The sequence below is a fragment of the Leptinotarsa decemlineata genome, unplaced genomic scaffold (genome assembly GCF_025532065.1).
Source record: "Leptinotarsa decemlineata unplaced genomic scaffold, Ldec_3_MD MMD2_tig00000505_RagTag_RagTag, whole genome shotgun sequence".
In the NCBI taxonomy this organism is placed as follows: Eukaryota; Metazoa; Arthropoda; class Insecta; order Coleoptera; family Chrysomelidae; genus Leptinotarsa; species Leptinotarsa decemlineata.
This window is the reverse complement of record NW_027412549.1, coordinates 152,864-224,952: the sequence shown is the minus strand read 5'-3', so window position 1 is coordinate 224,952 and position 72,089 is coordinate 152,864. Positions and strand designations below refer to the sequence as shown.

The window sequence follows — 72,089 nt, the reverse complement described above, 5'->3', positions numbered from 1 at the left end:
GTTTCCATATGTTACGTATCTCTACGCTAGCTTGCCTGAATGCGCTGTTGGACAACATATACGCGGCTTCTTTGAATTTTCTCCTAAACCAGTGTTCCTCTTCGAGGATGATTTCAGCTTGAGCCCACTTGGTGTTGTGTTGAGGAGTCCAAACATGCTCTGCTATTCCGGTTTTGCTGGTTTATCCTCGTTGTGTATGTTTCTTGTGCTCAGCAATGTGAACTTTCAATGGCCTCTTAGTTTCACCGATGTATGATTCTCCGCACTCGCAGGGTATCCGGTAAATGCAATTCTTGGAATCGCAGTCTGCGTTCGTTGGCCTGGTTTTTGTGAGGCTGCTACGGATAGTGTTCCCAGATCTGAAGCAGGTCCTGATGTTATACTTGGACCCAATCCGTCTTATCCTTTCCGATAATCCTCTGAGGTAGGGAAGTACAAGTACTGGTTGTGGCGGCTTCTCTTCCTTGTGGAGTTCTTGCTGTTATCTAGCTAAGGCCTATTCTACCATCACTTTGCAGTAACCATTCCGTTGAAGGTCATTTTTGATGATGCCTAATTCCTTTTTGAGGCCTTCCTTTGTATTACAGAGCCCAAAAGCACGGTCCAGTAGAGTCTTAATGATTCCTCTCTTAGTCGATTGGAAACCTCTAATGAAGCGAAAAACGACCAACTTCCGCCAAACGGTCATCTCCCGCCAAAACCAATGAAGCAGAAAGACAGAAGAGGGGATAGGTGAAAGCACTCGAATAACCAATAAATACTTAGATTTCGGAGGAATTAAGTCCAGTTATCACCCGAAGACGATTGTGGATACTAACAATCGAAACTTTTTGACATAACTTGGTTTGAAATCTTTCAAATTTTATTTTTTCATTTTTTTTGTTGATATTTTTAATTTTTTTCAATTTTTTCAGCTTTTATTAATATTTCAATTTTTATTTGTTTGGTTGTTGTTGTATGTTATTTCTTTGTAATTTCAGTTTTTTGTTTAAAAAAATTGTTGTTTTTGGTTAATCTTTTTGATTTTTTTTCAGGGTTATCAAATCAATTTATATTATATTAGACAATGGAAGTCCGAACTGATGAAATAGAGATAAGGTAAACTAAAATTATAAAACAAACTAAAAATGTATTTTATAGGGGAAAATTTAATTCAACCAAGGATAATTAAAAAAAAAACATGCCAACCACAAAATGAAACCTTGGGTTTCATTCCCGAAGAGATTGTCTTTCAGATCAATCATGACTTGCACAGTTTCCAAACAGTTTCGGATGTTAGAACCAGAACAAACCTAATATGAACATTTTCACATTTACGTTCTCAACTTTAAACGAAAATGTCATGTCAGTCATGTCAGGTTTGTTCTGGTTCTCAGTTTGTACTGTTTCGAATCGTCCAACATCAGTGAGTCAGTTGTGGACTGAAAAGGTCAATGCGACAAAATATTCAGAATTGAGTTGGGTGACTGTTTTCTGACTGTTAGAAACAGTCCGGCCAGAGAACCAGAACAAGCCTGTCGTCACAAACATGGCGACGCACATGGCGGGCGCCATGTGCGTCGGGCCTCATGATAACGGCGCCCGGTATCATCATCAGGTTTGTTCTGGTTCTAACATCCAAAACTGTTTGGAAACTACGCAAGACATAATGCGTACAAACAAAAATTCTCAAACAGTCCGAAATAGTCTCGGACAATTGGTTGAAGCAGAACGCATTTTGAGGAAACCAGTGTGCCACCTATCGTATATATGAAGAGATGAAGGCAAAAAAATGTTGATCACGTCTAATTTGTTATATATGCGAATCCTTGTAGTAAGTTCAAATGTTATCTAACCTCAATCATCAGTTATTTAAATCACATGAATAAAAAAACATCCTAGAACATAGGTCAAACAAATTTCCACATGAATGCGCATGAGCAACGGAAACAGTTCTCAACAGTTCAGCCTCGAAAGAACGTCACATCCATTAGAAAAAGAGATTACTAGAAAAAGAGATAACTTGAAAAAAGTCAATTCACAGGTATTCTGAGGAGTTAAAAAATGAACATAAAAAGTACAGAAATAATGTGAACAAAATTATAAAACAAACAAAAAATGAATTTTAATGGGAAAAATTTAATTCATCTAAGGATAATAATAAAAAAACATAGCAAGTTATCACTGAAATAACGAAAAAGAATAAGACAAAGTTTTCAATTAAAAATGAAACAATGAAAACCCAGCAAGGAATTGTAACGAATAAATTAAATTCTTTTTCAATTATTACCTTGTGAACATATGTGTTGAAATGTCATAAAAAATTAAGAACGTTAATGCCTTACCTGATTGTTTTTTTAAAGAACATATCTCTAAAATGCTCTAAGTTCCTCAAACCAGTACCTACCCAAAAATTGAAATTATTGAAGTTATATCAAAACTTAAAAATAACTTTTCCCCAGGTCCTGATGGCATATCCACGACTCTTATTAAGATATGCATAGGCATCTAATAATACCATTGGTTCATATAATTAGCCTAAATTTTAAACATGTTCTTATCAGTGGAAAGAATCATTGGTTACACCTATATACAAGGCAGGTAAACAAAAGTATTGTTGGCATCTATAGACCTACCTCGGTAATGAATAATTTTGTAAACATTTTTAAGAATATACTCAAGAAAATATTAACGGTTTTCATTGAAAAATATCAAGTTATAACTAACAGACAATTTGGCTTCATAGAGAACTCCAATATCGAAAGTGTAGTTCTTGACTTTGTTGAGAAAGCTATGGGAGCCTTTTGAAGAGATCAGAAAAGTATTGACAATCTTTCTTGATCATGCCAAGGCTCCTGACAAAGTATCACATGACAAGCTCTTGAAGAAATTGCATTGTTATGGTATAAGAGGATCAACACTGCCTCTGATTCAAGACTACTTGACATGGACGATGCAAATAGTCAAACTAGATCATGAAACCAGCAGTGCCAAAGAAATGAAAATTTGGATTTCTCAAGAGACATAATTTCCTATGCTGATGACACAGCTATAGTTGTAGCTGGAAATTCTTGGGCAAGGTGTACACAGATTCTGAAGAGATATTGAAAAATATCCAAGTATGGCTAAACTACAACTTAAGTTCAACAATCTGAATTTATAACATTTTCAATACTCCAAAACGACCAGCTTAATAAAGATACACTCTGTATAAATGAAGCCTACATACTCATTATTATCTAACCTGGATTTTCATTGATAAACATAAATTTGAGCATGCGCATCCAAGAACTGAAATGAGATCTATGCGAAATCTTTCACCCAAGCTGCCTCACTTAAAAAAAAAATCACACTCAATGGTTTCTGCTTTGTTATTGTCCGAGGCTATATAATATTCAGATAATAAAGAAACTCGGTGAATTCAAAATTAATATTAGAAATTTCATTTTTGAAAATAAAACTTCAATATTAAACATCTTCGGCTATTTCATTTATGGTAAATTAAATGTGCAGGATATATTTTTAACTGTCAGTTAGAGGAACAGAATAATCACAGCACAAGCATATCTTATGCTTAGGAGATTTCTGAGCCGCTGGCTGACAATATATCACTAGCAATTTAGTTGATTACTGTAAATATCCATTTTGTGTTATGTTGAATGAATTGTTGAAATTGTATTCATAAATTTTCTGGCAATGCAGTTGTCAGTTGATTGCTCAAAACACCAACGCCGATTTGAAAACTTGACAAGCTAACTTTGGTGTCACACCAATAAGTGGTTCCACTTATGTCTCGCTTGCTTTTACGCAGTTATTTTTATCAAATAGGTACTATTCTTGGCCAAGGACCCCCTGCTCGGTACTGACGATGCCCAACAGGTTGAAACAGATGTCTACCGGTGACTCTTAAATTGAAATCAGATTGGGAATGATCAGAATAGTACTGTTGGGTATTGTAATGAAGTTGCACTGCATTTAGTTTTGGAAGAACAAGAACATAAAACTTATTCATTCAACAACATACAGATAGAAATGTGAAATAGTAATTTAGTGTCTGTTCAGTTTGAATGTTTGAAAACTTCTCCCTGTTCTTCTCGTCGACCTCAGGGTTGTGCCTAGCATCCGGGAGGGGGGTGACTATACACGGTGAACGCCTGAACATGGCCTCCACCTTGAAAGGACTAGCTTTGAATGTCTTCTATTGGGAGTGGACATATTCTGCTGATGGATCTCTTGACCATTCCAGTTGAAGTCCGAATGGTGGCAACGTGATTCTTGTTGAGTCGTTTTCCATTCGAGGCTTTGGTGAACTTTGGAAATAAACACTTTGCTCCATCTTTCCCAAAAAATGCTGAGTGATTTGCTGCATCATTTCATATGATGACAATTTGTTTTGTGGTATGGTTCTCAAATCTGCATCTGGTACCCCAATGAGCGATCTTCCGACTAAGAAGCGTGCCGGATTAAGAGGTAGAGGATCTGATAGATTGCTTCGATTTGTGGTAATAAAGAATACTTCAAAAGTACGGTGAGCGTTTCCCGTGACTCGTTTCATATGATTTTTTATCGATTAGCCGGCTTCCCACAGACCTCCAAAATGCGGATAGTATGTCGGAATGAATTTCTATTCAATACCTTCGATTGAGAATGATTCCGTTAGTTGAAGTTTGTGGGATTGAATGAACTTACCCAACTCGGCTAGTTCAGAACTGGCAGAGACGAAATTCTTTCCGTTATCAGAAAAAATTTGGGGTAGCCAAGCTAAGCCCAAGGTTTTAGCGTTTTCGTTGATTCCAAAATCACTACATTCAAATTATGTTGCAGATCACGAAAGTATACCAATACCTTCGGATCGTTAGAAAAAAACTTTCGTAATTCAAAACAAGCAGACTTTAGTACAGAAAACACACCTTTACAAGCATCGTCTACATAGAAGTTTTTTCTAATGATATTTGCCGTCTCAGGGTAAGCTGATTCATTTTCAGTGGCAACATATGTAACCGTGTTCAGTTCATACACTGAGATAGGATTATCGGGACTTCGCCAAAGGATTCTTTGAAGAGATCTCTGTTCGGGATGTATGAGAACTTGACGATACGTCTTTGCAATATCTACGCATACCAGGTAGGTAAGCATACTTCCTCTGAATCATGGGTCCTACTATTTGAAGGTCATTTAGAGAATATTGAGATGACGTGGATGGAGGCAGATGCGTCGAACACAACGCGAAGTTTCGTCAATATGCTGTCTTCGCGTATAACTCCGTGGTGTGGCAGATAAAAAGAATATTTTACTGTTTCATCTTCATTAACCTTGTCCATGTGACCTAAACTTTCATAGTCTGCCATGAAATCACTATATAAATATTTGAATTCACTGTTTTCATTAAGCTTTCTTTCTAGAGAAATGAAACGTTTTCTAACTTGTTCACGCCATTCGCCTAGATTTTCCAAAGATTTCTTGAATGGAATTTCAACTATAAACCTGCCATTGCTTAGTCTACTGATGGTATTCTGTAGGAAATGCTCTTCGCACAATTTCTCTTCTTCGGAAAAAGCTTTGTCAGGAAATATCTCTTCGATTTCCCAAAAACAAGCTAATTGGTTCTGAATGCCAGGGTTGTGAGTGAAATGACAAGAAACTTTTTTCGAGAATGATTTACTAATGCCCTGAAATGACCCAACCAAGTTGAGTTTTTTTGTAAAGTTGGGTCGTTACGCCCCAGAAAAATTTGACCTACACATATTAAAGAATAGAAGTGATCCGCTCGTATCAACATATTCAATTCAACTGGGATCTGCAAGATATATGTCATGTGGAATATTTAGTCTAAAGTGGTTTGATATTTTTGTATGCGGCAATTTTCTCATGATTTGCGGAAGTATATAACAGTGAATGTTTGTACGAAAAGAATTGTGTTGAATCAAGATCAATAACCGAATCAGAATTCATAGCAGCATCTGATGCCGCTCAAGAAGATGTGTGGATATGCTCATTTCTGAAAGAACTGGAAATTGTCATCGAAGAATTGACAGTATTTGTTTGTCGATAATCATCAGTTTGGTTTAAAATCGAAAACACCATAAAAGAACCAAACATATTGACAAAATGTCATTATATGTGAAAACAAGTGAGGAATGGTTTGCTTTTTCTTATCATATGTGTGTTCAGAGGAACGTTAACCAAGCCGCCCTCAAGAATGAAGTTTTTGAAAATTAGAAAGTCACAATCTATTTTTTCAGGAACGTGAACAAATTCATTATGATGTTAATTATAGTTTTCATAGAAACCATGAATGTAACGTTTTCGACATATAAATAAAGTTTGAATATTATTTTCACTAATTTTCAAATCTGCAAAATTCAGTATTTCCTGCTGAATTCCAAAAGTAATCTGTAGAGTGAGCTCTGTTTCGTGTTGTGACGAGAGTTTTTGTGAGTTTCGTCTGTTTTCATGTATGAGACTCACTGTCTCAAGTACATAAAATTGATATGAAATTTTTCCCAGTTCATGCGAGATCACAATTGAATGAGTATGATGCCATATTCTCAAATCTTAAATCTGTTCAACATTATACAAGCTGTTTCTTTCTGTTTCATTGGGGAATTTTGGTGTTTTCCCAATTCATCATATGAGCATCATCTCTTGTCAAAATATGATCTACTAAATACATTTTCTTATATACCAATCCGAACGAACACTAGAATAATACAAGAAATCGAGATATAAGAAAATTCAAATTAGCAGAGCATATTTTGACAAAATTCTGAAGACAGAACTCAACAAAAGTAAAAGGATTCTGGATCATAATCAATTTCAATCGTATATGGCTATCTCTCCTGAAATAATAAAGTAATTGATCTGGAAAAATTTCATGCTACGTAAAATTCAACATCCACTGCACCAAATAATTTAAGAGAAAACTTCGTTCAGGCCAGTCTCAAATTACCTACATAGGTTAATGGATTGACACCTATCAGAAAACAGCTACTCCCCTGGCTAATACCACGAAGGGCATTGGATTATATCCGACAAAAAGAACAGAGACAGACAAAGGGAAGAGAGGAAGTTCCCGAAACTTCATCCAAAACGGAAAGAGGAGAGAGAAAACTCATAAACGCCAGAATAATCTGTCAAATATGGTTTATATATTTTTCTTGACATACTCATCACAAAATTGTATGAATTTTTCCCTTGTGTATGTAGGTATGTAAACAGTGATTTATCACATTGCTGGTTCTAGTATAGGGTCTTCCAACAGGACTTCCAAACTTTGATAATTGATAACTGTCGTCTTGTTATAGCTACGTCTGTCAAATTAGTCATTTATTCAGTCTGTTTTGTTAAATCACCATGGACAAAAACACGTGCGAATAATAAAACTGTTTTATCAAAATGGATGTTCTGTTAGGGAAACGTGCGCGCACGCTTCGCCCATTTTACTGTAGTCATAATCGTCCTGCGGAGAGGACTATTAGGAATGTGGTGGATAAATTTGAGTCCACTGATTCAGTAAAAGATTGACATTCGACATCAACAAAATTGTTTGATCTGTCAGGGTCAAGGTTTCTGTCACAGATCAAACAATTTTGTTGATGTCGAATGTCAATTTGTTTTTGAGTCCAATTGGCTTATTCAGCGCATTCGGGATTGGATTACAAGTCATGTCTTTTTTGAATCATGCACGTGGTTTCCTCTTCAAGGAACAGGTGGTTTTTAATTTGATAATACAATGATATATCATTGAATCTACTATATATTGTTTGTCTGTAACGTCCTGAGTTTCACCATAGTAATTTTTCATATATGTTACGTCCATATTTCATTCAAATATACTATATATTCACAAATAACTAGTTACTTATTTTAGAATTCATTGTATAATAACCTTAGTGATCCACGCGCAGGTTATCCTTTGTGGATTTTCTCTGGGTTTGTTTACTTACATTCTTCAATAATGAATTGAAAGTGTATGTATTGATTCTTTTGTAAATAATAATAATAATAATTATTATTATTATATAGTTGGGTAATCTGAGAAATTAGTTAAGATATTTGAGTTGCATCTATTTGTTTGCAAGCAGTATGTTGAATACAAAGGATACGTTTCTCCCATTATCAGACCCACATCTGAAGTCCCTCAAGAATCAAACTTATTGTTATTTCTCCTTTTCATAAATGATCTCTTAATGGAAATGTATTGTTTCAAACTTTAGTAGACCGATGAACTGAAAATGTTTCATGAAGTTCGAAATCTTGAACATTGCCAAAACACCCAAAGAAATGTCAAAATTATATTTTGAGTTCAATGTCATAAATGTCTGTGTATTAACTTTCACATTTGACTATAAAATAGAATCAACCTCACTAAACAGATACCAAAACTTAAAAGATCTCGGGGAAAGGGTAAGCAGGGGTAATGGCGCGCTCCTCTGTATCTCTGTCAAAACGGCACGTAGCAACACGAGTGACAAGTGAGGGGCGCTTAGGAAGCGCCTCAAATAGGAAACGATTCAAACTGCCAGTGAGCTCGCGTCGTCCGACAGTGAAACGCGTTTCTTTGTTTGCAGCTGCGTCGATGTAATTTTTGGTTATTTTTTTTTGTCGGTAAGTCCAAGATTCAAATGTTTATTTAATTATTAATTTCACTTTTCTGGCCATAAAACTATTCTATTTTGTATTAATGTAATCTATTGTCAACAAAAGTGTAAAACTTTTTTTAAATTTATGACAAAACCACCGTTTGGGGTTATACCGCTCACCTGAGCGCCATTACCCCTTGGTAACTTAATTTTTTACTGTTGCAGATATGCCAAGAAATCGTTAAAGGACGACCGCTAAAGCGGCTTGGACCGAAGCAGACCTTAAAGCAGCTAAAACTGCGATTGAAGGAGGTTCGTCCAAAATAAAAGCGGCAAAACAATTTAACATACCATTCACTACTTTGAGAGATCGACTAAAAAATAACAACTTGAGCAACCCAAAGCTAGGTCGCAAGCCCATTTTTACCCAACAACAAGAAAATGAAATTGCAGAACAAGTTAAGCTTGTTTATAAATATGCTGAGCTCAACAATATCAAAAACAATTTCGATCAAAACAGCAGGATTGGATTGGGTACACGCCTTTATGAGACGCAATCCTTCAGTTACCGTACGCAAAGCTGAAGCAACAAGCCTAAATAGAATTTCTGCTTTTAGCAAAGAAGAAATAACACATTTTTATGATACACTTGGCACTTAATGGAAAACAATAAATTTATTCCGAACAATATATACAATTGTGACGAAACTGGTATCACCACGGTAACAGACCCGGGAAAAGTGCTCGCCGAAAAAGGACAAAGACGAGTAGGATCAGTTACAAGCGGTGAATGAGGAAGCAACATTACGGTTATGTGTGCTATGAGTGCAGCTGGTAACTTTATATCGCCTATGTTTATTTTTGCCAGACGGAGAATGACGCCTTTATAAAAAAAAAGATGGACCAGTTGGTGCAATATACACCAACTCTAAAAATGGCTGGATTAACGAAGACCTATTTGTCACTTGGCTCAAACATTTTGCTGCATTCGTTAAGCCTACCCAAGAATCACCTGTGTTGGTAATTCTAGACAATCACAGCTGTCACATTTCGCTTCAAGCTTTTGATTTTTGCAAGGAAAACCACATTACCATGCTTTCCATTCCACCACACAGTTCCCACAGAACGCAGCCGCTGGATGTGTCTTTTTATGGGCCGTTGAAAGCTGCTTATGAATGCAACAGGCACATGAAGACACATTTAATGTCTAAAATCACCCCATAAGACGTTGCAGGTCTTTTCAATAAAGCTTACGCACAAGTTGCTAATATTAGTAAAGCAGAATCTGGATTTTGAGCCACAGGAATTTTTCCATTGAACCCAAATATTTTCACTGATGAAGACTTTCTGGCAGCGTCATTGATGTTACAAGAATCGGAAAAAATTGCTGGAAACCAAGACCCAAACGTTCAGAATTTTGAAGATGTTCAATCTGTTGATATGATAATAATTTCGGGACATGCATCTCCATTACCAGGACCATCAAATAAGGACCAATGCTCTGAATCTGTTTCAGCAGGTCCTTGTAACAAAAAAACTTGTTGATGAGCAAAGAACTACGGTATCCTTTAATTCTATAGCAACAACACCAACTATTGCACCATCTTCCAAGCCAGCTCAAAGAAAATGAAAACAACATGCTACTGTATTAACTGCGACTCCTATGAAAACTATTTTAGAGGATAAAGAAAAGAAAAAACTGGTAAAACTCAAGAAGACTGAAAAAGATGATCAATCAAAACCAAAGAAAGGTGTCAAAGAAAAGAAGAGCAAACAAATCAAACAAAAATCTTACAAGAGAAAAATTTAACAAGAAAATTCTTCAGAGACTGAAGATGAAGAACAGCTTTGCGATGATGACAGTGATGACAAAATGTATGTTGACGACGAAAATTATAACAAGTTTAATATCTGCGAAGAATTTGGAAAAAATAACGAGCTGTGGTATCGCTGCACCAACTGTGCAATGTGGGCTCACGCTATATGTTCAGGGTGGGATTCGCCGGATGGATATATAAGTGATTTATGTGTTCACTAATTTGTTTTACCTCTAATTTTCATTATTATTTTATACTATGTTATAATAATTGGAGTTTATTCAATTTTGAAGAGTTTACTATATTTGTTGTATTGAAATATACTAATATTAAGTACAAATGAGGGTAACTGTTACTAGTTTGTGATTGTAGACTTAAGTTTTATTGTATAAGGTTGATCTCATTATTATTTGTTTAATTAAATGTGTCTTACCAATTATATTCCTAAACAAAATGTGTGAGCTTTGTTACCTCGTCCCCTGAGCGGCATTACTTAAAGTCCGGGTCGGGGTAATGAAAAATGTTTTTTTAATGTTTTCCTACTAGTAGTAAGTCATAGATTTATGCTTTTGTTGTTGAATTGAATGTTACTCGATAGTTGAAGACTTTGATAATTTTCTCAATTTTGATTTATATTAAAATTCAAAAAAAAAAAAATGTTTTCCTTAAGTGAACGCCATTACCCCTGCTTACCCTACATATGATCAGAAACTTATATTTATATTGATCATCTGGGACAGCACTGCAGCTAACAATCAAATTTCTTTGTGAGACAAAAACTCATAGTAGACTTATAGCAGTTTATGGCATTTGAAAAAAACTACTAATAAACATTCCTTATTTTTCATTCACAAAACAAACTGTAAAAAATCATGTATATATTGTTTTTCAACATATGATCGTTTGTTTTGCCAAAATGTTCATAAAACATTGCTGGAGAAGTAATACTTAATCAAATTTGAATTTAAATAAAATACCTTTGTATGTATGCTGAGTGACCGAAATATCTATGGAATTCACTTTTAACAAAATTTTAGATGACATCATTGTGCAACAACATCAGCACCCAACCTGGGCTCCTTTGAGTTTGAAGGAACTACTCAATTGGCCATACATTGGAGTAGAATATTTCAGTCCAGAATTATCATTCAAAAGATACAATCGTGGTGAATATATCAGATACTTGAGTTTTTTTAGCCCTACGCATGCTGAAACTGATAATACAAATTTCATCGAACAAGTTGAAATATTGAATCCATCTGAAGAAAGAAATTCTTACACTCTCAATCTTTTGAAAACTTATACCAACCAATATTTGGAGGTCATTAAGACTATGGAAAATGTAAGTATAGATGTTTCCCTTAAATCAATATTTCGGAAAGTAACAGTGAAATTTTCACTGAATAGTTTAGAAAACCGGAACACGTCTTTCTCTATGCAATAGCTTTCTCAAACGTTTTTACACTGATTGAATTCTACTTAATTTATACTTTATGTAATAACAATTTTAATCATGTGACCTTCCACCTAAGAAATGACATTTCTTCACCTAGGTTTAGGTAAAAAATCAGTCAGATAAGATAATGAAAAATATTATTACAACATGCTATATAGTATACTATTAGGTATTGGTCCACCATCGTTATTCATAATATTATTATTACTTATTTCTGCACTCTCGTAGGCATCTATATTCCTGTTATTGTTAACTTGTCTGAGTAATCTTAATGAAGTAAAGTCTATGGAATGGTTTTGTTGCGAATTATGATGGGCGATTGCTGATTTTTCTGATCTTCCATATTTTAGGTGTGCTAAGTGTTCCTTATATCTTATATAATAGATCTTTTAGTCTGTCCATAATATTTTGCATCGCAGTCTTTACATTTAATTTCGTAAACTCCAGACTTTTCCGATTTCTCGACTTTATCCTTTGGATTTTCTAGAAGGCTCTGTAGTGTATGAATTGTTTCAAATACCATTTTCATACCTAGTTCCTTGAAAATATTTCCAAAGTTTTTCGTATATTGGTGGTATGGAACTGAGATATATTTATCTTGGTTCTCGTCTTTTCTGAAAGTCGAGATTTCGTTCATTCTTACCTTAACTTCTTCTTCCTTATTATGTCATCCACAATACCCCTCGAGAAACCATTACTGACTGCAATTTCCTGTATTGTCCGTTTTTCTTTCGTGAACCTCTCGTGTGTAAGCGGAAATGTCAAAAGACGATGTACTAGAAAATTTAGCCCAGCTTTGTGCTGTCCACAGTGATGTAAACTATCAGGAATATACCTGTAAGTGCTTGTTTCCTTCTTGAATACATCGCATTCTAGCTTTCTCCATTGACTTCTCATTACCAAAACGTCAAGAGTTAGAAAATAAGGGACAACTTCCATTTCTTGACGTTTTGGTAATGATGAGTCAATTGGGAAAGCTAGAATACGATGTATTCAGGAAAGAAACAAGCACTTACAGGTATATTCCTAATAGTTTACATCACTGTGGACAGCACAAAGCTGGGCTGAATTTTCTAGTAAATCGTCTTTTGACATTTCCGCTTTCCCGTGAGAGGTTCATGGACAATGCAAGAAATTGCAGTCGGTAACGGTTTCTCGGGGGGCATTGTAGATGATATTATAAGAAAAAAAAATGTTTAGGTTGAGAATGAACAAAATCTCGACTTTTAGAAAAGACGAAAACAAGGACAAATATATCTCATTTCCGTATCGCCAATATACGAAGAACTTTGGAAAGATTTTCAAGGAACTAGGTATGGCATGAAGGTGGTATTTAAAACATGTCATACACTACACAGCCTTCTAGGAAATCCAAGCACACCTAAAATATGGAAGATCAGAAAAATCAGCAGTTGTCCATTATATTTTGCAACAAAACCATTCCATAGACTATACTTCATTAAGATTAGTTAGACAAGTTAACAACAACAGGCATCTAGATGCCTGTGAGAGTGTAGAAATGGGTAAACATAATAATATTATGAATAACGATAGTGGACCAATACCTAATAGTATACTATACAGGGCTTTTCATGATGAGCGTTAATTAGCCGTTTCTGGCAAACTATTCAACGGATCAACCTGAAAATTCCACAGTATGCATAAGTCAATATGACCTACACGTCTAAAATATTTTAGACGAAGCGGCGTTGTCGCTTCTACTATAAAGTAGCGGCTTCTTTGATTTTTCAAATGGAGCACCCCGTATATAATATCATATTATGATTCATTATCACTTTGTCAACAAATTCATATACTATTTCCCTATACCTATCTATTACCGTTTAGAATATATAAATTAATTTCAATATTTTTTTTACCAAACATGAACTTACTCTCTTGCACTAAAACGATCAAATTTGAAATGGAGTGGAGTGATACTATGGGGATCTTCACTCCGAGTCATATTTTCATTTTCCTCATACACGGTCTTCAAAAAATGCAGATACTTTGATCTCATGAAAAAATGAGTAAAACTCAATTTTTTCAAATGGAACACCCTGTATATTTCAACATTTTTCATCTCTACATCCAATTTCAGATTAACTTTGTTCAGATAATACTATTTCTATTTTGAACCGTTTTCGAGATAAACTGTTTCAAACGGATATTGACATGGTTTCCTTGTTCATCACTCATTTTTGTAAAACAGATTTCGTTTGATGTTTCTCAATTAGTCACAGATAATACAATGAAAAGATAATTATTAAAATACTCCTCAACCATCGAATGAAACTTCTCTTCAAACAATAGTTTTATTAACGCTGAAACACGAACTGAAAATAATAAACCCATAAATTAATGAGTTAATTCAATCGTCAGTGTATTTCAAAATATGTTCAAACACATTTCCACGTCTACTTAAACAAACATGTAATCTCTTCAAAAGATTGTCATGTGTAGCGCTTCTGATCAAGTCTGGAGTCAAACTATTGAAAGCAGTTGTAACTCTCGATTCCATATCTTCTATTGTTGTTATTGGAGTAGAGTAAACCATATTTTTAATGAAACCCCACACGAAATAATCTAATGGATTGCCATCTGGTGTTCTAGGAGGCCAACGAAAAGGTCCATTATTACCAATCCATCTGTCTTCAAAGATTTCGGTTAAAGCTTCGCTGACTGAATGAGAATTATGTGGTGGAGCCCCATCCATTTGGTACCATACACGTTCTCTCCCTGGTCTAGTACTTAAAATCATTTGAATTCCATTCCTCAGTAAATCTTCATTTTTTGATGCACTTAAATTATCATCATAAAACTCAATATAAAAAATTGACTCATTCTTTATGGCACAAAATACATTGAATTGCCATCTATCTTGAAAACCCCTTTGGCGGACAACATGGGGATTTTCTGGCGCCCAATAATGACTGTTGTGTCTATTGAAAACTCCATTTATTGTGAACTTGGCCTCATCTGTCCATATGATATTGTCAAGGAAATGTTCATCCTCTTGAGTCTTGACAAGTAACCATTCAAAGAATTCCACTGTACGAGGTAAATCAGTCTCTTTCAAATGTTGGACACAGTAGAACTTATAGGGATGCCATTTATGCTTATTAAGAATTCGACAAATTGTCACGTAGGGTATACCTATCTGCCTTTCAGCCTCGTGCAGAGAAGCATTTGGAAATGCATGAAAGTATCTCAAAACTTTCATTAAGAATTCGACAAATTGTCACGTAGGGTACACCTATCTCCCTTTCAGCCTCATGCAGAGAAGCATTTGGAAATGCATGAAAGTATCCAAGTATCCCAAAACTGTTATACCATTCTCATCATCATCCACTTTAGTCTTCTTACGAATGATTTTTGGACGGAAGGTTCCATTCAACCTACAGTTTTTTAGTAGTCGATTTATCACATTATTATTCGGCTTCGGAAGTTGTGGATATTTCTCATGAAATACTCGGCATGTTCTACTTGCAATTCTATTGCACTCACCATAAATTATTAATAAATTCAAGAAATCTTCATTACTGTAACCTAATCTTGAAATTATTCTATTATAATTGGTAGGCTATCACAATCAGTCAAAACCACCAACGAAAGTCTGACGTTAAATAATTGGTTTATTTATTTTTCCAAAGCATACTATTAAAAAATATTAATGTGTAATGTTGTACGTTTGTATACATTGAGGTATTGTTGACCAATACATCAATGTATACAAATTGTAACTTTTTCTAAAGTAGGTACATACCAATTTCGAATTGACTGATCTGAGACAGTTAAAAAACTGGATCAAAAAGAAATATTACTAAGTATAAAAAAAATGTTGAATATCCAAAATAAGTGATGAATTTAAAAAAATGAGCAAGAAAACCACGCCAGTTTCCGTTTGAAACAGTTTATCTCGAAAACGGTTCAAAATAGAAATAGTATTATCTGAACAAAGTTAATCTAAAATTGGATGTAGAGCTCAAAAATGTTGAAATATAGAGGGCGTTCTATTTGAAAAAATTGAGTTCCACTCATTTTTTCATGAGATCAAAGTATCTGCATTTTTTGAAGACCTTGTATGAGGCAAAAGAAAATATGACTCGGAGTGAAGATCCTCATAGTATCACTTCACTCCATTTCAAATTTGATCGTTTTAGTGCAAGAGAGTTCAAGATTATCAGCATTTATAAAAGTTCATGTTTGGTAAAAAATATCGAGATTAATTTATATCTTCTATACGGTAATAGATAGGTATAGGGAAATGGTATATGAATTTTTTGACAAAGTGATAATGAATCATAATATGATATTATAACTTCTACTTTATAGTAGAACCGACAACGCCGCTTCATCTGAAATATTTTAGGCGTGTAGGTCATATTGATTTTGCATACTGTGAAATTTTCAGGTTGATCCGTTAAATAGTTTGTCAGAAACAGCTAATTAACGCTCATAATGAAAAGCCCTGTATAGCTTGTTGAAATCATATTTTATTATTAGATTAACCTGAGTGTTGAATAAGGCAACATGTAAAATTAATTTAAGACAATTAAGACGCAGGGACCTAGCAGAGGTATCTATTGTATACATAAGGACAATATTGTATGTAATTTAGTTTAATCATCCTCAATTAGATATAATGTATTGCTATTAATTCGGTGGTGGTAAAGACGAAATATATAATGTTCTTCCCAAACAAATTCATGGATTATCAAACCTTTGACGTTTTTAATAAATATGTCTTTAGAAAAAGGTATTTTTTCTGGCAGATTGAAGATATCAAGTTATTCCCGAATTCAAGAGTGATTCAACTACAGATCCATCACATTATGCACGAATAGAACAACTGATTTCATTCTTGAATAGTTTCATTAAATGAGCCGAAACAGTTCTAAATACATTTGCCAGTAGCATCCTTGAGATTTTGGATGGGTTCAAGGTGGTTCCCGGACTATTTGTCCGACTAATGTGTCGTGTACTTCAGAAAAAATTAAAAATCATTTATTGAACATTAAATCGAATTCATCTCCTGGTTTGGATGGAATGAGCCCCTTTTTTCTCAAAAAGTTTGCCGAAACTCTCTGCTCTCCGTTGTCAACAATTATGTCAGTCTCTTTCGCAAAATCTCGCATCCCACGGGCTTGGAAGAAGGTATCTGTCACCGCTATTTTCAAAAAAGGCGATAAACTCAATCCAATTAACTACAGGCCCATTAGTCTTTTATCTGTACCTTCCAAAGTAATGGAATCCATCATCGTAGAAAAAAAGTCAGAATTTTCAACAAAAAACGCAATCATACCACCAGAACAACATGGTTTCGTCAAAGGTAGATCAACCACCAGCAATCTACTACAATGCATGAACGATTGGACGACAGCTTACGATAGGAAAATACCGAGATATATCGTTTATCTTGACTTTGCCAAGGCTTTCGACAGGGTCCCAGTGAGGAGGCTAATGCACAAACTTGACACACACGGTATTCGAGGCCAACTAAACCTATGGATTGAAAATTGCATGACAGATAGAACTTTCTCGGTCAAAGTGGGTCACTCTTTTTCTTCGCAAAGACAAGTCACAAGTGGAGTTCCCCAGGGATTTGTTCTTGGCCCGCTCCTCTTCGTTGTTTATGCAAGTGATCTTGCTCTTCACATAAAGTCCAGCAAGTCATTTTATGCCGATGATACTAAACTGTATGGAAATGCCTTAGTCAAACATCATTCCCTTCAAGAAGACCTCAACTCGATTAGTGCGAGGATTGGCTTCTACCTCGTAACGTCGACAAATGCGTCGTACTTTTATCAAGGAAAGAACAATCCACTCCATACGTACACAATAAGCGGCCAATCGTTACGTACAGTGTCCTCACATGTAGACTTGGGAGTGACTGTTAATACCGACTTAACTTGGTCCGAACATAATATCCACATGTAAACGCGCAAACACACTGATTTACCTCATCCGCAAAACGTTCCTCCATCTATCATATTCAAGTTAAATAAAACTCTACAAACCCACGTTCGTCCAATCATGGAGTATGCAGGTCCAGTGTGGTGTCCTGTTCTGGTGCGCGATTGGGACTTGGAAAGTGTACAGCGTCGAGCCACACGTATGACTTTTGGTGAAGTGCGTCCAACCTATCCCGAAAGACTGAGGATGGCACAACTGCAAGCTTTTGACCAACGTCGACTCCGTGAGGACCTCATCATATCTTTCCGTATAGCTAAGTATAAGTACGCTAATCAGAAAGAACTTTTTGTTTTCAACAATGATTCGCGGTTACGTGGTCAAACACTGAAATTAAAAAAATTAAAATTCGCAACGAGGCAGAGAAAATATTTTTTGGTGAATCGTATTTTCGAAACATGGAATAACTTACCCAACGATGTTATGAATTCCGACATTTGCTTAATCGGCTCTATGCATATATTAATTATTTTTCTTTTCTTTTTGCATGCATTGTATCAACTTATTGATATCCTTCGTTTTTAGGCTTACATAGGACTTTGTCCTCAGCCTTTATTTATATGTAATAATAATAATAATATTTTTGAACTTTTCGGAAGCTGTGTTAACCATCAAATTTTTCTGCATAAATTATCGAGATATGGTATTATAGAATAGGTATAGTTAATTATTGGTTTGATTCATATTTATCTGATCGCCTTCAAAAAGTCAGCCTGGGTAGGCAGATTTCAAACTTGGCTCCAGTAACTAGTGGTGTATTCCAAGGGTCTTGCTTTGTTTACTTTAGCAATGATCTACTACACGCCATTGGTGAAAACAATGACTTCTGTATAATAGCTTCATATGCTGATGAAACTAATATTTTGATCACACATAATAATTATCAGTTTTGTTTTCGTCGCTGATCAATTAATAATAATAATAATAATGATTTTATTCACTTTCTGATTGAGGTATCAATACAATTCATTTAGACAATATATGAATAAAACAAAACAAGAACTTACGAAGCAGAGTGAACTGCTTGTGTGTAAGGAAGGATAATATATATATAATTTAAAATTGTTTGTATAGGAACGATGTCAAGTTATTAAGGTATATAGATTAATGGACATAGTAAAGTAGATTCGAATTAAAAATAACTTATTTACATTATGAAATTCATATGATAACACATATATTCGATATAAAGGACTCACAATATCGTGAAATCGGAAAGAATATACGTGGGGTAATGGGAAAACAGTAATAGAGATATAGTATTCATATTGTTACATATAGGGATACAAAATTGTATAAGGAAGCGATTACAGTTAATTAAGACAAACTTTGTTAGTGACACAATATAGCAGACTACATATTGAGAAATAATTATCATGATAAAATTCATATTGCATGTACATGGTATAGGACACATAGAGAACTCAGAGGTCTTAATATCAAGATGAACATACATGACGCAACCATTTTGGAATTCATGATACTGACTCTTATATTTGTTGAAGAGAGATATGTTTGAAAGATGTATTACATTGAAGCTTGAAAAATATCGTGTTGGTGCTCTATTTTTACAGCTATTTCTGCACGGGATATAAGTTTGATATATTTTTTGAGGTTTTTTATGAACATTTTTGGATTTGTCTCGCATTTAAGGTTTATCGGTAATGAGCTGAAAAGTTTTGGGCCTAAATATCGATAATTTTTTTGACCTACTGTTTTGTTCATGACTGGTATCACTAGTTATATTTATGGTCCAAACTGATCAATTCATTTCTCTGCATGTATTGGGCTGTGGTTATACTAATAAAGAAAATCTGCCTTGTATGCCAAAATCAGCTTAGGGGGACAGAAAAATAAACTCTTCCTAAACGAAGACAAAACTGTATGCACTTTATTCAGTAGGTCATGACTCTCAGATAGAACAATTTCTTTAAATGAAACAATCCTTGAATATCAAGAACAATGAAAAATGTTCGAGTTGATAATTGATTGTAACCCCAACTGGGCCAAGCATTTAGTTTCTCTACACTAAGCTGGCTAGAACAAAATATACTCTATAAATTGCTGAAAGAAAATATAGTAGAAACATATCTAGACAACTATATTCTGCAGCAGTTGATAGCCTCACGAGTTATTTATTAGTACACTGCGGTCAACCTTCTGAATGTAATGCAAAAAAGAGCTATTGTATTAACAAATTTAAATTACAATGAGAGCCGATTTTTCAAAATTGAATCAGTTTTTAACTAGACCGCAAAGATCATTGGTACGCCAGAAGACAAAACATTCTTAATGACAAATAACCACAGTACAACTTTATATCGAAAAGGTCTATTTTATAATGGTTCCAAGATAAATGATGAATCGCCCACCAATATAAAAGATAGACGTAGTTTTGAGGGATTCAAAAAAGAATTGAGATCACTGTTGTTAGAAACGTTTATCTACTCTCTCAATGAGTTTTTTATGTGAAAATATACCTACTTCCATATCTCCTTCCTTTCAATATAATTCTGTCAAGTTTTGTGTGGCTGCTGTTTTTTTTTAATGCATATTTTACTTTATTGTATTTGACACTTTTTCTGTGAACATTGTATCTCAATGTTTCAATGAAATAAATAAACTAATATTATTGTTACTTTCAAAGTAATTCCCGAATATAAAAGTACAGCACAATTTATTACTATTGAAAGAGAAAGACTGTATTCTCATTTTGAAATGCGATTTTATTTCTGTCAGTTTTTTACATTGTTTATGAATTATGTGATATTACACTGTAACTTTCCATAAAATATAAAGAACATACGTAAATAAAACATGCCTCTTTTCTAACTAGGTGATGTAATATCTAATCAGAATTTTTGTTATACTTTTCAGATAAATTTGGAGTCTATTGAAAATTTAGTGGTAGTTATTGAAGAGTTTTTGAAAGACATAGAAGAAATAGGAATAAACAATACAATGGCAACCAACACTTCAGTTCTATTTAATATAGGAAGGTCTGCATATTTCCGATTCAAGAAAATGCCCAAGTAAGCCATAGTGACAATAATTGAAATATTATTTATTTATTTATTTCACCCTAACGGACCTGGTGGCCTCATTACAAGGATGACTGTAGGAAATATACATGAATATACAAGCACTTGAAATGATATGTTATACAGGTGTTTCAAATTCGATCCTTACCATTGGGATCTCGGAAACTATGAGAGATACGAAGATGGTTAAATTGGGACAAAGTTGCGCATTTACCTGACTAACATAATGCCGTTGAGAAAGTTCTGAAATTCCGAGTACATCCGGAAAAAACACAAATTTCGGAAAAGGGTTTTTATTTTTTTCTGGCTTCATTTTTCGAAAGATTCGAAAATAATTTGCACTTCCACATTGCCACTTTTTCCCCGCTACATTGGATTCTTACTGTTTTGAATAGAATCAGATTTTACCTTTTCAATGATGTATCATAAGTTATCATTCTTTTTTGAAAAATTGGAGATATTGAAAAAATAATAATTCTTATCATAACAGGCTTTGACTTTGATATTTCAAAATTTGATTTTCAATTTGTTACACTAAATGACATTTTGTAATTGTACAAGTTATTGAATTTTTGGCGAAAAACTGCTTTCACGAATGAAGAAAAAAAGGATATGATACAAATGTATTACAAATACGATAGAAACAGTATTTGGACATCGGAAATATATTTAAACTTGTATTCCGAAAGACGACAACTACATCGAACTATGTTTAACTTATTGGATCAAAATCTCACCGAGTTTGATTCATTTGAAAAGCCGAGGAAAAAATGCGAGACAGAATGGACTAGGAAACTAAAGAAAATTTGATAAATGAGGTAAGTTAGACATTGTGTCCTTTTCAATAAAAATTAATAATTTGCAAATAAACATGAGCCCGGGGAAATTCACACGTCAAATTTCCTCCGAAATGAATTTTTGTCATACAAGTGCTTGGAGACCGGCGCTTGATATAGAAAAATATGGCACAAAGCGCCCACGCTTTTTTCACAATAGTACTAGTATTTTTCGTTCGTTATTGTTTTAAGCTTATTAAAAAAAATATTTTCAACTTTTTAGTTCGATGTTCTTGAAAAGCGTGTTTTTTAGTCTTTTTAAACTACCTATGTTTATTTTATCTAAACTTTGGGATCATTCAGCCGTATATTGTTTAGAAAAATGACCATTGATATTTTCCGATTCCGGAGAGGGAGCCTGAAAATAAGCTACCAAGTCCAAGGAAGCAGGCGCGAAAAGTAGGGTTACAAATAAGGCAGCAGACGCGCGTGTTAATAGAAATACATGTAAAGTGAGTTCGAATTATATCAAGGAGGTTACGTACAGCGCCATCTGCCCGCGAAGAGATCAAGCATTAATGTCGATAATTCTGTCAAATACAGATCGCGAGCTTGAGAGTTACAAATATACATACATACATACAGGAAAAGCTAATTAAAACGTGTTAAAAAAGCGGTTTAAAATGTTACAAAGTACACACATCTCAAAAATTGCACCCAGGTGATACCAAAAGGCGATTAGAATTTTGTAATTGGCTAATAAGAAGACCTGATTTTCCTGTTTTCCTGGAAAATGTAATTGTGACAGATGAAAGCACATTTACGAATTGTGAGATATTCAACCGAAATAACGAACACATTTGGAGCATAAACAACCCCAGGCAGTTCCGAAAAATTCAATCTCAAGTGCGATTTAGTATTACTGTGTGGGCAGGAATTTACAAAGATAGAATTTTGGGTCGGAATTCTGAATGGAGAAACCTATCATCAGTTTTTAATGTCGATTTTCGAAGAGTATTTGGATTATCTACCTTTGACTTACTAAACAACATCTGGTTTCAACATGATGGTGCTCCACCGCACACTACCAGACAAACATCTAACACCTTACTGAGAGGTTTGGTGACAGGAAATAATGGGTCGGTGAGGAGGCCAGTAAGATCTCCATAAGTGTTATGGATACATTTTTATGGGGTTCACTGAAAAATAGAGTTTATAGTCAGAGGGAATATCAAAATATTGAGGACTTTCAACACGGCATTGTTAGAGAGTTCGGAAGATTGAGGAAGAGGGAAATTAATCGTGCAGTGAATAATATTCGAAGAAGGGCACAGTTGTGTTATCATGAACAAGGCCAGCATTTTGAGCATTTGCTGTGATTTACTTTTGTCTTTACCGTTTAGTTAGTTATTATTATTTGTTCAAAGTTCTATTTTCATTGGAGAGGACACAATGTCTAATTTACCTCATACAGACCTCATTTATTGAATTTTGATTGTTGATTCTGTCTCCGTATTTTTTCATTGGCTTTTCAAACGAACCAAACTCGGTGAGACACTGATATGTACCGCTCACCGCTCTTGGTGAAATTAAATGTTCCAAGTCACTTGAACACCTCCCGTGAAAGTATCTATAGAAGAGAGACAAATCTCCAATCTTTCTTCGATGTTCGTGTCTCCAATCAGGCGGATGGCTCTTTTCTGGATGGAATCCAGCAGCTTCAGGTTTGGAATAGTGTTCCAAGCTTTTGAGAAACATTCTTTGCAATTCCAGCGATATGATTGTGCCAAGACATATTGGTGACCACCCCAACCCCCAACAAACTTATCGAAACAAAGCGAAATTGTCTGTCCTGACATTATTATATTCGGTTCGGAGATATTTATCTTTTTGGAGAAAACCGATGCTTGGATTTTCGTGGCATTGAATTGAACCTGGTCATTTTCACAGTAACTCGAAATCACCTCTAGATCCTCATTAAGATATGCAACCTTCTGCTGCCAGTGAAGATGTGCATCCGCAGCCGATATCCTAGAATCCAACTGCAATGACGAGACAACTGTGCCGGTCTTCTTCGATCGAATACGACTTGGTCAAGGTCACGCTCAGACCCGTTTGTCTCTTTCTTTCTCTCTCTCTCTCTCTCTCTCTCTCTCTCTCGATCTTTCTGGATGTCGCGTCGCTTCGACAATTATTCCTCCGGGTACCGAAGACTTCCGTCGAGATATACAAGCATCACCACGACGTAGGAGAGATCCATTCCAGTTCGGAAAGTGCAGGGCGAAGTGAGCTTATACGGCGATGTGACATTTGAGCATTACTCTGAAGTTCGGTTGAAGTTTTTGTGTCATATTGTCAGTTTCGTAGCGACAGGATTACGACGGCATGGAAGAATTTAAGAAAATGTTCAAGGCTCTGCAAGCGGGCCTGGCGGAAAAAGAACGATCACGCCGAAATGAAGATCTTGAATTGCTACTAAATATCAAGGAAAAATAGGAAAAAGACTTTCTTGTAAGTATCCAGGAGAAACAAAATACAGGGACAAAGTGGAAGATCGTGAAATATTGATGAGTATTTAGGGAAAAAAGAAAAATAAATGCTTCTGGAAAAGTTATAGAGAAAGAGATGAAAGTGCTTCTTCAGAACCAGGAAAAAAATTGTCGATGGAAGAGTTAGGAAGAAACAGGCAAATTAACCTTGATTTATTCGAGGAATCAATATCTTTTCATGTGAGTAAATGGGAGGTCAAGAAATTCATTCGAAAAAGCAAAGGAGGAGTTTGGAAAAAAATCGATTGAAAGTTCGAGAAGGTTGAAAAAATTTGAAAAGAAGCAAGAGTAGAGACAATGTTAAGAGGTTTTCCAGGAACTTTGGAAAGAATCACCGCAGCCGAAGATGATAACTGTGGAAAAAAACAAATTGAATTACATGTCTCCTCCATCTAGTAGTATTTTTATTAAAACTCGCACCTTTAAAGACGAATCTTCATGGTCAATTTATTGCAGAAAACTTGAGACCGCTGTGGAAAATGATGAGTGGAAAAATGAGAAGAAAGCAACAACCGTTATAGTGGTACTACGAGGAATGGTCTCCGAAACTCTGCAAAATATTTCAGTCAATAAACAGAAAAAAATTGAAGCAGGTATATCAGCTTTGATGGTCATTTATTGAGTACCTTCAACAAGCTACCAAGCTCAACTGATGGTGAAAACTCAAGGACTATCCGAGAGTCTACAGAAAAGTTGGCAAGACTGTCCTATTCAGAAGCATCGGATAACGTCACCCACTGGATTCATGGGTTCGTAACACGGAGCTGCAGCACTCGCTGATGGCGCGTCATAAAGAACTAAATGAGGCCATCATTTATGCCCTGGAATTCGAAGCTGCCAAAAATGCTTCGCGCCAACAAAAAAGTGCTAGTGAGGGTCATCAATGAAAAGGAAGATGAAGAAATAGACGGATTCATGGCAGGTCTACAGGATCTCCTTAAGAAATATTCGACGAATGGAATTGCATCTAGGGCAAGCAGGCGGCCTAAATGATATAACTGCGGCAGAAAGAGACATTTAGGTCGGGACTGTCGATCATGTTCAGGATTCGAGGAGAGAAGAGATTGATCATCTGAACGAGAATATAGAGATGTACATTGGCTGCTGCACTCCAAGCCTTCAGGTACTGATTTCCATGATAGAACGCAACAGTTGTCGATTGATTTTTGAATGACCACCAATGGAGCAACGACGTCAGTACTATTCGTTTCGCAAACAGCCACTGGAGATAGACTTACAGTTTATGGAGAAGCTGAAATGAGATTTGACTTGGGAATTGTGAAATAAAAACTGAGGTATTAGCGGCCAACATCGTCGAGGAATTCATTTTGGGACTAGACATCTTGTCCTCCTACAGATTCGTGGTGGACAAACTGTTGAAAATTATGAAGTTCCGCTTGATATGCCCTCTCAGTCTTATGACAGCATTAATGTGGTAATACTGAAAGATTCCAAAATCTCTCCCAATACTGAGATGATAATTCAAGCAGAGATTGTTGGACCTAGTGGCTTAGACACGGCATTGATAAAGCCATCCAATGACTCTGAAGTAGGAATTCACATGACCAGGTCTTTCCAGACCATCCCAGTAATCAACCCTAATAACAGGATGACTCAAAAAAGGTCAGGTAATGGACACCTGCGAACGGATTGTGAAAATTGACAGAATTTAGGAAGAAGTCTCCTGCTGCGTGCTCAACAATCCGCGAAGGAAGTCATTGACTCCTTCAGAAAAACGTAGTCATTTGCATCAAAAAGAACTAATGAAGGCTACCCGATTCGATTAGGAAGAAATCTGAAGGACAAAATCATTGGTCGAACGGACTCAGTTCAACATCGATACTGCGCCAAGCCTATACGTCAACCATCGTTGAGGACATGTTAGAGAAAAAGGTGATCAAAAATCAAGCCTCCCGTGGTCGTCACTTGTGGTGCTGGTATCCGACAAAGATGGATCGACGAGATGTGGATTATATTGTTGTTACCAGAAAGGGCAGTTACCCTCTCCCAAGAATACATGAAAGAGGATAAAGAAAAGACTACCTTTTTTACCGACAATGAATTATATCAGTTCAAGTGCATGCCATTTGGATTATGCAATACACTCGCAACATTTAAACGACTAACGGAGTTGGTGCTGAGAGGACTTCCATATAATATAAAATGATTTGAAATCCCTGAAAGAATCAATAAAATCAAAAAGGTTAGCTGAAAATGACAATTATATTAAGCAGAAAAAACACTGAAATTGCAATGAAATAAAATACAAACAACAATTGAAAATTGAACAATTAACAAGAAATGAATATTAAAAAATTGATAGGTTTCAAGCCAAGTTACTTCACGACGGTTCGATTGTGAATACCCACAATCGTCTTCGGGTGATGACTGGACTTATTCCTCCGAAAGATTTATAGGTCATTCGACTGCTTTCGCCTATCCCTCCTTCCCTTTCCCCGCTTCACTGGTTTAGCGGAAGCTGATCGTTTGGCGGGAATTGGCCGTTTTCCTCTTGATTATAGGTTTCGATTTTCGATATGTGGCGTCTCTCTATTCTAGCTTGGGTAAATGCGTTGTTGGACAAAATATATGCGGCTTCTTAGAATTTTCTTCTGAACCAGTGTTCCTCTCCTTGTGGATGATTTCAGCTTGGGACCATTTGATGTTATGTTGATGAGTCTAAACATGCTCTGAAACCAGCAAATCGGGAATAGCAGGATAATTTATGTGAGATTGGATTGAAAGAGTCCTTTAGGTCACTGATACACTGAGCTTTCGCAATCCCTTCACCTGTAAAGAACTTCCAAGATGAACTAAAAATAATTGAACAAATTGCGTTAAACAATCAGATACCAGTTTCTTTAATAGAAAAGATAATACCAGATAAAACTCATAAAGCGCTTATAAGTGAATTATACCAAAATATCAGAGAACACAATGCAGGTAAATATAGTAGCATTAATTACTCAGGTAAACTTTCAGAAAATATTCAAAATTACTTCTCTAAATGCAAAATAACAACAGATTTCATAAGTAATAATAATTTAGGCAGAATTATGTTCAATGCAAAACAAAAAGTTTGACAACCCTGGTGATTTCTATAGTTGACAACCCCTGTTCATCTAATTATGTCCCCATCCAACTCACCTACAAACTCCCTATATAACCCGAAACGGATCGTAAAAATAAAACAACTAGTAGAAATTAGACATAAGTGTTTTCATTAATTTTATTAAAGTGATCATGAATTTCCACAAAATAAACAAGACATCAATTACACAAATCAAGCATATTACTGGTCTGTTTTTGAAAATCTGCTTTGGATTCAATGAATGAATTGATTTATTTTTTAATATTAATGAATTATCATCATCGATTTCAGAAAATACCATTTTGCTGGACCTATACCCGAGGTGTGTTACTATGAAAAGTATATTCCAAAGATGGAAACTCAACTAACATTTTTCAACGGAATTCAAGATACCACCACTGACGAAATCACCTTCATTTATCCTAATGTTCTGAAAAAAAATCTTGCTGCGAATTCCAATGCTGAAGTCACAAATTTATCAGTGCCAGTTTTAGTTTTTTACTGCCTTTTTTGTGAAATAGGCTTGGTTGACATTAGTCAATTAACAGAACATTTGGAAAAAGAGCATACCATGGAACCAGATTTCATGTGTATTAAGTGTAATAAATATATGTCTGTTTGCAATCTTAGTAAGACCAGGTGGAAACATGAGTGTAAATATGATAAAAATTCAAAAGCAAGTATTAGTAAAAAATAAGATATCTGTAGGAAATAAGTATTGTATCTGGCAATAATTTTTGAATCATGTCTAGTTTATTGTGAAAGTTTTATAGAGAATTAATTATGTCAGATTTTTACCAATTACTAGGTTTGATTTTTGTGGGCGGGTTCGTTTTACTCTTTTGACCTTGGGATGACCTTGAATATTTTACATTACTCATTTTTCATTGAAATATATATATATATATATGATTTCCTTTTTGATTTTTTGTTCACATATTTTTCCGAACTAGAAATGAAAGAAAGAATAATTTTAGCTGCAGGTGCAGGTTTGTTAATAATTACTACAAACGCAAATTAATGATAAACAAAAATGAAGAACTATACACCTAATGTATGATAAACATCTAATTTCTAGCTATCGAAGTATTGCATTGTTCTTGGGTTTTTCAAAAATCTTTGTTTTGTCATCTGGAATTTACGTTAGAGTTATTTAAACAATTCCAAAGTTTTAACTGTCATATTCCTAAATGTCTTTGATTTTGTTATGTATATTAAAAACAACGGTTACAAGTTTCAAGCTAGGGATGATGCTTGGATTGCTTCTGGATATACCCTAAGACAAAATCATAATACCTTATCACAACCCAGCAATGATATCTAATAGTCCCCAAATTATATAACAAACTTCTGATTTCCATTAAAAAAAAACAACTTGAAAACCTTCAAAAATAATTTATAACAAATACAACTTGTTACGATCTTCATTTGGGTTTGAAGGCCTTCGTGGTTTGGAACTGTATACTAACGTTTCGTCAGCACGAGTGGCTGGCTTCTTCAGAGGTTTATTCATATTGATGGTTCACCGAATAAACCCATAGCACAATATCTCTGCGTCAACCAAAGATGAATTTTTTAAAATTGAGATTCATATAAAAATAATATGAGGTGCAATTATTTATTAAAATTATACCGAACTTATTGAGAAAACAAATATAACGGCAAATTACTATCTTATCATATTTTTTTGTATAAGATTCCAAGTTATTATAAAGAGATTACTGAACAATGCAATTTTCGTCATATTCTCTTATCGTATGAATGTGTATTTTGAGAGTCAAAATCTTTATTCTAGGTATTAAACAATATAAATTGGCAATCTAAATCGCCGATTCACAAATAACAAACTTTTTTCACTTCCACCTCTTTATTATGTAAACAAATGGTCCAATTTGTTAACACAGGAAAGACGCGAAAGAGACAAAAGTCCTTGCCACGTACCTATCTACCCGACGTCCGTTCTTGGTGAATCGGCGGTAATATCCAAAGAGAGGTCATACTTGGCCAATCTGTTTCCTAGATGAAACATAATTTAAATAAAATTCGATAAACAGCCGGATGTACGACTCATCGATCAGTCTAATTACATATTCCATGTAAAATAATATTAATATTATCATAACACGCATTAAATACAGTCTTAGCTTATATAAACATTATTGTAGGGGATCAAACGCAAAAATATCAGAAAAAAATATATACCAGGCTTCTCAATTATAAATATTTTCAATTGTAGTGATTGAATGATATGGTTTTTACAGTGACATATTCAGTAGATGATTCAGAATAACATGCCGAAAGGTACTTTGTGGTACCGTCCAACCTACTTTAATGAAACGTTGAACACACAAAACTCCAGACGCGGTTCAACCCGAACTCAAGGACAATATATATATATATATATATATATATATATATATTATATATATATATATATATATATATATATATATATATATATATATATATATATAAAAGGAGAAAAGGAGGTGTTATCGAGTGTCTATGATTTAATTCAAAAAGGAAAGGATTAGTCGGAACAGCACTCAAGAAAAATTAATGGCAAACCGCGGACACGTGTTTCTGGCTATTGGCCTCATCAGCGCGGTGTAGCCAAGTGCAGAGATGGGCAACACTTGGTTGTCAAAAACGAAAAAACAGCACAAACGAACGGAGTCACCAACAGGAGTCTACCGCACATTTGTGATTTCAATGGGGAGACCTAGAATTTCTAGGATATCATAACATCACCACGGAGGCAGCTACAGCTACCTGCGTGACTTCCGAGTCCAGGATATAAATATATAGAAGGAGGTGTTATCGAGTGTATATGATTTAATTCAAAAAGGAAAGGATTAGTCGGAACAGCACTCAAGAAAAATTATTGGCAAACCGCGGACACGTGTTTCTGGCTATTGGCCACATCAGCGCCGTGTAGCCAAGTGCAGAGATGGGCAACACTTGGTTGTCAAAAACGAAAAAATAGCACAAACGAACGGAGTCACCAACAGGAGCCTACCGCACATTCGTGATTTCAATTAGGAGACCTAGAATTTCTAGGATATCATAACATCACTACGGAGGCAGCTACGGCTACCTGCGTGACTTCCGAGTCCAGGATATAAATATATAGAAGGAGGTGTTATCGAGTGTATATGATTTAATTCATAGTTACTGTAGTCATAATCAAACTTTTTCTTGAATGTTAGAAATCCTTATTTAGACACATTTCATATTATTGCTCGCGTTCTCTTGTAAAAGAGTAGAAAGGTTAAGTCTTTTAGTCGACGATGAAATGGTAATAATTCTCTAGACTGTAATGGAGTAATAATATCCTTGGTGAAAAGGAATAACACAATTATAGATACTTACCATCTATTTCCTTATTTGTTTCCACTTGTAATACCACCAACTTCACTATATACTTTCCCCGCGACATTTCGCAGTTGTCTTCAATATATCTTTAAATTCATTTGTGTGTTCAAGGGCAACTAAAATTGACCTGTTCAGATTTGGATTGCATCCAGATTCTCGTCGAGTAAGACTGTGGAGACGACCTGGAAATAATGAACGTTTGAGACACGTCCAGGAAGTCCACACATACCGAGGTGGTACAGTAATGCTATGGGGCGGAATCATGATCGGCGGCAGAACCGATCTCGTTTCTCCAAATCGCTCCCTCACAGCTCGACAGTACCTCGACACCATTCTTCTACCTATCGTCCGTCCGTTTGCTGGTGCTGTTGGTGAAAACTTCCACCTAATGCACGATAATGCTCGTCCACATGTCGCGCGTCTAGTGACTGACTGGCTCACCAACGAAGGAGTTGATGTATTGCCATGGCCAGCACAATCACCGGACCTGAATCCCATCGAGCATGTCTGGGACATGCTTCAACGAAGAATTACTCCTCCGCATATGGGGAACATTCACACAACGTTTCAATTGAGAGAGCTTTTAATCGCTGAATGGGCAAATGTACCTCAACAAGACATTGACAATCTCATTTTGTCGATGCACGATAGATGTAGGGCCGTAATAAACCAGCGTGGAGGCCATACTTTGTACTGATTCCAATTTTTTTGTATTATGATTTTTTTTCGGGGTGCCAAAGAAGAGCCATATTTTTTTTAGTTTTGCTTATATGCGCACTCAGTATTTTTGACATTTAATAAATTTTGTTGTAAGTTACATTCGTTTAATAATCACTCGTCAACTTTTTTTCCCTAAAGCGATCCGATGTGTTGTTTTTCCGGGTGTTCATCTGTTTTGTACTATTCGATAGTCGACGTCGACGACGAATATATATATATATATATATATATATATATATATATATATATATATATATATATATATATATATATATATAGTTATATAGTTATATAGTATATAGAATGTCAGAATGTCACATTTCGCAAATTCGGATGTTACTGTGAGAAATGTGCACTTTTCTGTATTCTGTTTATACATCTTAATTCAGTTCCCCAAAGGAGAGCCGAGTCAACATTTGGGCTGTACTTCAGAACCGAAAAATATATCTAATGTTGTAAACACTAAATATGAACAGTAGGTTTGCTGTTTTCACAACGTATAGTACCTAATCTACCGTTTCTTAAAGTTATTTCCAACAAACAAGCCTTTCCCCTCATTTCCACATACTTACCCTTCGCTGATTAGTTCTATAAATACTTTTCTGATAATGCAAAACGGTTGTTTCACATAGTAAATATTTGTTGCCTATCTAGAGAGATAAAGTAGCAATGCACTTCTATGATTCATACACTTATTGGAATCTGAAGACAATTCATTCCTTTTCAATTTTGTATTCAATTTTATTGGCAATTTTTCAAGTGTCGGTAAATTTAATTTAACGAGAAAGTTACTGTGGCCTTGAATAAATTTCATAAAATTGCTGGATGACACTCTATACATCACCTACGTATAAAGTCAGTCTATCCTATAACCGGTCAATGTAACAAAACAAAACCAGAATAAACATCTACAGAAATGGTTATGAGAAGTATAATAAATATTTGTTAAATAAATATGCAATTACAGTTTAAAATAATGAATTTGTTGTACTCTATTGGAAATCAGCAAATGAATCACGGATTGAAAATATTTGTTTTGCATCCTGTAAGACAAACCCCAATGATGACAAATATTTTAACCTTTGTTTGAATTTTATGATTGCAGTGTAATTCAGTATCAGAATTAAAGGGGCCTATTGTTTCAAATTGACCGATAATCATACAGATAAATTATCCTAACTTTAATGATCACTTTAATACAAAGCGAGGAAATATTAGATTAGATACCTATCATGAAAACATAAATTTGAATTATCCCTATACTAGATTTGAATGAAAAAAAAACTAGCTGAAAATTGCAACAAGATGTTGAAATTTTCATCCCCGGGTCAACACATATTTATCATTGATATTCTAATATTCACACTCGATAAGTCGATTTTGGATATTCTGGGATAAAATGAATCTATTGAAAACACTTTTCCCTCACCAGAACAAGAATGCTGTCTCTCGACGCGCGATTCGCTAACCAAGTTGAAATCATTCGGAGATGACCAAAACTGTTATCATCAGCTCCTGATAATGCTAACTTGGTTAGCAAAACGCGCGTCGAGAGATATCATTTCTGTTCAGAAGAGGTAAAAGTATATATTTATAGTTTGAATTTTCTGTCGATCCAATAGGGCGCCTTCGAAAGGGGAGAAAATTAATTTAATTTTTCATTACCCTCAATGCCGGCTTCATCTATGGTGTAGGGTATGAGGCGAACACGGGCGCATAATCTTAGACGGTTAGGTTAGGTCCAAAGTGAGTGACAGCAACATGTAAGGGTTTGTTGTGGGCTCACACCCATTCACACTCCACCAAATAAACCCAGCTTCTTAACGAAGCCAATTAGTTTGTATGATTACTGGTCTTTTAGGTCAGATGGTAAGAGTACGGTTCTGCTGAACTATAAAAACCTGATTCGGTCCCCAGCGGGGCAGGCACAAAGTATGTGCTCTGCTGTTTCATCATTTTCCAGAGGTGACACACACTGTCTTCCGACAGTCCGAATCTCTGCATATGATGATTCAAACGACAGTGATGTAAGAAGGCCTGCCAGACATCGTAGTCCAACAACTGTTTGGTATCAAGCTTCGAACTGGATTGGCTCGCCTTGGAGCGAGCCAATCCAGTTCAATCTTTGTTTGGCAAAGTCTAAAGCGATGCCAGTGACAAGTTCTGGTCCGATGAAGCTGCTTGCAGCACACTCCTTTGCAAAGGAGGGCGTCAGTCTCATTGCCTTCCAGGCCAGTATGGCCAGGCATCCAGACCAGAGTTAATCTGTTAAGTCTTCCTATCGGGGAGAGTCGATTTTGGCAATTTGCTACCAATTTAGACGTTGCTCGGTAGGAGCCAAGAGCTTCCAACGCAGCTTGATTGTCCGAGAATATTTTTATTGACTTGTGTATGAGGTTGGATTCTTCCAATCTCTCCGCACACAATTCAATAGCATAAATTTCCGCTTGAAATACAGTCGCATAGGTTCCTGGGCAGGTTGATATCTCTGTCCTGGGTCTGCGACTAAAAACACCTGCACCAGAACCGGAAGGTGTTTTTGATCCATCTGTGAACCAACAACTATCTGCTCTTAATATTTCCTTCTCCCGGAGGATCCAGTCCTCTCTACTCAGGAACAGTACTATTTAAGGCAGTTCGTAGTTGACAGTTGGAGGCATGAAGTCAGAGGCCATTTCCAGAATGCTGTGACTTCCAGTGTCAACCAACAGTCTGTTGCACTCTGCATTAAATTGATTTGTGCAACTGGCAATGTGCACAAGTCTATATGCAGTCCATCTAGCCTCTCCAGAAAAATGTGGAGAGGAGGTAGATCTAGAAGGATCTCCATGACCGCTGACGGTGTGGTACTGATGTCACCAGAAGAAGACGCAGAGCGCCGGCGACGCATGCTTTTTGGAGATCTAAAAGACCATGCGCAAATGTAATAGCGTAAGCTGAAATTGACAATAGGTTTGAGTAAACATGTGAATATGAAGTAAATCGATTGAGATAATATAAAAATTGAACTTCGACAATTTTAGGAAAGAACTACATTTGAGACCAATTTTTTCACCCCAGAGTCAAAACACTATTCTAAATGATAAATTTTAAACCTGTTTTTCTTACATTTGTTCTGATAGTGGAGTATGTTCACTTCGACTAGTTACGGTGCGGCAGCTAGCGTTATTTTTTTTTTCAGGAGATAATTTATAACAATATTTGTTTCTTAATGTGTATAACTTCACACCCGCATGATATTTTACCTTAAGCTTTTGTAATTTTTTTAAACAGTTTGTGTTAGGCTCAAAAATCAAAGGCATGACATTGTATGGGTATATCAAACAATGAGACTCAACTTACATTATAACTTTATATGTTCCCGTGACTTCATCTAGTAAGAGATTATTCTACAGTGGTAATGAACAGCTTCGTAGACAGTTGAAAAAACTCTTGTTATAAACGGTCTACTACACTATCGAAGAGGTTGAGTTCGTTCTGTCACGTTACATAGCTGATTGGCCCGTGAATAGCGATGAAACTTCCTAGGTGGCTCGGGGTTTTATTAATATAATATAAGCTATTCAGAACACGAGGCTTATGACCATAGAAGTCGATGACCTTGACACCGAAAAAATAATACTATAAAAGCATTTCATGATAACACAACACAACAAAAAAATATTTTTTGAATGTTTCCTACACTAAATTAGTCAATTTCTACTAATTTTGGGGTGATAAAAACGAAAATAACAATGAAAAATTTTTATTAGCTCTGGTTTTTGAGATACACAGTACTTAATCTTAAAGAGTAGTTATACTATACGTGAAAAGTGAAAGTACATAAAACAATATTGTTATGTTTCTTTTAGAATATTTTAAGTACAAAATTAATAAAAAAAACATTATTCTTAGTGTTTTGACAAATAAAAGAAGTTTGTACCACCAAATTTCAATTAAGTCCATCCGATTCATTGTAATATCGCTGTCGTTTAGCTTGTCTTTTATAAAACACTTCTGGAGCATCCCTACACACAGACCAGCAGTAGTCTGCAAGCATTGCTTCATTCCAACGGCCCTGATATCTCTGTTCCATTAAGGCAATGTCTTGATGGAATCTTTCTCCATGTTCGTCACTCACAGCTCCACAGTTTTGTGGGAAGAAATTAAGATGAGAGTGAAGAAAATGAATTTTTAAGGACATGTTGCATCCAAGTTGGTGGTAAGCTTGAAGAAGCTCTTTAACCAATGCTGTGAAGTTATCATCTCTTTTGTTACCTAAAAACCCATGTACAACCCCCTTAAAGGCTTCCCAGGCTCTTTTTTCATTTCCTGTTAAAATCATGTCAAAAGCAGGATCATTTACGATTTCACGGATTTGAGGCCCAATAAAGATGCCTTCCTTGACTTTAGTATCACTCAACCTGGGAAACTTTGCTCTCAAGTACTTAAAAGCTTGTCCTTCCTGGTCCATGGCCTTCACAAAGTTTTTCATTAGTCCCAACTTAATATGTAATGGGGGAAGGAGAACATCCTTAGGATCTACAAGAGGCTCGTAAACTACATTTTTCTCATTAGGGTTTAGGTCTCGTGTAGGCCAGTTCATTTTTTATAGTGAGATTTTCTATCCCGACTGTCCCACAGACACAAAAAACAACAGTACTTGGTGAACCCTAATTGCATTCCTAGGAGTATAGCAATGACTTTCAGATCACCACAGATGTGCCACTTGTGTTGTTCATATTTGATTGATTGGAGAAGTGTTTTCATATTTATATACGTTTCCTTCATTGAACTGCATGACCTATAGGAATAGAGGGTAGCTGATTTCCATTATGCAGAAGTACAGCTTTTAAGCTTAGTTTTGAAGAGTCTATAAACAGTCTCCATTCAGATGGAGTGTGATCCAAATTCAAGCAGTCCATCAAACCATTAACATCAGAACAAACTACGAGGTTTTCTTTTTTCTCAAAAAAAAGGAAGCAAATCTTTTTGACGCTGTCTGTACGGAGATATTTTCACATCATGTTTTAGAAGATTCCACTGTTGTAGTCTTGACCCTAACAGCTCAGCCTTTTCCTTAGACAAGCGAAGATCTCTTATAAGGTCACTCAACTCTGCTTGACTAATTCTGTGCGGATCACTAGACCTATCGCTTACCTCAAAATCAGGGTCATAGGATGTAGAAGGATGGGTTGCTCCTTCTAAACAGTCTTCATCACCTTCCTCTAAAATTTCATAGTTTTGGGGTGGAGAAGGGACTGGCAAATTGTCTGAGTGTGGTACAGGCCGAAGAGCAGATGGGAGATTAGGGTATTTAACCGTTCCTCTTTTCTTCATAGATAAACCTTGCTTAATGGGAGGAGTTAAGCAGAAATAACAGTCGTCTGTATGATTGGTAGGCTCACGCCAAACCATAGGTACTGCAAAAGCCATTGCCCGGATTTTATTTTTCAGCCACTCTCGCAATATGACGGAACAAGAATTACAACATATATGAGGAGCCCATGATTTATCTTGGTCCCCAACTTCCACACCAAAATAATGTTCATAGGCTGTCTTAACGATAGGTGTCATTTTACGTTTCTGAGCCTTAAATGTTATTTCACCACATATATAGCAAAAGCTATCGACAGAATTCACACACTTTCGAGGCATTTCAGATCAGCACTTAAATTAATTTAAAAATCAACTTCACACGATAATTTCAATAGCAACCACGTGCGTACAATTGACAAACTCACATAGGTTATGTTTACTACTTAAGAACAGCTGATGAGAGGGGTGTTATGTAAACAAACATGTGTACCAACTGTTGGTGATGAAATATTTCATTTGTTGAAAACTCAATATACATATATATAATATAATGATACTATATCTTGAAAACAAGAGCTAATATATAATTGTTAGGGTCACTTTCGGTTTTAACACGTGGAAATACATTAAAATCATCTAATTTCAACCCCGAAACAAAAAACTTTGTTGTGTTGTGTAATTTATCGTCTTTTCCTAAAAGAACTTCAACTAGTACGTTTCGTTGGAATTTTCTAATGTATGCCTATTTTATTAACATTAACTTTATTTTTTCAATGTTACTATTTAATAAATCAATTTTTTAGAATTGAGTTAGTTTCAGGTTAGCTTCGTCAACAGAACTGATATTATGAATAATAATGCATTCCTGATCCGATGATCCTGTTTGAATACACCAAGCCCAGAAAAAGAAAGATGGTAAGGTATCTTATCTCAAAAAAACTAATTAAACAGGCCCTGACATCTAATAAATATATATAATCATAAATATATTTGAAATATGTATTTATTTTCATATAAATATTATCTTATCAAAATATACAACTGAACTTAATAATATCTAAAATTTAAGTATACAAAATATATAAAACCACGTGCTAAAGTTTTTTGAAATGACATAAGTTATTTCAGATTGACAAATTAATATAGTTATCAACATTACAAGGTCTATATGTAGCAAATAAAAGATGAGGTTGAATATTATAACAACCGAATCCCTTACTTGCATATCGGCCGTGTGTTACAAGACTTTTCGTAATCCCGCTGAAAAATTACATTTTGATTCCAAGGAAAAAACAAACCACGTACCTCGTAATTCTATAGAAAAGTCCCAACATCGTGTTGTCATGGAACAGCTTAACAATATCACAACAATATTATAAACAACGAGAGTTTTTTGTGTTCGCGAGTTCGCTTTAACAACGACCATGAATGAAATTGAAGAAGTTGAGCAACAAAATCAAATTTCAATAGAAATATGGGGAGAATCATGTGCAGCGAGTGTTGATTTACTGCCGAAAATAACTCGAGAGCGTAATGAAAAGTGATTTCTCACCGGCCGTTGAAAATCTTAACAGACGGAGACTGTTAAGATTAACTTTTCAATTGTCATCTGAATACTGTTAAATCAAAATAACAGTATGGGATTACGAAATATATACAGGCTGATTCACGGTGGATGGCACATTAGACGTTTCTGGTGAACCAGACAACGGATCACTTTGAAAATTCAATGGAGGGCATATTCGGACATTCTCTAGCCAACTAAAATATTTTCGACAATGCGGTGTTGCCGCTTCTATTAGAAAGCAGTAGCAACTTTGATTTTTCAAATGGAACACTCTGTATATAATATTATTTTTGGAATCTCCAACAATTGCCCGACAACTTTTCTTGATATTTCCCTCTACCTATCTGTTACCGTTTTCGAAAATAAAAATTAATTTCAATTTTTTTCTTCGAAAAATCATGACTTCTAAAAATGCCGATATCTTTTAGTTAAGAAGTACTATGATATCGAAATTTGGTTTGGAGTTAGGTGATACTTGGGCACTTCCCACACGTCAGTCTAATCTCCGTTACTTCAATACAGGGTGGTAAAAAAATACAGTTTTTTCGTTTTCTTGAAAAAGTTGCTGAAATTTGATTATTTTAAATAGAACAGCCTGTATATTATTAAAAATTCGGAAAGCTGCTGAAATTTGCTTTCTTTCTATGTATATCATACCTATACCTAACTAGTCAAGTTTCGGACTTATGAAGATTTATTTGTGAAAATGTCCCTTCAGAATGGTATTTCCATTCGGTATTTGGTAAGCAGGCCATGATTACTATTTGACAGTAGCGTTGTGACATTCTCCTAATAACATCGACATTTTCGTCACTTCAGAAGTTGCAAATACCTTCAAAACGATGGAACAAAACTATTCAAACGAAGTTCTTATGAATTTGTTCATTATTTTTGGACAGTGTGACAAAATTATTAGCAGAACATGTAGAAAGTTCAATGAAATGTATCCGAATCTACCGCCAATGAACCTCAAGAAATTTATACGAATTCAGAACAATTTCAATATGTTTGGATAAACTTTAAAAAAGCACCAAGAAACTTGAAATTGGAAATATTGATATGAATAATTATAAAAAAGTAAAACAATCATGTGGAATATTTCAAAATATGTTCGAATCTCTGGCCGTTCACTTCCAAGCACTTTAAAATGCGGGTGTTGACTGCTTTCGTGGTGGCAGATCTGATTTCATTGGGATCCAAATCTTCAAATGTTTGGGCAATCCTTTCTAACAATTCATCTCTCGAACGCACGGGTATTTTGTAAACTTTTTTTTTAAACATTCCCACAAATAAAAATCTAATGGATTAAGATCGGGTCATCTCGCTGGCCAATTCCATGGTCCCAAGCGCCTCATCCACCGATCGTCAAATAGTCTATCCAGTTCTGCGCTCACTTCTCTTGTGCAATTTGCAGGAGCTCCGTCTAGTTGGTACCAACAGTTTCGATAATCTTCGAGTGGAAGATTATTCACGAAACTGTCTACAGTATTCTCCAAAATATTCAGGTAGCTTCTGGATGTTAATGACTCCTCGTATATCACGTACCTCAATTTGTTGTCCATCAACATGCAGAAGACATTAAAACTAAATTTTTCTTGAAATCCGACTTCTTTTGTGACGTGAGGATTTTCACTGGACCAATAATGACGATTTTTTCTATTGAAAATCCCTTCTCTCGAAAATTTCGATTCATCAGTCCAAATAATTTTATTTAAAAAAAGTGGATCTTCTTGAATGCGTGTCAACAACATTTCACAAAATTCTACTCTCTGTTGAGGATCTTGAGGCTTCAGTGCTTGAATTTTGGTGAATTTATAATCATACATTTTATGTCTTCGCAAGATTCTTTGAACCGATGAATATTTTATACCCAAATCTTCTTCAGCACTTCTTATCGATGACTCGGGAAATGCGTGAAAATATGCTAAGACATTAATCTGGTTGTCTTCGAAAGTTACGGGTCGAGACAAGTTTCTTGGTGCTTTTAAAGTTGATCCAAATGCATTGAAATTGTTCTGAATTCATATAAATTTCTTGAGGTTCATTGGCGGTAGATTCGGATACATTTCATTGAACTTTCTACATGTTCTGCTGATAATTTGTCACACTGTCCAAAAATAATAAACAAATTCATAAGAACTTCGTTTGAATAGTTTTGTTCCATCGTTTTGAAGGTATTTGCAACTTCTGAAGTAACGAAAATGTCGATATTATTTGGAGAATGTCACAACGCTACTGTCAAATAGTAATCATGGCCTGCTTACCAAATACCGAATGGAAATACCATTCTGAAGGGACATTTTCACAAATAAATGTTCATAAGTGCGAAACTTGACTAGTTAGGTATAGGTATGTATACATAGAAAGAAAGCAAATTTCAGCAGCTTTCCGAATTTTCAATAATATACAGGGTGTTCCATTTAAAATAATCAAATTTCAGCAACTTTTTCAAGCAAAAGAAAAAACTGTATTTTTTTACCACTCTGTATTGAAGTAACGGAGATTAGGCTGACGTGTGGGAAGTGTCCAAGTATCACCTAACTCCAAACCAAATTTCGATATCATAGTACTTCTTAACTAAAAGATATCGGCATTTTTAGAAGTCATGATTTTCGAAGAAAAAAATTGAAATTAATTTTTATTTCGAAAACGGTAACAGATAGGTATAGAGAAATATCAAGAAAAGTTGTCGGGCAATTGTTGGAGATTCCAAAAATAATATTATATACAGAGTGTTCCATTTGAAAAATCAAAGTTGATACTGCTTTTTAATAGAAGCGGCAACACCGCATTGTCGAAAATATTTTAGTTGGCTAGAGAATGTCCGAATATGCCCTCCATTAAATTTTCAAAGTGATCCGTTGTCTGGTTCACCAGAAACGTCTAATGTGCCATCCACCGTGAATCAGCCTGTATAACAAATTATGAAAACTGGAAAGGAAGTACAACTGTTATGAAGCTTGTAAAAATTGACAATAACATATTGGTTATCAACAAGTTGTGATAAAAATAACAGGACAAAAATAATTTTTACAGTTAGACTCTGTTGCACAGCACTTTGGTTAAGAATCATTTTAGTATACTATATATTTTACATATATATATATATATATATATATATATATATTATATATATATATATATATATATTATATATATATATACATATATATCACAATATATTGGTGCATTCAATCAAATTCATGCTGAATTTTACTAGTTCGGAATTCCAATCTCTAATATGATTCAATGATTCGAAATCTATGAAAGAACAAATAAAATTAAAACGTATAGCTACAATATCATTTATATTAAGCAATAAAACGTGAAATGAAAATACAATAAAACGAATAAAATAATCAAGATAAAAGATAAAAATGATACTAGCATTCGAAACGTCGTGAAGTAAATTGATTTGAAATCTTTTTTCATTTTTTTTTTTCAATTTTTTAATTTCTTGGTTAATTACTTTTTTTTTTTACTCTGTGGTCAATTTCATCTTTTATCTTGATTATTTTATTTGTTTTGTTGTATTTTCATTTCACGTTTTATTGCTGAATTTAATTGATATTTCAGCTGTTCATTCAAATTTTATTTGTTCTCTCATAGATTTCGAATTATATCAGAATCATATTGGCAATGGAAGTCCAAACTATTAAAATTCACCAAGAAACAATGTCCCCCACTTTCAAACAAATTTTATTCATATTCGTGAATAATAATACACATTAATTTGTATGCAGAGGGTGCTATGTATAATAAACATATAATACAGAACCAAGTAATAACCTCAATATTTTTACATTTTAAATATTTACAAAAATACAAAAGTTTGAAATGCTATTCTCTCTCCACTAACTCATTAATGAATATTCAAATATTAGGGGTTTTATATTTGAAAGATCAGAAAAACTGGCAAATCACATAAACGGGAATCGGCAACAATAGTTTCGTTTCAAAAATGCAATTTCCTGTATGAATGACGTCATACTCAATGTTTTCAGTATTTATATTTTCTAGAACTAACTAAACATTTTGATCTTCGTTTCTATGTGAAAATAAAACTACTTATGATTTAAATAGATCTAGGAGCCATAATCCAACATTGTTAACAAAATATTTTGTAGACTCTGGTGTTTGAGGATGAAGCTTTTTTTTGTATGTCAAGTATTTTTCCAATAATAAGACTTCTTTACCAAAAAGTATTTAGTAAATACATTCAAACGAATTACCGCTTCAATCACATATACCAAGTTTATCTTTTTTATGCATTTCAAATTGGAGACCCATATTGCTGATTTGAAACATGACTCTGCCACCAAAAAAAATATGTTTTTTGTGAAGTAAATTTTTTGCAGATCTCATAATACATATTTCTGATTTCATCTGGTTATTTACAGGTTCATGTACAATAAACTTCCAAGTACAATAAAAAATCTGTCTCTAAAACATTGTAACTATTAAAAAATCAAAGAGTTGCTCCTGGATAAATCCTATTATTCTCTCAAAGAATATATGCATGATAACTTACGACCCTGTACATGTGTAACATTTTAGGAAGATTTTAGTAACGATGCTGTTACATAACAGATTATTTTTGGTTTTGACTTTTATATACTTTGTACATGTTCAACATTTTATACCGATTTTAATAACGATGCTGTTGCATAAATAGCAGATTATTTTAGGTTTTGACTATTATATATTATATTACCAATGTAAATTGGATATTGTGCCTCTAAGTGCACGGAGTTTGTATTTTTAATTTTCTATTTGTACACGTTTTGACATACTCAATATCATCTATAGATGATCCAACTGAATAAATATTTATCATGGGATCTCACCAATGTGACTCAATTGTAACCCCGATTATCATCTCCTTTAACCTTAAACTGCTTGAATGATCATGTACTGAAGAAAAAAGTGAGCGTCTTTTTGGTTCTAATAACAAAAAGTAGAAAGGGGTAAAAAGCATAATTTTGGAAGGCATTTTTTATAATTAAAACCAGCATAGCATTTGTCCATTATATTTTGACAGTCAACTTACTGCATAAGATTTCAATTTTTTTAATTTCTTGCTATTTTTTATATTACCATAAATCAACTTGTCAATGAGACAGTTCAATTCATCATCGACATTACGTTCGATTTTGATCACTAATATAGGAAAATAGCATTTCATGAACTGATGGTGTTGACCTTGGATTGTAATGAAACTTTTTCAAAGATTTTCTTTGAAACACAATATTGTCAATTTCGGGTAGTGCCATACACAATTTTTTTTTCAAGAAACAATGTATTTCTATCAAATTGTATTTCTATCAAAATGAATTGAAAATCTTGTAAAATAATCAGTTAATAATATTATAATTATTGTATCTGTTCTCAAACCATTAGTGTCATTCCCAAATATTGAAAAAATCACAACAAACAACAACCTTGTACATTTAGTTAACAACTCACCTTTTCTTTGAAATTTATATAGGATATTGTGGTTAAATATAAACTGAAATACAAATAAAATCCAAGCATATAAAATGATAAATTAAAGATATTTTCAAATCATATTTTTCATCATATTTTATTATTCTTTTACGATTTTTCAGATGAATTATTATATAATTTTACATGTACCATCTCACCCCAGCTTAATTTCTAAATCTTGCATATCTACATGAAACATAAATAACAAGTAATATTTGATTTTCACAGCCTAACAATGTTCATAATAAGATTGGGTTTTTTTTATTTTTACTTTATTATTATTTTTACTCTGTTTCAAACATTTTTATTTTTTTCTCATAAAGGGACTTCACTGAGATGAAAAATTCAAAGATGGAAGATTCAGATATGAAAAAAATGTGCAGTGTCTCAATGTGTAATATGGATTTGAATTTTCTCTCTTTTTATAATGGGAAAAACCGATTTAATTAAGTCACTGTGTATTTCCTATTTTCCCAAATGAAAGATTTTTGAAATGAAGTACAAGCAATAATAATGATATTTTAGCATCACTCATTATTAATGGTCTAAAATAATTAATCTGGCTCCAGGGGCGAAGGACATCAAAATAAAATGTTTACATTTGTTCAATTGCCGACATTTGGACATTTATTCACTGACGTCTTTATTGAAAAAGTCGTCAATAATCATCAGCAATTCAAAAAATTCAAACTTTTGTTGCACCTAATTATTGTTGCTCCTGATTCCAGACTTATTTTTACTATTGGTAGAAAATCTGTTTTATAAAAACTGATGAGTTGCAACCCTCTGTGACTGATAGACTATATAGACAGGTTCATCCTGTATATTATTATTATTTACCATTGGTGTTTTCTTCACCTTCAGATCTAGCGACTTTCAAAAACACATCTTCAAGAGATGCCTCGCTAATATTGTAATCTTCAATCAGGTGTGGATTTTTTGATTTTATATTCTCCACCTCCCTGAAAATGGTGCTCCATTTTTGATTTTTCTCGTCTCCTTTTATGTAAAAATGTAACAAACCAGCATGTTCATCTTTGAGTTCACCTCTTGAGTTTTTCGTGAAATAATCCTTGATTTCTTCAACTGTATGGAATGTTAACGGATCTCCACGTGAGAATTCTGCAGCATCAAGCTCGTCCAGTTCATTTTCTCCACTTTTGAACAGTTTGAGCTTCAAAGTAAATCCTCCAAACCTTTTTTTGAGCTCGCTCAGGGAACCTTGTTCAACAAACTCTCCTTCCTTCATAATCTTCAATTTATTACACAGCGCTTCACATTCCATCATACTATGAGATGTTAAAATGAAGGACAAATTCTTTTCTTCCTGCACACCTTTGATCAATTTCCAACATTTCCTACGAGAAGATGGGTCGACTCCATTGGTGGGTTCATCAAGTAATACAACCTTTCGAAAGCCTATTATGGACACTGCTAGACTTAGTTTTCGTTTGTTACCTCCGCTGTAGTGACCACAAGGCTGGTCAGCGTACTTCTCCAGATCGAAATATTCCAAAAAATAATCAACTTCTCTTTTGTAGTTCTCAATGCCACGAAGTTGGGCTATAACAGTGAGTATCTCTCTGCCAGTCAGAATGAAGTTTAATGTGTCTGCTTGGGGACAATACCCGAGTTGTTCCATGTACTCATCTTGATTGATATTTATTTTCTTTTTGTCTTTCAACAAATGTATCTGACCATTATCTACTATCTCCTCGCGAGTTAACATACGGAAAGTTGTTGTTTTTCCTGCTCCGTTCACACCCAAAATACCAAGACATTCCCTATCTTGGAGCGTGAAATCGATATTTTTAACAATTTGCTTCCCAGAGTAAGTTTTAAAAAGTTTATTGGCCTTTAGAGTGCCATTGCTATCATCTCTCTCTCCTGGTCTAATATTGTCAGTATTTTCATCTCTTTTGAGAAAGATTTTATAATAACAGCTGGAAATTGTATACTTGACCCAGGAAAGTGCTCTTCTAAACGTTAATTGTCCAACAGAATATTTAGGAAAAGATAGATGACACAACTGCTAAACATCAGATAAAAATTTTCTCTCAACATAAGCCCATAATTTTTGAAATTTAAGCATTCCTCGGAAGTTTCTATGCAACATTCATAACCACTATAAGAGCACCTGCTATCAAGCTTCTTAGGCACAACTTGGAAATTGTAGACGTTAACAACTCTTCGGGAGAAATCGAGAATAGAACCAGTCAAAGCTACTTGGGGTATAAATAACATACAGATATATTTGATTTCCAATCCTATGCCCTTGTAGTAATTACTGCCTGATTCCATCAAAACCCCAATAACAAGGGCCATTATTACACCCAAAATATGCCCATAATAACAAGAAGAGCAAAGGCTCCTGAAGCAGAGCTCTTACGGGTGAATAAGTAAGTGAATGGTATACCACACATACCATACACAATTAAAATTGCCAACAGCATACCAAATTCATAGATTTGTCTGAAAGGAGGGGAAGCAAGGCAAACAATCAAAGTCAGTGGAAATATCATAATGAAATATACAACTAGATCGGATAAAAAGTTGGTAATCCAATAAACAACAGGCTTTACTCCGCACATATACTGCAGCTGAATGAACCTTGTAGAAATCTCTGTGTGTGGGAATATGATGAAGCTGCCGAGGATGAATAAACAGCCTATGGGTATCATAATCAACCACAGTACTGCAAACATGGTCTCAGAGTATTCTACTGGGGATGCGGAGGTGTCAATACTTTCCAGAGGCCAGTAACTGGTTGAAATAGAGTATTCACTGCCTAGTAAGGTCTTTACAATTGCATTCGTGATTAAATTGAGAGAAATCGGTAAACTGTGAAGAGCAACAGCGTTATACATAGCTACAGCTCTAATGCTCCCATTTGTAACAAAAAAATTCGCAGCAGCAATCATGTGTTCCTTGTAGTAGGCAATGTTATCCTCTCCTTTTTCAATTATTGATTCCTCCACGTCCACAACATTAAAAGCTTCACTACCACCAGCTTCGACTGCTTGTCTGTAAAACGATTTTAGAAGCTCCATGCGGGAATTAGTTGGTGAGCCATTATAAAAAACAGAAGATTCTCCATACAGGTTTAGGCGGAATGCAAGCGATGGTCCCTCGTCATTGAAGTTACTCTTTCCTTGGCTTGTAAGGTAAACAGTCAGCGAGAAGAAGAGCAATGCTATCAACAGAGGTATTATGTAGGCCCATCGTTTCGTTTTCATAAATAGGTATTTTTTCATTAACAGAGTGCTGATTGTCATTTTGGTTCGAGATGAGGTGAGTTTGACAGTTGGGCACAATGGCGATCTCTCGATTTGATCATCCTCACCACTACTTTCAACTCTGGCTTTCAAAAATACGTCTTCAAGAGTAGTTACGGTGACAGAAATGTTCGCAATTCCTAATTCGTTTTTCTTCTTTTCCAGCTCTTCCAGCAAATTTGCCAATTCTGTATTACTTTCAAAGGGCAACACAAAAACAATATGATTCCCATCCTGAGATTTCAGTTGATTTCCGTGGATATGTCTGTCAACTTCTTTCCTAATAAGGGATATTTTATTTTTCCTAAGGGCTGCCTCATCTGTGGTTTTGTCATCATTCAATATCAGTGATAAGTGATAACCAGTGTCATATCTTTTCTTCAAGAACATTGGCGTTCCATAGCACTGAAGGGCTCCATCAGCCATTATCGCTATCCAATCTCCTAAGGCATCAGCTTCTTCCATGAAATGTGTTGTTACAAGAATAGTCTTTTCTCCCCGCCAGGACAGCAGCAAGTCCCATAGTTGTCGACGAGATTCTGGATCCATCCCAGAAGACGGTTCATCTAGAATCAGGACATTTGATCCACCTACCAGGGACATCCCTAGACACAATTTCCTTTTCATACCACCAGAAAGAGTGTGAGCTAATGAATTTCTTTTCTCGTAAAGGTTCATGTCTTTCAGAAGTTTATCTGTTTCCAATGCAGCATCCTGAGATGTTCGGCCTTTAAGTTTGGCAAAAAATAGCAGATGTTCTCTGACTGTTAAATCCGTAAAAAAAAGATTATGCTGGGGACAAAGTCCAAGGTTTTGTCTTATTTTGTCCATATTATTTTTTATATCAGAGCCGTTTATTATTATAGATCCTGAAGTCACTTCTAGCATGCCAGTTATCATGGACATTGTGGTGGATTTTCCTGCACCATTATGGCCAAGCAAGACAGTTATTTGGTTTTTGTAGATATCTAAATTTAGATTACTTACTGCCATTTTGGAACCGTACCTCTTATATAACTTATGAATTTCTATTCCTTTGTCCATACCACGTCCTTCCTCAATATTTTCTAAAGGAAGGGTTTCACAATTTACCACAACATTATTTATTTTACTGAATTTTTTTACCAAATGGTAAATAGGAAATAACAGTGACTTGCGAACACCATATTTTCCTGGGTTAACACCATCCATGTAAAACGTAAATAACACGAATAAGAGCATGTCAAACCACAGCATTACAAAAACATTGAGCATGGTCACATCATTAACACCCCCACTACTTGACTGATAAAAATTATTCCACTGAATTCCCAAACCTCTCTCTTCATAAACGGATATTGCAGAATAACCGTAATGTAATGCCATGTTAGGTAATAAATTCAATAAAATGTTTACAAACCAAGAAAGCTGGTTTGATTCGTGAAGGCCTAAAGAGTATTTAGGTACACAGTAGGATAAAATCCAAATTAGGATGCCAGTAACCATGGCAGTTGTAGGCTTACTGAAAAAGGAACTTATAGCAAAGCAGAGTGTTATAGATGTCATACAGTAAAATAACAAAAAAAAGAATAACAGCAAAAAGTTACTATGCTCAATTGGCGGGTATTCTGAGCCAAAAATAGGTACTTTCATTAAAAAAACTATAATAGATACCGAAAAGAAAATAGGGACCATTCCGTAGATCATCCATCCTAGCCAAAGCATCCATGATTCCATGCCAACCATTTTCAAGAGCTCCTTGATTCCCGAATGCTTCTCTTCAACAACTCTTTTCAACACAGCAGGGCAGAGGAATATGAAACTGAATATGGTCATCACAGGCAAATATTCCAAAAATAAATTGGTGATGCCTGAATCCAATATGTATGGAGGATAAGGAAACTCCTGCACTTCTATAGTAACATCACTTTCCATATTGAGAGAGTACTGAATGAATGATAAGTCTAACATATTTTGAACAGAAATTAAGCCCTTCCAATAGTAGTTGCTTCCTTGTCCAGGTACGAATGGTGAAAAGGGCGGTAAGTATCTTAGGTTAGTGGATATTTCGTTTTCGTAGTAGGGCCGGTTTTCATGGTATCTAATGGTGTATTTCACATTTTTCGGGTCGTTTCCAGAGAAAACTATAGCAATGATCGTATAATTATAAAGTTTGTGATAATGTTCCACCATGTTAACTTCAGTCCCAAACCCAAACACTTTATCACTAGGTATTTGAAAATTGTTCCAAAATATTTTCATCACACTGGTGGTGAAATTGTTCTCTGGAGTATAAAGAATGTATGTCGATCCAACATCGATGTCTTTGGAAATTGACATTACTTCACTGCGACTGGGATAGGTAACTTCCTTTTTACTCAGTCCATCAATTTTGCTTCTCCCATATGCTATCAGGAAGAACAAAGCGATTGGAAGTAACGACTCCAATATAGTGAGAAACCAATGCCTTCTTCTGATTATAAAATTTTTCCAAATAACTACTCTGAATTTATTTCTCATTTTGACGTTTGTATGTAAAAATATTTATCAGAGAGCTGTTAGTTACTTCTTCACTGACATTCTTCTTCTTAATAGAAATGAAACGTCAAACATTTTTATTTATATTTTATTCCGGAAGTGTATACTCTGCCGACCACGGTAAAATATACTTTTCTTATATGACCGACAGATCGACAAACTTACAATACCAATGCGAATCTCCATAATTGTGTTAATTATTTAATGCCGTTAAAGACCACTTTGTTCATTACTTCAACGATATTACCTAACTTAACAAACTAACCAGTTACAATAGCGATGACAGCTGTCTATATTTGTTATAGTCCCGTCTTGTCGGCAAACTATACATTTTTAGAGGCATGTTTCGGTTTTCTGTCAGGAACGTTTTATCAAACAGATAAAAAAAAAGCCGCTCAACTGAATACTCGACGTGGTGTTGCGTAAATCTTTTCAGTCTACCACCGCCTTACTGATTTTGGACGATCCAGAAAGTGAAGTGTTGCCAGATGATATTTTCGGTATTCTTTTGAATTCAAGAATAAATTAAGATAACTCAAGTAGATCTTTCTTCATAGAACTAGGTCAGACACCATGGTTGTTTTTACTAGAGTTATGAAATGTATGAAATGAAAACATAATTTAAACATGACTTCATAAATGGATATTATATGGGCATGGAGAGCAGTTACAATTTTTTATAATGTTCTTTATACAGCTTTGGACTATTAAGTTTCACTAAAAAAAATAAAACCTCAATTTTTCCAAAAATGAACATTTTTTGTATTCTCTGTTATCTGAGAGATAAATGCAAAGCTCTGAGAAACACTTGCCGCCAAGCACATATAAATAAAATTGAGAATAGCATCAACAATAATCCGAGAAGTTACTGGAATTATATTAATAATAAGAAAAATCACACTCACTACTATCCAAAATGTATTATGATGACAATGACTTTGTCATCAAAAATAAAAATAGCAATTACATTTTGAATCTTTTTACACACTATTTCTCATCTATGTATAGTGATGAAACAGTTGCCAAAATCCCTAGATATAAATTCAATAGGACAGTTGATATATGTAGTTATAGCGTTGAACTGGTCAAGTCATTATCCTGGTCTGATGGAATCTCCTTATTCTTAATACCCTGGCCAAACCCATTCACATGATATTTAACTTTTTTTAAATAATCCATCATTCCAGATTATTTAAAAAACAGTTTTTTGAAAGTGGATTGCATAGTGACATTCAAATTCATCGAGCAGTTTCCAATCAATCAGAATTACCCAAATTGTTAGATAGTCTCATAACAAAAAAGTTATCATAGAATTGTAAACATATAATCATAAATCAGCAACATTGATTTGGTCGTTGTAGATCTACTAGGACACATCTGCTCATTCCTTAACACTCTATAATGAATGCCTTCGAAAATAGACACCAGGTTGAATCTATTTACACAGATTTTTTAGACATTCGACCGAGTAAATTACAATTTGTTCTTGCATAAACTAAATCTGTTTAAAAAAAAATCTGTTGGAGTATTCAGGAAAACATTCTGAAATGGATTGAAAATGATCTTACCTACACAGTCCAATATGTGAAATAAAGTAACTCAGTATCTTCCTCAATCGCACTTTCATCTGGTGTACCGCAGGGATCTCATTTAGGACCATTACTTTTCAACCTATTTGTGACTGATATTATTCTTTATAGTGAATGTCTTCTGTTTGCTAATGAACTGAAGATTTTAAGTTATTCATGACTCATCTGATACTGAATTATTATAGTACGATTTACTTTATTTTCTATGCTGATGTGATATAAACTTATTGTAATTGAATTTAGGCAAATATCATTATTTTACTTATTTTTCAAAACAAAAATCCCATAAATCGTCCATAAAATATCAAGCAATCAGAACTGGAAACAACAAATACAATCAAAGATTCAAGAATCACTCTTGACCCAAAAATGTCATTCAAACCCCATATTGCAAATGTTATTTTTAGAACAATGAAAATGTTAAAACTTCACTGTTAGATCTGCAAATTAGTCCCACATCGTTTTTCTTAAATACCATGGAGAGGCTATGTGAGCGGTATATAAGAGATGAAGTACTTGTTAACAACTCACTTCATCCAAATCAGCATGCATATACCCCGGGAAGGTCTACTGATTCGGCCCTTCACCATGTGGTTGGCAGAATCGAGAGATCATTGGATAACAAAGAATCCACCCTAGGTATATTCATAGATATTGAGGGAGCGTTTGATAAAACAACCTTTCCAACAATTACCCAGCAACTACACTCCAGGAATGTACCCCTGGTAGTAGGAGAATGGATACTCTAGATGCTCTCTAGCAGAGCAATAAGTATTAACGTAGAAGACATCACAGTAAAAGGACTGGTCATGAAGGGATGTCCACAGGGAGGGGTCTTATCACCCCTTCTCTGGAACATAGTTCTGGATACCCTAATTAATCACCTTAACAAAAATGGATTCTACACAATTGCATACGCAGATGACATAGTTATCTTGCAGACCGGCAAATTTGTAAACACACTGTGCGATAGAGCGCAGGATGGGCTCAAATTGATAGAAACATGGTGTAAGGAACACTCACTGTCGATCAATCCCAAGAAGACTGAAATGGTCCTTTTCACCAGGAAAAGAAGTTTAACGGGCTTAAAACCTCCCGAAATCTTCAAAAGCCAACTAAACTTCTCTGAAGAGGTGAAATACCTTGGTATTATCCTCGACAAGAAGCTAACATGGAACTCTCATCTACAGAGTAGAGCAAAAAGAGCATACGTGGCTTATGAGCAATGTCGGAGGACAGTGGGACGCGCATGGGGTCTTTCACCCCGTGTAGTCGCCTGGATCTACACTGCAATAATAAGAACTATGTTAACGTATGGAGCCATTGCATGGGGACCGAAAGTTCTACAAGCAACGGCCATCCAAAAATTATATCAAATACAGTGACTGGCTTGTTTAAACATCACAGGAGCCATGAGAACAACACCAACCGCGGCAATGGAATTAATCACGGGTCTGACCCCTCTGGACCTGTACGTTAAGGAGGTTGCGTTAATGGCCATGGTACGATTGCACACGGCTGGTGTAAACCTAGAAGTAGGAATGGGTCGATTGAGGTTGGACCTATGGCGGAAAGCGCTTACTGCGCAACCTCTGCTGCAGGCAACAAGTGATGCAATTGAACCCAGGTTTGTGTTTAATAAATCCTACAAAATACAAATTAAGCAGAACACAGAGTCAGATGTTACAAATGCAATACGGATTTATACAGATGGCTCAAAAACCAAACAAGGCTCAAGATGTGGAGTGTACTCCAAATCACTAAGCCTAAGGATTAAGTGGGGAATGGGAAGAAATACCAGCGTGGTCCAAACAGAACTGGCTGGTATCTCAATCGCCACAAAAGAAATAACCAAGAAAAGAATTTCTGGCAAAAACATAACAATCTGCACTGATAGCAGACAAGCACTATTAGCCTTGAACAGACACCGTGTTACTTCAGGGCTAGGCACTAGAGTGCCACCAAGATTTAGCCAAAGCCTCGGTAGATAATAACATTATCCTGAGGTGGGTTAAAAAGCACGACAGGAGTAAAGGTAATCGCATTGCCGACTCTTTAGCCAAGGAAGCGGCTGGACTAAGAATTTTAGGACCAAGTGGCACCCACGGCCTGATGACTTCGACAATTGCGGAACTAGTCAAAAGTTACACCCATGCTCAATCTCCAAAGAGATGGGATGAAATCAAAGGATGTAATCTTGCCAGGATCACCTTGGGCGACTCTGGGAAGCTGGCGCCGAAGAAATATCTGGCGATGACCAGGAAAAATCTGCGCCTTACAGTAGGATTTCTGACTGGCCACCGTCAGCTAAGGAAACACCTACATAATATGGGGCTAGTGGACACACCTCTTTGCAGGATGTGTGAACAGGAAGATGAGACTGTCAGGCATGTCCTGTGCGAGTGCCCGGAGTTATCGTCAATAAGAGAGTGTGTGTTCGGCGAGTCTTGGTCTACACCTGCCAATATAAAGGAGATGTCTCCCAGCGACCTGTCCACCTTCCTGGAAAGGACAGGATGGACGACGACCTAGGAGGACAACTCCTCGGGAGGATGGGTCATATGTGGCCTAAGTGCGTGGGCTTACACTCACCCTCCCTACTCTACAGATACAGATGCCCCTCATGTAATGTGGATATTGATATGCTAGAATGTGTTCAAAATAAGTTTTTAAGGTACTCTGTATACATACTGGAACATCATATTGATGAATACAACTATAAAATCATATTGGATATTCTCAACTTGAATATTCTGGCTCATAGAAGATTACAATGAGATCTTTCACTAATTCACAAAATAAACAATGTTATTATAGCAATAATTCCTCGGAAATTGATGAACTTTAAATGTGAATCCAAAGAGAAAAAGAAATACAGAAATCTTCAACATACTAACAATGGCCAGAATGAGTCTAGGTCTCTAGGTATTATAGAATTTTGAGATTTGCAAACACATACAATGTATATTTGATTACATATATTACATATTTGATTTTATTTCTTCAGTACATGTATCATTTGATGCCATAAAAATACATATATACACCCTTATTTTTGACAAAGTTCTCAATAAAATTGAAACAAATAAAATATTTGTACCCATTAAAAAAATTGAATATCTTTCTATTAAATACCGACAATTTCATTCCAATAAATAAAATGTTATGATGGATTAATATTTTCTATTATATGCTGAAGATTAAAGTCTTGCATGAAAGTTGATATTGATTTTATCAATCATACTCGGAAATGAAAAAATAAAAAAAATACAATAATGAAACAAGAATTGAATGTAAAAATCAATATATTACTTATATTGCCGATGATAACTTATATGATTTTCAGTTATATGTACTAAATCTTGAAAAAAGATTCAGTTTTTCAATTATATTAAAAAAGTATGTGAACTAGTTCAATCTTCTCCAGAATTGTTTTTTTCATCTTCTTCACTATAGACTTGGCCTTCTTGTTCCTTTTCATCATCGTCATCACCTGAGACTTCCGCATTCTCTTGCTCTGCTTTTTCCATCTGCTTCAAGAGCTCTGCTTCATCCGTTGCAGTCACTACTTTAGGCTATCACAGAAAGGTCAATTCAATTTCCAGATCAAAAAGAGCACCAAATTAAAATGATAAAACATTCTAAACATATGCAGAGAAAGACAAGACTTATTTCTTACAGTTCTATCAATTATTTTATGATTTTCAATAACTTTCAGAATGAAGGAGCAGGATTTAATTTTTTTTCAGATATACATCCCTTCAAAAAAGATCTGACGTTTCAACAGCATTTTCTGCGAATTAAAGTCCTAGACTTTTCCAGGTTTTTCCTAATCAATTTGCTCTGTATTCCACTATCTATACATTTTATTTCGATAAATCAAAAAGTAGATACAATTGTGAAAACAAAATTAATGGATTAAAGTTATATGAAATGAACTATGGTTTAAAGAAACTGATCACAAACAATAGATAAGCTTTATAAATAAGATTTCGGGGGCAGAATGGGTGACATGCTGAGTTCATATCCAGAAAGAAAGTGACAGCAATCAACTAATGCCAGTCCACTACCCTTCAAATTAACTGTGAGATTCTTCAGGACTCTGTCCTTCAATTTTTATCAATTATACAATTTTTTCAGTGCATGTTGGTAACATCATTTCGTTGACAGAAAATGCCTCTTATTAATTTTCGAAAAATATTTGTCAAATTAAATTACCGTTTCAATTAAAAATAAGTTCAATGGTTTGATGAAAATAAGCTGATAGTTAATAAATAAAAAACGGTTTTTATTAATTTTATTCTCAGCATAAAGGAAAAACCGATGGGTCATCTATTAAGAATAGGTAATAGGTCGATTGCATAAGTTTAGTTAATCAAATTTTTAGGTGTCTTCGTAAAAACTTTAATCTTTCTGTTTTTCTATGAAAAGGCTAAGAAATATCACGAATTGGTCTGTTCTGTTGTCTTACTACATACTGTTATTCTAGATTGAAATATGGCATTCATATTACAGAATAAAGCCACGAGAAATATATGTATATATAGATAAAAGGTGAAACTGGAACGAGCCCTTTTCAGGAGATGAAGAAAACAGACGCTGAATCGCGCGTCGGGAAGAGTATTGCAGATCTGGTGTTTGGAAAAAGTGCTCGTTTTGGATTCCTAACAAAGTTAACACAATTTCATGAATGTTCACATGCTGTGAAAAAAATGTTATACAATAGCTTTTATTCTGTACTGGAATACTGAATTTTGAATTTCAATTACTAGAGTGATATTTTTTGTCATGAAAATATGTATATGTAGGTATTTATATTTATACTGTAAGTGTAAGGTATTTTCATCTCTAAACTTTATTTCTTTTGACTTGTCGTCTACAACATATATGATATTTTGAACAATGAAACTTCTTTTTTTGAATACACCGATACATTACTTGATAAAAATAAATAATAATATTCATTATAGCAATTACAAGTTTTCACAATATAGATATATGATGAAATTGGATGATACTTGATGAAAATCCATAACTAATGTATTGAAAAAAGATTTTATTGTGAGATTTTCACATAGTGAATAAGTTTTTTTACGATACAGATTTTATTTCCATTACGCTACCTCATAATGTAAGCAGTGTGGAGTATAATGCTTACATTGTAAAGTAGTGTGGAGTACTATATAGTGAAACGCCTATAACAAAGTCTGTCTTTCACATAGATGGCGCCTTCGTGACGGGATATGTTATAACCGTTTACTACTCAGAACCACTGAGGAGACTTTGGTGGGACAAAATAACACTGTCTAGTGTTGGATCACAAATGCTTTGAATGTTGATAACATATTTTTCAAATCCGTCAGCTTCAGTGAAGTTGAATATATTTCATAAAATGTAAGTAAGTGCTATACTATCCTCTTACATTTCTGGTCTTATATTCCACTTCAATACTAAGAAAAATTTATATAAATTTTTTTAACTTACAGCCATTTGGATATTGAATTCACCTCCAAGTTCTGTTATGGTTAGTTTAACCTTTTCAATGGCATCATTCAAGATCTTCAAACCATCTTGCTTCTCAGGTGTTGAAGTTGTCATAACTGAAAAATAAGTTATTATTTTTTGATGAAGAACAGAGTCACGTAATTGAATTCTTCTTCCAAAACAAGCACTTTTCTCAATTCACAAGAACTGGAATACTCTTCTCGACGTGCGTTTCACCAACTAACTCGGCGTCTCAATATGTGTTTCGCCAACTTGGTTGGCGAAAACACATATGAGAAACGAATTCTGGTTATGGTGATGGGAAATGTCCTTGTTTTGGATTATTTTACGTCAGAGGTTTCAGTACAACTTCTCTAACATTAGGTACTGCCAGGTTGAAAATAAGTGTGTAATACCTGAAAACTGAGTTAATATTGATAGTCCTTAGAATACTCATACAATTATCATTATTATAGTGCCAGTAAGTGTATTTGTTACAAGACATTTCCAGTGTGACACTTGATATTGCATATATTTTGTGATGCAATAAATATGCAAAAATAAGCTATTGTATATTACAAGTTTTATGTTTCGGTAAACTGTTAAGTGAAAATATTACAATGAAGCTGATAAGTAGGATTTGGAACCTCTAGCATGAAATGCTAGTGGTTCTTGTTTCTTGGGATTAAAAAAGATCATTATTATTATCATATTGCTAAAAGATTTGAAAAAATTACTTATGAGAAACCAAGTGAATAATTTTGTATTTTACTTAACACCCGCCACTTCGATTACGAATTGAGAAAATTTAGTTACAAGAAGCCTCAGGCTCTCCAATCCTGAGCTGGTTTTTATTCAAGTGAATATTTTGTATTCTACTACACCTATCGCAACTTCATTAATGAATTTTAAATAGACTATTGAAACCTAAAAGCTGAAGGTGGATATCAAATGGGCCGCCTACAGCTAACATAATCTTTACCTTTTCTCAACATGTTTAGTATTTTGTGTTTCTTCTGGTTTTATCATATGATGGGAAAAATGATCTTTATTATTATAGTAGGAATAATTTCAACGTTCATACACAAAAATGATATAGGGTTAAATTCTTTTGGAATGTTATTAGATAATGCTTCTTTTTGTACCATATAAAGGTGGAGCAATCAAATTTATTTTTATGGGTAGTTCCTCTGTTGACAATTCTAGACCAGCTTTCAAGGCAGCTTTGACTGCATCAATTCCTTCATATCCATAACAAGCACATTCAATATCTGCCCTAATTTTAACTGCCTGAGAGGTGAGTTTCCTTTTGATATTTCCTAAAAGAACTTCTTTAGTTTTGTCGTCTAGCTCACATTCAGCTAATATGGAAGGATCCCTGCAAAAACCAAGTTGAAATCATATTGAATTGTCATAGATTCGGGTGTAAAGCAATGAAATATTAAGAAAAAAAAATTTGTAAATATATATTTGTTGTAATGGTTAAACTTACTTTTAGACAAATTATTGGATTTACACATTTTTGTTCGCTGATCACTTTTGGCAACAAAAACTCATAAAATGACTACTTCTTTATACGATAGCATGCTAGAAACCTTTATTCACTTACTACTTCCATTATCCTTCCATATTTCCAGCAAACTACATCATAATAGTACTAAATGAAACTTTTGGTGGTTGTGTTGGCAGTGAAACAAAATTAAACCAGAAATAAATGTGATATTGTCAAATATATATGACTATTGAATAAATACAGAACCCCAACTTTCATGTCAATTAGAATATGCCTTCTACAATTAATTTCATATCTGTAGATTATGTAGTTATATAATTTGAAAGAAAGTTGAAATGACAAATTGTATTTATTTGCAGGAATGTAGGGCCATGTTACATGAAATTTCAAAAATTTAGCAACATAAGTTATGTCTCAAATTTTACTCATAAGGATAATGTCAACAAGAAACTTATAGTGAAGCTACATTATAACTCTTAGAGGACTTGGAATTATCCTCTAAGGTTTAATTTTGCAAAATAGAGGTTTCTATTTTGTGAATATGTTTGAAAGAAGTGAGTAAAGATCCACAACATACAATTGTAAAGAGAATGTACCATTTTATGAGTTTTTATTACAAGTGAGTGCTTGAAATTTATATTTCCAGAAGCAAATTTTGATTTCAGATTTATTTTCAGTAAGCAAAAAATAAATGAGTTCACTAGAAAATTTTTTTTCTCATCTTGCCTTCAATCGAGGACCTCCTGCCCGTTACTGACGATGCCCAATAGGCTGAAACAGCCTATTGGGCATCGACATGTCTGTATATACCAAAAAATACTTTTACTTACAAAACAGCTTGTTTGAAGAAATCATAAGCACTAGCTTTATTCTTTTTATATTTTTCTTCAAAATACCAAGCAGTTTTTTGATAAAGTTCTTCCAGCTGTTCATCATTCTCATAATTAAGCAACTCTGCAACATGCCTGAGGATGGAATTAACTGCTTTGGCTTTAGCAAACCGTTCGGTACACTTTTCAACGTCCTCAGCACTGACACGTCTCTTAGATAAATCTATGTAACCTTTTTCTTTGTCCACCCTGATAACTACGACTGGTTCTGTCTTTCCTACTCGAATAAGTTTGTTTATAGATCTGATACGTCTCCTCGACAATTCCGAGAGCAATATCATACCCTCAATATTGTTATATTCGAGTAATCGGACATAAGCCCCCATCTCAGCAATTTCTCTAACATTAACCATGACGACGTCTTCTATTTCCGGATATTTCTCTTTATAAAATCGACAAGACAGCGGCATCTTGTAGAAATATGTTGGTTGTATAGGTTATATTCTGAAAAAACTGAATAGAAACAATCCGGTGAAAAAGAATCATTTATGGACTGATTAGGTTTAATGTATATTAGCTTCAAGTTACATTGCATCATTTTGTAATTCATTAACTGATACATACCTTTCTTTTCACGTGTACCTGAAATTCACATTAACTGTACTGTATCTTTACTCTTTACAGAATCACAAAATCACAAGTTAATGCTAAACGAAACGAACACAGAATAGTAAATAATTGATTACTGTGCGTTCCACTAAGCTCTCACAATGATCAAAATTCTTCTTTAGCCATTCCACTTGACGACCACGGTCGTTGTGGTTGCGGCGAAAACGTCATTACTTTCTCACGGCAAGCTCCAACGACCCATCTGAAGAGGTGGATCAAAGCATCAAAGTGGATGTTGAGAATATTTCGGGGCAATTTTTGAAATGACATTTGAAGCTTGAAGATGGCGATACGAAAAATAACAAAATATGTGATAGAAAATCATGTACCTGAAATGACTTTTGAATTCTTGTTCATCTGAATAACGATGCATTACCTTCTCATAATGAATAATACGTTGCCAAAGTTTTTGGTTTTCACGATTATTATTTTGTGAAGTTGCATTCCACGCTTTTTCTGAATCAGATGAACAGGTTTCTAGAGCATCAAAATATATCAAATTGTCGTAAAAGACATTTTAATTACATTCAAACTCAATTTGTTCAATAACTTCACTGAAATTATATATAAAAAATGACTTACACCTACTTCTTTTTTAATATAAATAAAGTTACTTATGACTTTTTGTTAAGGCTTACCTTCCTAAACTTCTACTTTATATTTTCTATCCCTTTGAAATGTTTACATGAATGCTTGAAACGCTCCTTAATCCATTCCCCTCGAGTTTGCGACAGTTACGCTCGTAATTAAGTGGAACGAGAAAACTGCGGTTGTACATTGTGAGCGTGATCGTTGTAAACGCTTAGTGGAACGCACTATTAGCATTCTCTGGTATATTTTTTCTTTTTCTTCCATACGCCTACGCCTCGGAGTACCAAAAGACAAACCTACGCTAAGATGCCTATACGCAAGTGAATGATGTGATACGCTTTCGTTTCAGAAATTGTTGTAGACCAATGAACCTTTTTCCTGAAGTACGAAAAATCACTCACTAGCAGCGCTAGTAGTTCGGTAGGGACAAACACTGCCTAATCCTCATATAAACATATGGTAAAGTACAATTAAAAAATCATGTTTTAGAAGAAAATGTTCCTGGAGCAAAACTAAAATTTGCAACTGTAAAGGATAACAATGTTGTAACATTAAAACGTTGGCTTTCATGCCGTAATTTAAAAGTAATTGGAAAAAAAGTGAATTAATAGACAGGTTAGTATACAGACTCTAGTAAACGAGTAGCGGTAGATTCAAACTGTAATAAAAGAAATTCAAAATAATTATGAATTTCAGACTTATTTCCGAGAGAAATGTGAATCAAATATAGATGGTAATGAAATAAATTTAATTGAATATAATTTAATAAACGATTGAGCTTATATCTCATTTCTAATCAATGGTAATTGACTATGAAAAATGTACTATTAATTTCATGTTTAGAGCATATATATGAATATTTATTCATTTTTTCATTATTTCATTTCTCACATCTAACCTCATTAATATGAGGTTTTATAAATGGTATAAAAACACGTTTTCTTCCGGATATCGATTATCCGACGTACAATTCGCAAAACAGCAATGCTTTGTTGGCATTATACTAGCACAAAATAATTTTTTATATCAGATTTATATTTTTAAATAATAAATTAATATTACGTAAATAACACTGTTTTACATGTGAATAGTTTATATTTGCCCTTACTACTAGTGCTGCCTCTCGTGACACGTTCACTGTACTATTCTCAGGAAAAAGGCTCATTGGGGTAGTTCTGACGTTGCCGCAAGATGGTGTCAATAGTTTATATTTCTATTTATTTTAGCAAAGAGTTCACTTTAATCGGTGTACTCTTTGGTCAATTGATCCTTGATAGATGATGTTGCCCATGCCCATACCACAGTTATACTCCTTTTAGTAAGAGCAGAGACAACCATTGTCTCTGGTAAGAGAATATTATTCGATGCCCATATTAATGCGTTAGTTAACATTCGCCGACATATTATGATTGTATTAAATTTGAAAAATTGTCTTTGCTGGTAATTAATAGATTTTGTCTGTTGTTCGCTTTTCGGATAAATTATTTAGCACTGGGTGACATGAGGCTATATTGTTTCTAGTGTGGGTATTCCAAAAGTGATGATATAAGTATAATGTTGCATATAGTACGTGAGATAATTTGTAAAATCTGTTTAAAATCAGCTGTCACCCCCATACTAACGACAACTCTCAAAAGTTGAGAACTTGTGCTAGCTAAGGACTAACGAGGTCTTACCTTTTAACGTGTGATTCCTGACACGGTTGCAGAATCATCTCAGTTTCAACCAGATAAATTCTCTCGAGAAAAATATCTGGTCGAAGCGGGAATCGAACCCACGGTCTTCCGATCATGACTCGGGCGCACTACCACCGCGGCCAATTTCACAATATTTGAGAAACAATATAAAGTGGAAAGTCATCTTCAGTTCAATCAGGTTGAAGTCCAGCTCCCTTACCCTTTCAGCTGATTATTGTCGAGAAGGACCAATGAGTTCATGACATATATATATATATATATATATATATATAGTAAAATGGATTAACAGGGTCTCTCAGTCAAAAAATCAAAAATCAAACTCTGCTTTACTTTGCCAAGCTTTCGCTTCTAATGGGAAGCTTCTTCAGGGCCTATAATTTAATGATTTTTGAATATTTTCGACTTTGAATAATATTACAAATCATACTTACAGTAAAAATGAGTGAAAAACAATAAATTGAAGATAGAATTGACATAAAAGTTAACATGTATACGATTTTTTTTGTGGGTTTGACAAATGTCATACCTTCACATAAATGTCATTTTTCAATGGGTATGATGATTTGATAATTTTTTACTGTAATGAAAGAGTTATTGATTGATACATCTTTCATTATTATTATGTTTTTGATGTAGTTCTAGTAAATTACTATATATACTGCTGAGATTATCAATGTCAGTTTTCTTATTCATACAATCAGAAGACTTATTAATTTCCACCATTTCAAGAAAAAGGCGTTTGGAAATATTTTTTTCTGTATGTAAAACTTTGATATTAGAGAAATTTGGTTTATGACATGTTTCTATAGAGTGTTGTGCTAATGCACATGATTTTTTATTGAGCTTTATATCACTTTAATGTGATATGTGTTTTTCACTCATTTTTACTGTAAGTATGATTTGTAATATTATTCAAAGTCGAAAATATTCAAAAATCATTAAATTATAGGCCCTGAAGAAGCTTCCCATTAGAAGCGAAAGCTTGGCAAAGTAAAGCAGAGTTTGATTTTTGATTTTTTGACTGAGAGACCCTGTTAATCCATTTTACCATACATTTCTCCAGTCGCTAACATTATCCAATTTATATTATATATATATATATATATATATATATATATATATATATATATATATATATCATATTTTAGATCATATTTAACTCAACGAGTTCACGCAGTTTTTAATGGATCAACACTATCCTCTAGTCAGGAAATTACTTGTGGTGTACCTCAAGGTTCAGTTCCGGGGCCACTTCTTTTCATTATTTACATTAATGGTATTTTATTCGCAGACGATGCTACATTTTATCATTCCGATTCAAAAAATCAGTTAGTCCGGATGTGCTTCTGATCTCATATTTCTCATTATTCCATTCTCATGTATCCAATGGAACTGTGTTATGTGGCAACTCTACACATGCTCATCGAATCCTGACATTACAGAAACGTGCTGTAGGAATAGTCGCCGGTTTAGGTTTTCGGTATTCTTACCGAAATTACTTTCAAAAACTCAACATATTAACAGTTCCTTCTATTTATATTTATTTGAGTTTACTGGAGACTCACAAAAATTGCCATACATATCCTAGAAGTGACACAAACCATACATATAATACTAGACATGGTTCTTTCCTTCTAAATAAAAGATTTAGAATAGAGACTTCATCTCGAAACAGTTTAAATTTGAACCTTTATAATTTTTTGCCAGAGTACTATAAAAAATTGAGTTATGCCGAATTTAAATTTAAGTTAAAAAACTCTTAATAGCTCACAGTCTCTACACAGTTAACGAATATTTTCAGATACCGACTATATGTTGACACAATAATTCTTTATTATACTTTTTTATTTTTATCTAATTTGTGTAATATCCTGTCTGTATATTTGTTTTTACATGTGTCTGTATATGTGCATGTATATATGTATGTATGTATATATTCATCTCATATTTTTATTTATTTTGATAAGGTGCTTTGATTGTCACATACCTATATCTTGTAATTGACCCGCTACAAATAATTTTTCTCATAAGGTAGTCAATAAATGAATTATTATTATTATTATTATATCAGTGAAGGATTATTGTTCAATATATTAATCAATAGATTATTAACTATTCGAAAATTCATTAATATTATAAAAACAGTGATCTGAAAGTACATCTCTAATAGCCTTTTTGAATTCAGAATTTTTCAGTGATCGCATCTCTGAAGTCAACTTCTTGTAAAGTTTAAAATTTATGGAGTTCGTTTTGGATTTTGGCAACGCTATTTGGTTAGCAGATCTAGTATCATGTGTGTGAGTATCAGAGTTGTAAGAATAGTTTCTTTTATTCTCGTGTATTTCACAGACAGTTTGGAAAATGTAAATACATGGAAGCGTCATTATGATCAGTTTCATAAATAAGTTGTTGAACTGCGCCTTGAAATACCATCAAATAGATACTGGGCAATTAAATAAGGCACACCTTGATTAACGTTTTAATAAGTAATCACTTCGTCGACATAACATACAACATGCAACTCACACGAGTACAGAGCTAAAAAAAAAAAACTAACAGATGACACGTCAATTACAGGATTGCCAACATACTAACTTCAACACCCACCCCCAATTCTGGAAAGTGCATATGCCCAAAATATAAATATATTCAGTATTCACCCATTCTGTAATATTGAGATAACATTCATTTTCTCCCTAAAAATAAGAAATCTTGATAAGGGTAATGCTTTAGTCAAAACATCTGCAATTTGTAGATTAGAAGGAACATAAATCAACTGTGCAACACCTTCCCTAACACAATTTCTTACAAAATGATGTTTAACATCTATATGCTTAGATCTTTTGGTTTCTAATGTTTTAGCAATCTTAATACATGACTGATTGTCCTCATATACCAAAATGGGTTGAACTTCAATAAGCATATCTTTCATCAACTGTTTTAAAAATAAACATTCAGTTAAACACGCAGACAGTGCAACATATTCTGCTTCACACGTTGATAATGCTACTACAGATTGTTTCTTTGATTTCCACAGCACTGTATTATTATTAAGTCTTAGAACAAAACCACTAATACTTTTTCTATCTAGAGGATTATTCGCAAAATCTGCATCAACAGAGGCATGTATTGTGAATGATGTTTGATTTGACTTGTAAAAACATAAACCATAATATTTTGTCTCCTTTAGATATCGTAGAATACCTTTCAAGTGCTTCCAATGAGATAAATTGAAATTATGTTGAAATTGACTGAAATATGTTATTGCAAAAGCCAAGTCTGGTCTTGTACCCAACATTATGTACATAAGACTGCCAATTAATTCCTTGTAAGGCAATTTATGTGAAACAGAAGTACTTTCTGGTTCTAGATTTAATTTTGGTACCATCGGAAGAGAAGCTCCCTTACAATCAGTCATACCAAATTTTATCAAAATTTTCTCTATAAGATTTCTCTGTGTAATGTACACTTTTCCTTGGGTTCTTTCAATTTCTAAACCTAAAAACAACAATTTATCATCAAACATGACTTTCATTTCAAACTCTTGTGACAGCTGTTTCATAACCAAATTCAAATTGTCTTTATCATCTGAAATTAAAAATATATCATCTACCCATATCAATAAATATGTTTCTGCTCTAATGTAGAGACACGGGTCTACCTTTGAACATATGAATTTCAATGAGTTCAAAAATGCATTCAACCTTTCATACCAGCACTTTGGACTCTGTTTGAGTCCATATAAGGCCTTCTTCAGCTTGCAAACATGATTAAGTGGACCATTGACTCCCTCAGGCAGGTACATGTAAACTGGAGCATCCAAACTTCCATTTAGGAATGCTGACTTCACATCCAACTGGCCCATGTGATAATCCCTCTCCACAGCCAATACTAGAAGTATTGGGATTGTTACCATACGTGCCACTGGTGTATACACATCTTCATAAGGTACTTCATCTTGCTGGAAACCTCTTGCTACCAACCTTGCTTTCTTTGTAGATTCACCATTGATGTTTTTTTGTGTAAAAACCCATCGTGAATCCACTACAGTAGAATCCTGAGGACATGGTACTATATCCCATGTTTGGTTCCTGGTCAAGTTTGATATTTCTTCTTTGATGGCATTCCTCCATCCTTCATCCTTCTCAGCAGCATCATAACTTTGTGGTATATCAGATGGTAAGTAGCCTGTAGCCAAAGCAATCATAAGGTCCACATCATAGTCTTGAAATCTAGCTGGTATTCTTCTTTCTCTGATGCTCTGTCTAATTGCCCCATTTCCTTCCTGCTCAGCTTGGACTTCATTTTCAACTTGGACTTCATTTTCTTCTTGTATATTTATGTTTTCTTCAATCAAGTGGGGCAAAATAATTTCATTCTGCTCATGTGTTGGCGTCACAATATTGTTTTCACTTTCATCAAATACAATGTTTCGAGCTATAACCAACTTTTTCTTCTCAGAGTTCCACATTCTGAAACCATTAGGTGCATAACCTAACATTTTCATTTTGATACTATGTTTCTGAAATTTGTCTGTTCTATCTTCTTCTGGTATGTGAACGTAGCCTGTGCATCCAAATATTTTGATGTTATTGAGTTCTACATTATGTCCATACCAAATATTTTCTGGTAATTGGCCTTTTTCTAATGTTGAGGTTGGTAATCTATTATTAAGATAAGCTGCACATCTGATAGCTTCACCCCAAAATGACTTTGACATCTGCGAATCAAGTAGCAGACAACGAGCCATATTCATTAGTGTCCTATTGAGACGTTCACTAACACCATTCTGTTCAGGTGTCCTAGGGACTGTATATTGTACTTCCATACCATTTTTCTTACAGAAGTCTTTGAAATCTCTGGAGGTATATTCTCCACCATTGTCACATCTAAATTTACTTATTTTGGTTTGGAACTTATTACAAACCATTGCTTCATATTCCTTAAATTTTTCTAAAACCTCACTTTTGGTTTTCATGAGGTAAACACATGTGAAGTGGGAGAAATGGTCAGTAAATGAAACATAATACTTCATTCCATCATAAGTTGCAGGAACAAATGGTCCAGCTACATCAGAAGACACCACTTCTAATATTCTTTTAGATTTTTTTTCAGTGGGCAAAACTTTCAGAAATGAGGAACGTGTTTGTTTTCCTTCCATGCACACCTGACAAATGTTCGTTATGGGATAATAGGAAGAATGACCCATTCTCCTATGTAACAAAGAACTCTTCTCATTGGAAGTCATATTTGCTGAATCTTCTTCAAGTACAAAGTCAATAATATACAAGTTTCCTCTGATGCTTCCCTCAATTACAACTTGGTTCTTTTTCCCAACAATTTGCACATTATTGCCATCAAAAATCACTTTGAAGCCTTCTTGTTGTAGTCTTTTTACAGAAAGTAGATTGTATGGTAAATCACAGCATTCCAGAACATCTTTTATTTTGATGTTCACATTGTCTTTATTTTTCAAGTACAAGTTTCCACTTCTGTTGGCTTTGATTTTTACATCCCTTTTGGCCACACCAATGGAATAATCCACGAATTTTTCCTCCTTCAAATATTTTCCTGTATTTGAACAAATTAAATGATTTGTTGCCCCAGAATCAACAATAAAAGAAATAATTGTGGAGTTGTCAAAATTATGGGAAGTGACATTGTTGACAGTGACACACATCCCTGTTTCAGTATGACCAACATTAGCCAAAAAGGTTATGTCCTCTTCTTCTGTTTCTGAAGCGATATAAGTGCGTGACTTTTCCACTCCTCGTAGCTCCGGGCAGTCAACTCTTTTATGTCCAGGTCTGCCACATTTGTAACACTTATACCGGAAATTTATGTTGCTAGAACTGTTACCTTGAAAATATTGTCTATTGCCTACACTGTGTCTATTATTTATGTTTCTCACATTGTGTATTTGTCTTTGTCTATTTTCATGACGGAATTTTTTTCCACCTCCACTGACTAGAGCGATTGCTTCCTCGCTGTTAACAGAGGCACTACTATTATTCTGACGAGCTTCTTCTTGTAAAAGTTTGTTTTTCACAAAATGAAAATTCATTTCAGTAGGGTTCTGGCTGTATAGAACGTCTATTGTAGTAGTAATAGCTTGGTAATGTTCAGGCATCGCAGCCAGCAACTGGGAAATAATTTCTTCATCCTGGATTTTTCCACCACTACTCTTCAAATCTTGAACAGTCTTTTCATATTTCGTTATGAAACTTTCAAGGGAACCACTTTCATACATCATGTTTCTGAGCTTTCGCTGTAAATTCACTTGAACTGATAGTCCACTTTTTGTGTATGTCTTTTGAAGAGTCAAAAAGATATCTCTTGCAGATTTCTCATCTCTTACACTATCAAGGATATTATCCGCCAACGCCTGCACTATGATATTCCTAGCTTTGACATCCTGTTTCTTGAATTTTGCAGTTTGTCTCGTAGTTTCGTCCGTAATTTCCAGAACATCTAGTACCTCATTATTTTCCAGTACTAGTTTCATACGAAACTCCCAATTTGAGTAACGGTCCCATCAAATTGTTTCAATTGTCCAAGTGACACTGCCATCGCCATTTTGGTTTCCAGAATAATCACTCACTCCTCTGACGCTTTCAACCTCTATCCCAATTCTATATTAGTATTTCAAAAGTCCAAGAAAAGGTTGTCTGGGCCCATAACCTTTTGAACTGCGCCTTGAAATACCATCAAATAGATACTGGGCAATTAAATAAGGCACACCTTGATTAACGTTTTAATAAGTAATCACTTCGTCGACATAACATACAACATGCAACTCACACGAGTACAGAGCTAAAAAAAAAAAACTAACAGATGACACGTCAATTACAGGATTGCCAACATACTAACTTCAACATAAGTCACGGCAGTGCTCTCTAGGACCTACTCCGGTTATCAGGCGTATATCCTTTTTTTGAGACCTGAGAAATTTTGCGGCATAGCAGAAATTACCCCATAATATTGTGCCATAACTAATTCGGGAGTGAAATTAACCAAAATATGTATTTCTCAAAATTTCTGGATTGACAATACATCGTAGCCTTCTTAGAAGACCTTTGTTTAAATTTTCTGTATGCGTGTACCAATTAAGAGAGTCATCGATTGTAATACCCAGAAGTTTACAACAGTTGTTTGTTGAAATGATTAATTTTTGAGTCTTCTGATCATTTAATTGCATGAAGTTGACGGAAAACCAATTTTTTGCATTGTGATGGATGAAAAAGCTATTCGTCCGTTAACGGGGGACATGAGGGCCTCATTAGACAGAGTGTCGGGGCCTTCTATATCGGGAGGGGTCGTCTACAGCATAGTCTATAGCTTCCCTAACTAACGGATTTTCGTGAGTTTCCGCACCTTCGAAAACTCGCCCATTCCTTGACTGAATGGACTGCAGAATGGAAGGCAGCTGCAAATCTCTGCGGATGGCTTCATTCCGCACGAACCAAGGAGCATTCACAATCATCCTCATCAGTTCATTTTGCAATACCTCCAGAATGGAGATATTATATTTCGCCGCTTGTCCCATACGCCTGAAGCATACATGATGATAGGCTTGAACATGGTGTTGTTGATGTTAATCTTGTTTTTCAAGCTCAATTTTGACTTTCTGTTGATCAGAAGGTACAGACTTGCAATCAGACCCTCGATCCTAGATTTGACGTACATAATGTGCGGGTTCCAAGTAAGCCTACGGTCTATTAGAAGGCCGAGGTACTTTACCCGCGCTTGCCAGTCAATCTTCCTTCCAGAGATTCTCACTTTTCTGGCCGAAGAAGATAGCAATCTTCCCATGGTTATCGCCTGAGTCTTGTCCGGGTTTACTCGGACCTTCCAATCGAGGTACCAGCGCTCGAGGTCGTCCAATGTACGTTGCATGCAGACGACGCCGAGCTCTCGACACATGGAAAATGAGAGAAGAGCCGTGTCATCGGCGTACAGGGATATCTTCATACGCTCGGACCTTGGGAGGTCACTGGTGTAAAGAGAATACAGCGTCGGAGAGAGCACAGCCCCCTGTGGCACTCCAGCGAGGATCTCTCTGTTATCAGACAGAGAGCCCTCCACTCTAACCTGAAAGGTTCTGTCTTTCAGGAAAGACCCAATCCACCGGATCAGGCCCCGAGGTAGGACGAACGCATTCAATTTGTGCAGAAGGCCTTTGTGCCTAACACGGTCAAAGGCCTTGGAGATATCTAGTAGCACAATATGTACTTTTTTATTGCTATTGAGCTCATGGACGGTGTTTTCGACCAGCATTAGAGCCTGCAACTCAGCATTAGAGCCTGTTCTCTTCTGAAGCCAAATTGTTCATCAGGCAGAACTTCTTCGTTGAGCCATTGAAGAACAATTCTTTCAGTCAGCTTAGCCGCCGACGAGAGTAAACTGATCGGACGATAGTTCTGTGGGAACAGCGGGTTCTGATCCTGTTTTGGGATCATAACGACGATCGCATGCTTCCACCTTCTGGGGAAGTGTCTGAGGACCAATGAACTGTTTATAATGTTCAGCAGACATTCGACGCAGTTGTCCGGGAGCCTCTTCAATAACTTGTTAGTTATTGAGTCGACCCCCGGAGCTTTCTTGGCATTTGCGGCCCTGATGTATCCCTTCAGCTCTTCCACAGAAGCTAGACGGATGTCGTCGTCATCTTCCCTGAGGATTCGGTGAACCCAATATTCCAACAGCATATCGCGGTCGATGTCGTCATCATCGTCAACGTTAAGCTGAAACTGACGTTCCATCGTGTAACAATATAAACCATGAGTAAACTAACAATATACTTAGAAAGAAATATGTATTTCGATATTGATGACAGAGTAATTTGGGTTTATAATCAACATATAAGAACAAAAGGTACGTATAATTTCTTAAAAAATTAAACGCAATTCCGGCCTCACTATTGGCTAATCTATATATGATGTTGATAGAAGGGTTTTGTTCTCACTGTTCTTATTTCAGATTGAGTCATTTATGCCAAAATTTATTCGCTATTTTTGGTCGACATTTTATGATCGAGCAGAGGGAGAGCGAACAATTTTTGGCAGGACAGACAGATTTGAAAATAGCTTAGTGTGAACAAAACGCACCTAGTATCACAGAATTCACAGATGTAACAGGACTTTAAAATATTTTTATTTCATTTTAAAAGGCTAAGAGGAAAGAAAATATTTCCTTTTCAATATTCTCATAAAAATAAAATTTGTTCACAACGCGAACAAACTAGATGAAAATATGGACAAGGTTGAGGAGCTAATTGTGAAAACAAAAATGTCATGGTTTCTGGAATGAACAAGTGGAAAGTCGTCCTCGTTTTGTTCAGGTTGGAGCCTGGCTCCCTTGCCCATTCAACAGATGTTTGTCAGAGGTCAGAGGGACAAGTAGGTCATGACTGATGGTGGGATGGCGACATAATGTCCTCAGACATCAGTGCCGCCCTTCACGGTGTACCCCTACCAGGCAGGGGTGAGATGGATGAAAAAATTGTTCATCTTTCAACGGAGGACATAGCGGCCTCATTCAACAGAGTGTCGGGACCTTTTATATCGGGAGGGGTCGTCTACAGCATAATCCATATGTGAACTTGAGAAAATAAGATGAATTGAATCTCCACTTAAACACCCTTTTATTTCAATAATAATTAAGAAAGTTACTGAACAACGTACTGTACTCCTATCTAAAAAGCAACTAACATTCTCCCTTCCAAATCTTTCCACCCATACCTTATCTATTTTTATGAATCCTTAACTACCAAAAAAACAATGCAACAAAAGAAATGTGTAATTCTACCCGCAGCCATCATTTGCCTCCATCGATGCCGTCGACAGTGATGCCAGTTCACACTCGGCCATTCCTGACCAGATGATGGCTGGTATGTTGTAACTGAAACCAAAAAAAAACGTTTTGATCAATTACATCGTTTGCTCGAAGGAACCAGAAGCCCAATTTGAGATTCCATTCCTTCCAAGTAGTACTATAGCTTCGGGACTAAGAGTCCTTGCACTTTCTCATGGCACAGGGACACGTTCCCGACGGCCCAGCGTGGCACAGGGATACGTTCCCGACGGCCCAACATGTACACACCTTATTTCAGAAGCAATCATCTACAAGGGTCCATCTTTTCATATGTTCTGCAGCATAAATACCCACGTAGGATGACCGTGTTCCTTTACATTCGGGTATGTTCGTAACCTCA

The 72,089-nt window shown here is 35.0% G+C and overlaps 3 protein-coding genes and 2 long non-coding RNA genes across 6 annotated transcripts in view; 3 read left to right on the top strand and 2 right to left on the bottom strand.

Moving 5' to 3' along the window:
• The window catches only part of LOC111504331 (uncharacterized), a 29,858-nt gene extending 1,770 nt beyond the window's left edge, over nucleotides 1–28,088 (top strand). The window contains exons 2-4 of the mRNA XM_023158861.2: nucleotides 11,416–11,720; nucleotides 20,685–20,839; nucleotides 27,556–28,088. Of these exons, the coding sequence (XP_023014629.2) occupies nucleotides 11,416–11,720; nucleotides 20,685–20,839; nucleotides 27,556–27,961 (866 nt within the window). The 3' untranslated portion in view covers nucleotides 27,962–28,088. The remainder of the gene's footprint in view (nucleotides 1–11,415; nucleotides 11,721–20,684; nucleotides 20,840–27,555) is intronic.
• LOC111504332 (uncharacterized) lies at nucleotides 8,320–8,839 on the top strand. Its single transcript, XR_002721992.2, has 2 exons — nucleotides 8,320–8,586; nucleotides 8,787–8,839. It is a non-coding gene; the product is annotated as an uncharacterized lncRNA (long non-coding RNA).
• Nucleotides 28,089–44,037: 15,949 nt separating the features above from the next.
• On the bottom strand, nucleotides 44,038–49,567 carry LOC111504333 (phospholipid-transporting ATPase ABCA3). Its single transcript, XM_074174209.1, has 2 exons — nucleotides 46,042–49,567; nucleotides 44,038–45,743 (listed from the first exon to the last, which is right to left on the bottom strand). The coding sequence occupies exons 1-2, from the start codon at nucleotides 49,483–49,485 to the stop codon at nucleotides 44,544–44,546; spliced, it is 4,644 nt and encodes a 1,547-aa protein (XP_074030310.1). The 5' UTR covers nucleotides 49,486–49,567; the 3' UTR covers nucleotides 44,038–44,543.
• Nucleotides 49,568–54,379: 4,812 nt separating this feature from the next.
• eIF2alpha (eukaryotic translation initiation factor 2 subunit alpha) lies at nucleotides 54,380–59,701 on the bottom strand. 2 transcript variants are annotated; one of them, XM_023158863.2, is made up of 5 exons: nucleotides 59,544–59,701; nucleotides 58,920–59,432; nucleotides 57,722–57,954; nucleotides 56,577–56,692; nucleotides 54,380–54,667 (listed from the first exon to the last, which is right to left on the bottom strand). In XM_023158863.2, exons 2-5 carry the CDS (start codon nucleotides 59,387–59,389, stop codon nucleotides 54,506–54,508), a joined length of 981 nt encoding a protein of 326 aa, XP_023014631.1. In that variant the 5' UTR covers nucleotides 59,390–59,432; nucleotides 59,544–59,701; the 3' UTR covers nucleotides 54,380–54,505. The 2 variants fall into 2 exon arrangements, with proteins under 2 accessions (XP_023014631.1, XP_023014632.1); XM_023158864.2 differs by having other exon boundaries at nucleotides 58,920–59,423; nucleotides 59,544–59,700.
• Nucleotides 59,702–60,481: 780 nt separating this feature from the next.
• On the top strand, nucleotides 60,482–71,773 carry LOC141481707 (uncharacterized). The gene is made up of 3 exons (XR_012465115.1): nucleotides 60,482–60,794; nucleotides 64,062–64,173; nucleotides 71,690–71,773. It is a non-coding gene; the product is annotated as an uncharacterized lncRNA (long non-coding RNA).
• The last annotated feature ends 316 nt before the right edge of the window (nucleotides 71,774–72,089 follow it).

Bases quoted from the DNA above. Each gene is read 5' to 3' on its own strand.
- eIF2alpha (XM_023158863.2), bottom strand. From the start codon at position 59,389: ATGCCGCTGTCTTGTCGATTTTATAAAGAGAAATATCCGGAAATAGAA. The intron at 57,955-58,919 runs GTAAGTAAAAGT...TGGTTTTTGCAG, and splicing joins TTCTTCAAACAAGCTGTTTT to GGATCCTTCCATATTAGCTG. The intron at 54,668-56,576 runs GTAAGTTAAAAA...TTTCTGTGATAG, and splicing joins AATTCAATATCCAAATGGCT to CCTAAAGTAGTGACTGCAAC.
- LOC111504333 (XM_074174209.1), bottom strand. From the start codon at position 49,485: ATGAGAAATAAATTCAGAGTAGTTATTTGGAAAAATTTTATAATCAGA. The intron at 45,744-46,041 runs TAATAATGGCCC...TCTGATGTTTAG, and splicing joins TTATGGGCATATTTTGGGTG to CAGTTGTGTCATCTATCTTT.